The sequence below is a fragment of the Pinus tabuliformis genome, chromosome 9 (genome assembly GCF_031772625.1).
Source record: "Pinus tabuliformis cultivar Carrire ecotype Pingquan chromosome 9, CPIR1, whole genome shotgun sequence".
Lineage (NCBI taxonomy): Eukaryota > Viridiplantae > Streptophyta > Pinopsida > Pinales > Pinaceae > Pinus > Pinus tabuliformis.
The window spans coordinates 9,743,944-9,816,032 of record NC_142307.1 but is presented as its reverse complement, the minus strand read 5'-3'; the positions used below and the strand labels follow the sequence as shown (position 1 = coordinate 9,816,032).

Genomic DNA, 72,089 nt, shown 5'->3' with positions numbered 1-72,089 from the left:
GACTATGTTCAAGGAGATTTTGGACAAGTTCTTCTGGGTGATGATAAACCCTGTAAAATCGTTGGAATGGGTAAGGTTCTTGTAAAACAGCAGAATGGAAACCAATGGCTATTAAAGGAGGTAAGGCATGTTCCAGATCTAAAGAAAAATCTGATTTCAACAGGGCAGTTAGGCGGTGAAGGTTGTGTGACAACTTTCACAGATAAAGCTTGGAAGGTCACCAAAGGAGCCCTGGTAATAGCAAAAGGTGAAAAGGTTGGTACATTGTATTTATGCAATGGTATTTCTAACTCTGTTAATGCTTTAACTTCAAAAGGAGCAGATGCAACATTATGGCATCATAGGCTCGGACACATGAGTGAAAAGGGGATGAAGATTCTTCACTCAAGGAATTTGTTGCGGGTTTGAAGAATGTTGATTTGGATTTCTGTGAGAATTTCATTTATGGAAAACAGAAGAGAGTCAGATTTCTTAGAGTTGGGAAAGAAAAGAAGAATGAAAAATTAGAGCTTGTGCATACAGATGTATGGGGACCTGCTCAGGTATCATCTCTCGGTGGCTCTCATTATTATGTTACTTTTATTGATGATGCAACTAGAAAAACTTGGATTTATTGTATTAAGAATAAATCTGATGTATTTGATACTTTCAAGAAATGGAAAGCTTTGGTTGAGATTGAGACAGGAAAGAAATTGAAGTGTCTTAGATCAGACAATGGAGGTGAATATTGCAGCAAAGAGTTTGATAGGTACTGTTCAGAGCATGGAATTCGTAGAGAGATGACAGTTCCAAGAACACCACAAGAAAATGGTGTGTCAAAAAGGATGAATAGAAAAATCATGGAGCGTGCAAGGTGCATGAGATTGCATGCAGAATTGCCTTTACAGTTTTGGGCAGATGCTGTAGATACTGCTGTTTATCTAATAAACATAGGGCCTTCAAGTTCCTTGGATGGTGGTGTTCCGGAGGAAGCATGGACAGGTAGAAAGGTAAACTACTCTTTTTTAAAGCCTTTTGGTTGTGAGGCCTTTGTCCATATTGATAAAGAAAATAGAACAAAGCTTGAGGCAAAGTCAAAGAAATGTACCTTTATTGCATATGGTGTTAATGATTTTGGTTATCGCTTATATGATTATGAAAATCACAAAATCATTAGGAGCAGAGATGTAATATTCAATGAAAAGGTCTTGTATAAGAATCAGTTGCAGGAAAAGAAGCAAGAAAAAGAAAACAAGGAATACACAGTTCTTGAAGAAATGGCTGAAAAAGTAAAGGTGCCTGAAAATAATAATAATCAACAACCACAACAATAGCAACAGGCACCCCAAACACCTGAAAGTGGTGTTAGAAGATCTACCAGGATAAGTAGACCCCCTGAACGTTACTCTCCTTCATTATATTATTTATTGTTGACTGATTCTAGTGAACCCGAATGTTATGAAGAAGCAGTGCAGGTAGAAACCAGGAAGAAGTGGGAGCAAGCCATGAAAGAAGAGATGGACTCCTTAGCACATAACCAAACTTGGGACTTAGTCAGGTTCCTGCAGGTAAAACAACATTGCAGAATAAATGGGTTTATAAGCTGAAGGAAGATGGAGGAAAACAGAGGTATAAAGCTAGACTTGTGGTGAAGGGGTTTGCACAGAAGAAAGGTATTGATTTTGATGAAATATTTTCTCCTGTTGTTAAAATGACTTCAATCAGAACTATTTTAAGTCTTGTAGCAGCTGAAGATTTGCATCTTGAGCAGTTAGATGTAAAGACAGCCTTTCTCCATGGGGATTTGGAGGAAGAGATATATATGCAGCAGCCACAAGGATATGAGGTGAAAGGGAAGGAGAAACTAGTGTGCAGGTTGAAGAAGAGCTTGTATGGCTTAAAACAGGCTCCAAGGCAGTGGTATCTAAAATTTGACAAGTTTATGTCTGAACAAGGTTATACTAGATGTCACTTTGATCATTGTGTTTATTTGAAAAAGCAAAATGATGGCAGCTATATTATATTGTTATTGTATGTAGATGACATGCTTGTTGCAGGATCTAACATGCAGGAAATAAATGTTCTCAAAAGAAAATTGGCAAATTCATTTGCAATGAAGGATTTGGGAGCTGCAAAACAAATCCTTGGTATGAGAATAACTAGAGACAGGAAAAATCGTAAATTAACATTGTCTCAGAATGAGTACATACAAAAGGTGTTGAAAAGATTTAACATGCACAATGCAAAACCAGTTAGTACACCTTTTGCTAGCCATTTCAAACTTAGCAAGGAAATGCGCCCAAAGACCCAAGAAGACATGGATTATATGTCTAAAGTTCCATATGCATCAGCAGTTGGAAGCTTAATGTATGCAATGGCCTGCACAAGGCCCGATATTGCACATGCAATGGGAGTTGTAAGCAGGTACATGAACAATCCAGGAAAGGAACATTGGATGGCAGTGAAATGGATTCTCAGATATTTGAAAGGTACCACAAATCAAGCACTATGCTTTGGTGGTTCAAACATCTCCCTACAAGGATATGTTGATGGAGATATGGCAGGTGACAGAGATAACATGAGGAGCACTACAGGATATGTATTTACTGTTGGAGGAACAGCTGTCAGTTGGGTTTCAAAAATCCAAGGTGTTGTTGCACTTTCAACAATAGAAGCAGAGTATGTTGCTGCTACAGAGGCTAGTAAAGAAATGATTTGGTTACAAAGGTTTATGGGTGAGTTGGGTAAGAAGCATGATATGGGCATGTTATACAATGATAGCCAAAGTGCCATTCATCTTGCAAAGAACTCAGCATTTCATTCCAAGACTAAACACATACAGCTCAAGTATCATTTCATACGATCAGTGTTGGAGGATGGAGAGTTGAAGCTGGAAAAGATACACACTAGCCAGAATCCTACAGATATGCTAACAAAAGTTGTAACCAGGGAGAAACTGAGAACATGCTCAGTTTCAATTGGTCTTCAAGGATGACGATGAAGATGAGAAATAGCCAGGTCCAAAGAGGAGTCATTTTCCAACAAATGAAGCAGCGGTGGAGTTGCTACAATCATTCTCCAAGTGGGAGATTGTTGTGTGTGGAGCATGATTGTTCAGAGGTCTTTGTTTCAGCCGGATGTATACCCCAAGAAGTTTTATACACCCCTCCACGCGGGGGGGTGCGAGGGGGACTTGTCCCCCCCGCGGGGGTCCGGGGGGGGCCCATCCCCCCTGGCTGGGGGGTCGGCGGGGGCTCGGGGGCAGCGCCCCCGAAGCCAAAAATAAATGTAAAATTGCCTTGTAAAAGTATAGTAATTTCTAGTTAATCTGGGCTGTTCATTAGGCGGATGATCTGACGGTAGAACTTATGTTTAGTTTAGGGTTTTTTGCCCTAGAAGGCAACCCCTCTCTTTGTATGAGGGCATTGTATTTGAGGCTATGTGATAGATGTATATTCTGTGAGCGAGAAATAGAGAGGTGAGGCTGTGAGAGAAAACAGAGGATATTACAGCGGATTTGTTGTAGGTTGTGTCTCTTCATTTTGCTGGATAATAGAAAGGAAGGACTGGCTATTCGGGGTGGATGTAGCCCAAACTGCGTGAACCACGTATATCTGTGTCTCTCTTGTTTTGTGCGTTTTCTGTGTTTATATTTCTGCAATATTTTATGTGTTCCATTGCTCCATAATATATAATTTTCTAACAACTGGTATCAGAGCCGAAGGTCTATTTGGCTGATAAACTCGCAGGAAAGAAGGGTTCCTGGTTTGAGTGGGAGCAATGGTGGAAGATGGTAAGTTTAGGGTCGAGAAATTTAACGGCCAAAACTTCTCGCTGTGGAAGATGCAGATGGAAGATTATTTGTATCCGAAAGATCTATACCTACCATTGGGCAGAAAAACAAAGATGCCGACGGGTATGAAAGACGAAGAATGGAACCTTCTCGATAGAAAGGCACTCAGAACAATACGGTTGTGCCTTGCTGCGTCAGTTGCCTTCAACATTTCGAAGGAAACCACGACAGAGGGTTTGATGAAGACGTTGTCGAAACTATATGAAAAACCCTCGGCCTCAAACAAGGTATTTCTTATGAAACGATTATTTAATATGAATATGTCGGAAGGTGGATCTGTTGCAAACCATTTAAATGATTTTAATACAGTTACAAGTCAGTTAAGTTCTGTAGGGGTAAACTTTGATGATGAAGTTAGAGCTCTGTTATTCTTGTGCTCATTACCATAAAGTTGGAATGGTTTGGTAATGGCCATTAGTAACTCTGTTTCTGGATCTAGTACTTTAAAGTTTGATGATGTTGTCGGTGCTATCCTTAGCGAGGAAATGTGACGGAAAAGCTCCGGTGAGACATCGGGAAATGCTTTGAGTGCAGAGTCTAGAGGAAGAAAAATGGGAAGAGGAAAGAGCTCAGGATATCGCAGTAAATCAAGGAAAGGCAGATCCAAGTCCAGATCAGGGATAGTGTGCTGGAAATGTGGAAAGAAAGGACACCTAAAGAAAGACTGTAGATCTCGGAAGGGAAAAGAAGGAGATGCACAACAAGAAAACAATCATGAAGCAAATGTGACAGGTGAGGTGTTACAAGATGCTTTGATTCTTTCTTTCAAAAATATTACTAATTCCTGGGTGGTAGATTCAGGGGCTTCATTCCATGCCACACCTAATAAGAAATACTTTCATGACTATGTTCAAGGAGATTTTGGACAAGTTCGTCTGGGTGATGATAAACCCTGTAAAATCGTTGGAATGGGTAAGGTTCTTGTAAAACAGCAGAATGGAAACCAATGGCTATAAAAGGAGGTAAGGCATGTTCCAGATCTAAAGAAAAATCTGATTTCAACAGGGCAGTTAGGCGGTGAAGGTTGTGTGACAACTTTCGCAAATAAAGCTTGGAAGGTCACCAAAGGAGCCCTGGTAATAGCAAAAGGCGAAAAGGTTGGTACATTGTATTTATGCAATGGTATTTCTAACTCTGTTAATGCTTTAACTTCCAAAGGAGCAGATGCAGCATTATGGCATCATAGGCTCAGACACATGAGTGAAAAGGGGATGAAGATTCTTCACTCAAGGAATTTTTTGCCGAGTTTGAAGAATGTTGATTTGGATTTCTGTGAGAATTGCATTTATGGAAAACAGAAGAGAGTCAGATTTCTTAGAGTTGGGAAAGAAAAGAAGAATGAAAAATTAGAGCTTGTGCATACAGATGTATGGGGACCTGCTCAGGTATCATCTCTCGGTGGCTCTCGTTATTATGTTACTTTTATTGATGATGCAACTAGAAAAACTTGGATTTATTGTATTAAGAATAAATCTGATGTATTTGATACTTTCAAGAAATGGAAAGCTTTGGTTGAGATTGAGACAGGAAAGAAATTGAAGTGTCTTAGATCAGACAATGGAGGTGAATATTGCAGCAAAGAGTTTGATAGGTACTGTTCAGAGCATGCAATTCGTAGAGAGAAGACAGTTCCAAGAACACCACAAGAAAATGGTGTGTCAGAAAGGATGAATAGAACAATCATGGAGCGTGCAAGGTGCATGAGATTGCATGCAAGATTGTCTTTACAGTTTTGGGCAGATGCTGTAGATACTGCTGTTTATCTAATAAACAGAGGGCCTTCAAGTTCCTTGGATGGTGGTGTCCCGGAGGAGGCATGGACAGGTAAAAAGGTAAACTACTCTTTTTTAAAGCCTTTTGGTTGTGAGGCCTTTGTCCATATTGATAAAGAAAATAGAACAAAGCTTGAGGCAAAGTCAAAGAAGTGTACCTTTATTGGATATGGTGTTAATGATTTTGGTTATCGCTTATATGATTATGAAAATCACAAAATCATTAGGAGCAGAGATGTAATATTCAATGAAAAGGTCTTGTATAAGAATCAGTTGCAGGAAAAGAAGCAAGAAAAAGAAAACAAGGAATACACAGTTCTTGACGAAATCACTGAAAAAGTAAAGGTGCCTGAAAATAATAATAATCAACAACCACAACAACAACAACCACCACAACAACAACAGGCACCCCAAACACCTGAAAGTGGTGTTAGAAGATCTACCAGGATAAGTAGACCCCCTGAATGTTACTCTCCTTCATTATATTATTTATTGTTGATTGATTCTGGTGAACCCGAATGTTATGAAGAAGCAGTGCAGGTAGAAACCAGGAAGAAGTGGGAGCAAGCCATGAAAGAAGAGATGGAATCCTTAGCACATAACCAGACTTGGGACTTAGTCAAGTTGCCTGCAGGTAAAACAGCATTGCAGAACAAATGGGTTTAGAGGCTGAAGGAAGAAGATGGAGGAAGACAGAGGTATAAAGCTAGACTTGTGGTGAAGGGGTTTGCACAGAAGAAAGGTATTGATTTTGATGAAATATTTTCTCCTGTTGTTAAAATGACTTCAATCAGAACTATTTTAAGTCTTGTAGCAGCTGAAGATTTGCATCTTGAGCAGTTAGATGTAAAGACAGCGTTTCTCCATGGGGATTTGGAGGAAGAGATATATATGCAGCAGCCACAAGGATATGAGGTGAAAGGGAAGGAGAAACTAGTGTGCAGGTTGAAGAAGAGCTTGTATGGCTTAAAACAGGCTCCAAGGCAGTGGTATCTAAAATTTGACAAGTTTATGTCTGAACAAGGTTATACTAGATGTCACTTGATCATTGTGTTTATTTGAAAAAGCAAAATGATGGCAGCTATATTATATTGTTATTGTATGTAGATGACATGCTTGTTGCAGGATCTAACATGCAGGAAATAAATGTGCTCAAAAGAAAATTGGCAAATTCATTTGCAATGAAGGATTTGGGAGCTGCAAAACAAATCCTTGGTATGAGAATAACTAGAGACAGGAAAAATCGTAAATTAACATTGTCTCAAAATGAGTACATACAAAGGTGTTGAAAATATTTAACATGCACAATGCAAAACCAGTTAGTACACCTTTTGCTAGCCATTTCAAACTTAGCAAGGAAATGTGCCCAAAGACCCAAGAAGACATGGATTATATGTCTAAAGTTCCATATGCATCAGCAGTTGGAAGCTTAATGTATGCAATGGTCTGCACAAGGCCTGATATTGCACATGCAGTGGGAGTTGTAAGCAGGTACATGAACAATCCAGGAAAGGAACATTGGATGGCAGTGAAATGGATTCTCAGATATTTGAAAGGTACCACAAATCAAGCATTATGCTTTGGTGGTTCAAACATCTCCCTACAAGGATATGTTGATGGAAATATGGCAGGTGACAGAGATAACAGGAGGAGCACTACAGGATATGTATTTACTTTTGGAGCAACAGCTGTCAGTTGGGTTTCAAAAATCCAAAGTGTTGTTGCACTTTCAACAACAGAAGCAGAGTATGTTGCTGCTACAGAGGCTAGTAAAGAAATGATTTGGTTACAAAGGTTTATGGGTGAGTTGGGTAAGAAGCATGATATGGGCATGTTATACAGTGATAGCCAAAGTGCCATTCATCTTGCAAAGAACTCAGCATTTCATTCCAGGACTAAACACATACAGCTCAAGTATCATTTCATACGATCAGTGTTGGAGGATGGAGAGTTGAAGCTGGAAAAGATACACACTAGCCAGAATCCTGCAGATATGCTAACAAAAGTTGTAACCAGGGAGAAACTGAGAACATGCTTAGTTTCAATTGGTCTTCAAGGATGACGATGAAGATGAGAAGCAGCCAGGTCCAAAGAGGAGTCATTGTCCAGCAAATGAAGCAGCGGTGGAGTTGCTACAATCATTCTCCAAGTGGGAGATTGTTGTGTGTGGAGCATGATTGTTCAGAGGTCTTTGTTTCAGCTGGATGTATACCCTAGGAAGTTTTGTACACCCTCCATGCGGGAGGGTGCAGGGGGGACTTTTCCCCCCCGCGGGGGTCCGGGGGGGCCCATCCCCCCCGGCTGGGGGGTCGGCGGGGGCTCGGGGGCAGCGCCCCCGAAGCTAAAAATAAATGTAAAATTGCCTTGTAAAAGTATAGTAATTTCTAGTCAATCTGGGCCGTTCATTAGGCGGATGATCTGACGGTAGAACTTATGTTTAGTTTAGGTTTTTTTCCCTAGAAGGCAACCCCTCTCTTTGTATGAGGGCAATGTATTTGAGGCTATGTGATAGATGTGTATTCTGTGAGCGAGAAACGGAGAGGTGAGACTATGAGAGAAAACAGAGGATATTACAGCGGATTTGCTGTAGGTTGTGTCTCTTCATTTTGCTGGATAATAGAAAGGAAGGACTGGCTATTCGGGGTGGACGTAGCCCAAACTGGGTGAACCACGTATATCTGTGTCTCTCTTGTTTTGTGCGTTTTCTGTGTTTATATTTCTGCAATATTTTATGTGTTCCATTGCTCCATAATATATAATTTTCTAACACAAGAATCAAATGTGACAACCAGAGTTCCATGAAGCTGGAAAATGATCCAATTTATTATGCAAGAACTAAACATATTTAAGTCCAACATAATTTTCTAAGAGAAAAGATACAATCAAATGAGATTCATTTAGTTTATTGTAATACAAGTGAGAATGTCACTTACATCTTTACCAAGCCTCTTGGAAAGATGAACTTTGAAATATGTAGACAACAACTAAGCATTTTTGAAATTCCAATTTTCCATTAAGGGGAGATGTTGGAATAATGTAGAACTGATATGTCCGTATAGAGTAGATGACTTGTATTCTTGTAGTTATTGTTTGAGTCTATTTGTCATGAGTTGTGTATTCATAGTTTGTGTTGTGAGTTGGTGATCCGAATTATTTGGATCTAGAGTGTCCTAGAAGCTGTCTATGTGTGCCTATATAATGTACTGGTTGTACAAGCAATTTGATCAATGAGATTTGATTTCATTCTTGTGCATCTCTCTGATTTTCTAATAAATTCCTACAAACAGAGAGAACAAAATAGCAAAATATTAAAGTATGTTTACGATATCACACCTATCATTTTACAAATTATGTTTATAGATGAATAGTAATTTATTCAGATCAAAGTAATCATGATAATTGTTTTAAAAAATAAATTGTATCCAAATAACATATTACTAGTGTTTGACCATGAAAACCTCACTCGGAATCCAGTTCGAAGACCACTTCTTTATCTCCATCACACTTTAATTCTTACACAACTTTACAACTAGGAATGCCCCTTTCCCTCCACACTTCAGGTTGGAAGCCAAGATCACTTGATAACTTTCTACACAACTGTACATAACCCCAAAAAAATAACAAAATCCGTGAGCATCAATCCATATTTCTTGCTTTTAACTCAATATAAGACATTAATGCTAGATATATTCAATACCTATCTGTACTCCCGCGGATTTTCTGATCTCTACCATGTGCAGACATGCTGTGACCTTGAATACCTAAATCCAACAACATCAACAATGCATCATAATCATGCATTTTTCTGGTTATTTATTCAAACATTCTTCTCTCCAACGGCCTTGGGGTCAATCAACCAAAACTCACTCACCTCCGTTGTCACACAAAAATGTCCATTTGTCCCCTTCGATGTCGGATCTACATGTACTAATTTTAGCTGTGACAACAACCACACTTTTCTAATCTCAATATCAAATTAAGGGATATTTTAGAATTTTAGGATCCACATGTATTAACTTTAACTGTAACAACAACCATGTTTTTTAATCTGAATCTTGAATTCAGAAATATTTTAGAATTTCATGAACATAAATGAGATAAAAAAAAATTGATGTTATTTCTTCGTTGTGATATCAAAATATTTTTAAAATCTACCATCCATTATATTTAGGAAAAAATTATTATATAGATGTTTAGTTGTAAACCTTGCTATTCTTGCTTTTGACCCGAAACCATGGGATTTTGTGTATAATCTCCTTCGCCGGGAACATGGATGTGAATCTCATCTTCCTTCTGTGGCATCCTGTGTCATCCATTCACATTCACTTTTCCATCAACTAACTTTCCACTAAATGACAAGCATGCTCAGTTGCAGTTGCTTTGGTGAATGAAAAGTAACCACGTCGGCATAGAAAAGAGCGTACCTCTTCTTCAAATAAACCAGAGAGATCCAGGCTCCATGACATCACTATTAACTGAAAAGCGTTGCTGAGAACCGGCTTTGTTTCCTCCCTCACCATATGTTCTTGTCCATTATTCATGAATATTACATGATCAACACTCAAATTCATTGCAAGGAAGACTCCAGAAATATTGACACAAGCGAATTGTTGAACTAAAAGATAAAGACCCCACAAAGATTTAGATAACCAATTATTTAAAATAAAAAACCCCAAAGAGAATAATACAACCCATTGATCAAGGAATAGGAGAGGCCACCAACCCTCACAGGGAAGACGAAATTATAGTTTTTCTATTTTCCATCAAATCTGATCTAATGAGAAAGATCAGATATGGTCTCTTGAAAATTACTGTTGATTTCCATAAATAATTTAATGTGGGATCCGTCACATTCTACCTCTCATAAATTGTTATCAACGTGATGAAATGTGACAAGGTGGAAGCCAATGACAAGTTTATTGGAAATAATAATCCCAATCACCTTCTTAAACACATCAACAAACACCATGCTTCTCGGTAAACTATTGCACGGGTGCGATTTTATTTGTAGGCTAAAGGACTGAAGTCAAAGCATAAGTACAATGTTGACCATTCTGCAACACAACTAAGAGTTTAAGGCATTTAATGAAGTTTGGTAAATAAATGTGCCATAGTCTAACGAGGAAGAGGAGTTGTCCGCAAAGTTATGGAAATTTTGGTCATATTTAGAGAAAGTCCGGCAAAGGATTTTTGTAAATCCAAGTTATAGTTGTTAAACTTCAAAATTTTAGGTGTTCTAGACGATTTTGATGGTGCTGAATCCATTTCCACCAGCAAAAACACAATTCAAACACTGCCTCTACAATATTTTTTGTAATTTTTTTTCCCGGATTCCGGCCACTTTTGGCCTTCCGGGGAATTCCACCACTGTTGCCCACACTCCACCACACCTGCAAGTTCAGAAAACCATTTACCATGTAAAATCACCCAAGCTATGTATTAATTATTTGTGAAATTTGTATGTTGAGATAAATATGAATGCAAAAGTCATTTGCATGGTTGGGCAAGTTAGAGAGCGAGAGAGAGGGTGAAATTATGTGAGGTAATGAGGAGAAAAGGAAATCTTGAAGGAAATATTAGTGGGCCCATGAAAACCAGTTTTACAAAAAGTTACTCCACAACCCCACATAAATCGCAATAAGTCTTTTGTCTTTTACTTGGAGCAGCAACCTCCAATTTATCAAGTGAATGTACTGCAACCATTTTCTTTTACTTTGTTTTGCCGTGAGTGAAATCTGTGTTTGTTTTACGGAGTTTTACAGACAGTTACTCCGCAACCCCAGTTGTGATTTTCTAACATGGTATCAGAGCGGGTTAGATATTGTTAGTGTAAAAACAAGTGTTTTTACTTGCAATTAAAAATTATTTTGAGTGCAGAATTTTTGAAGTGTATTTACCAGCACGTAGAAAGTTTTTTCTTTCACTCAGAAATGGAAACATTACACACAAGATTGACTAATCCTTAAATACTTTAGTTTAATGGAAAGAATTATGACTATTGGATTATTACAATGAAGGCCATGTTTCGTCTCAAGACATTTGGGATTTAGTGGAGAATGATTTTCCAGAACCAACAGATGCAACAACATATGATGTCCTGTCTCAAGGAGAATGGGATTTGTTGAGGGACAACATGAAGAAGGATGCAAAATCCCTCTTCTACATTTTTCAAGCAGTTCATGAAATTATTTTCCCAATGGTTACAGCAACAACGAAGTCCAAGCAAGCATGTGACACCCTCCAGATAGCCTACCAAAGCATGGAAAAAGTCAAGACAACAAAACTACAAATGCTGAGAAGAGATTTTGAAACACTTGGTATGCAGGTGTCTGAGAATGTAGACTTGTTTTTTACACATGTGATTGGGCTAGTTACTCAAATTAAGTCTCATTGTGAGACACTTGAGGAAAGGAGAATAGTTGAGAAAGTTTTGAGAAGCCTGCTATTAAGGTTTGATGCCATTGTTATGGCCATAAAAGATACAAAGGATATCTCACAATTCTCAGTGGATGAGCTTCATGCATCACTCTTTCTCATGAACATAGATTGAATAGAGCAACAAGCTCCTCATTGGAGCATGTCTTCAAGACACAAGTTTCATTTGGTCAAGGTCAAGGCAGAGGAAGATCATATGTTAGAGGAAGAGGAAGAAGCCCACACAGAGGTAGAAGAAGTAGCCCTTCAAGCTCAAGTGGAAGAGGCAACAATCAAATTCCAAGTTAAGGTCTAAGCCAAAATCAAGCGCAAGGTCAGAGGTATGATAAATCTAAAGTTCAATGTCATTACTGTAAGAAGTATGGTAATTATGAAGATGAATGTAGAAAGAAGCAATATGACATTAGTAACAAACCAAGTGTAAATTTCATAAAAGGAAATGAGAACCATGATAGCATGTTCTTAGCTTGTAATATAGCACAAGAAAAACATAGTTATGTATGGTATCTAGATTCAAGGTGTAGCAACCACATGTCAGAGAACATAGAAACTTTTTCTAATCTAGATGAAAGTGTGAAATCTAAAGTGACATTAGGGACTGATAGCAAAGTATCTGCCATGGGAAAAAGAAAAGTTAATATCCTAACAAAGAAGGGGGAGAAGAAGTACATCTCGGATGTTTACTTTGTCCCCGGTTTAAAGCATAACCTCATAAGCTTTGGACAACTCATGCAAAAGGGCTACAACGTCTTTTTCAAAATTGATGACTGCACAAATTTGGATAGGCCTCCAAGCAGACAACTGATTGCAAAGGTTTAGATGAAAAACAATAGAATGTTTCTACTAAAGATAAGATCAGATTTGAAAGAAGAAGGTGCACCAACACACTCTCAATGAACTCACAAGAGAAGGGAAGAAAGGATGCATCTATCACACAATTGAACTATCAAGCAGAGGTCAAAGATGAAAATTGATTATGGCATTTGATATTTGGACATATGACCTTTGGAGGTTTGAATTTGATGCATAGGAAAGGCATGGTGAAGGGATTGCCGCTCATAGAAAAACCGGACAACCTATGTGAAGGATGTATCTTGGGAAAGCAACATAGAAAGACATTTCCAGCAGGAAATTCAGTAAGGGAAAATGCATCTTTGGAGATTGTCCACTCATATTTATGTGGACTAATACAGACACCATCAATTGGTGGTAGCCACTATCTATTGACCTTGATATATGAGTACACAAGGAGGGCATGGGTCTATCTCCTAAAACATAAAAGTGAAGTGTTTGAACACTCTCGCCAATACAAGGCTCTTGTTGAGAAGCAAAGCGAACACTACATCAAAGTCTTCAAAACAGTCAGAGGTGGTGAATGCATCTCAAATGACTTCCTTTGATTTTGCAGGGAGCATGGAATTCACAAGAAACTTACAACAAGATATACACCTCAGCAAAATGGTGTGGCAGAAAGGAAAAATAGGACCATTAAGGAAATGGAAAGGAGTGTGTTGAAGGAAAAGCATTTTCCAAATGACTATTGCATTGAAGTTGTCGCTTGTGCAACATATATCTTGAATAGATGTCCAACCAAAAGTGTCTAAAAGATGGTTCATGAAGAGGCATGGAATGGAAGAAAGCATAGTGTCACTCACATGAGATTCTTTGGATGTGTGACATATGCACATGTCCCGGATGAGTTGAGGAAGAAGTTGGACATCAAAGGGGAGAAATGTATATTTGTTGGATACAGTGATGAATCCAAGGGATACAACCTCTACAATCCATTAACCAAGAAGGTCATAATCAGAAGAGATGTGCAGTTCATAGAAGAAGAAGCATGGGATGGAAGTTTAGAGAAGACAATCAATGTCAAAGCATGTATACCACATGAGGACAAAGAGGAACTGATAGCATCAAGTAATTCCTCAACAGTGACTCCCTCTACTCCTATTCAAGCGCAATAGAGAAGGCAACAAGGAACACCATCAAAAAATAATAGGACATCGTCATGCACTCAAGCAAGTGCTTCTCCAATCACGCCGCAAAGGGAAACACCAAGTGACATGTCAAGCCCATCTTCAGCAAGCACAAGAAGACCAAAATTCATAAATTTAAATGAAATTTATGAGAAAGATGAATTTGATAGCAACGCTGGTCTGTATTCCTTATTTGAATTATTTTGTCATGTAAATGACCCAATCCATTTTTAAGATGCAGTCAAAGAATAAAAATGGTTTGCGGCAATGGAAGAAGAAATAGGAGCAACAAGAAAGAATGACACTTAGGAGTTAGTGCACTTACCGCAAGGAAAAAAAAGTCATTGGAGTGAAGTGGGTCTATAAGACCAAGAGCAATGTCGATGGTAAGATTGAAAGGCAAAAAAAAGGCTAGTTGTCAAAAGATACAAGTAGTGGCATAGAAGGGATTATTCAGAGACATTTGCAACAGTCGTGAGGATGGAGACAGTGTGTATAGTTGTGGCGGTTTCTGCGCAACATAAATGGAAAGTGTATCAAATGGACATAAAATCAACGTTCTTGAATGGAGTGCTAAAGGAGAAAGTGTATGTTGCACAACTGCCTGGTTATGAGGTAGAAGGCCAAGAAGACAAAGTGTATCGGTTGAGGAAAGCTCTTTATAGGTTGAAGCAAAGCACCACGTGCATGGTACAACATGATAGATGCCTACTTGTTGGAAAATGGTTTCGACAAATGTGATGGTGAGCCTACTCTCTATGTCAAAGAGAGCGATGGTAAGATTTTTATTGTCATCTTATATGTAGATGATTTGATTTTTATAGGTAGTGATGATTTCCTCATCATTGATTTCAAACAAGTCATGAAGAATTAATTTGAAATGATTGACTTGGGGTTGTTAAGGTATTTTTGGGGCATAGAAGTGAAGCAAACAGAAAATGGCATTTTTCTCTCTCAAACAAAGTATGTAGCAAACATTTTGGAGAGGTTTAAAATGCATAACAACAAGCCCGCACCAACTCCAACTGTCATGGGGTTGAAGTTCAACAAAGAAGATTGCAGTGGCAATGTCAATCCGACATTATACAAAAGCATGATAGGCAACTTGATGTATTTGACTGCCACTAGGCTGGATATAATGTATGTAGTAAGCTTGGTGTCAAGGTTCATGGAGACACCCAAGGAAACACATTGGAAAGCAACGAAAAGGATTCTAAGGTATGTCAATGGGACAAAACAATATGGCATTTTGTATGCCACAACATATGATTTCAGGGTATTTGGTTACACTTACAATGATTGGACAGGAAGTGTCGATGACAAAAAGAGCACGTTAGGATATGTTTTTCATTTGGGTTTTGGAGCCATCTCATGGGCCTCCAAGAAGCAACCGATAGTTTCATTTTGGATTTCAGGCATCTATGGTTCATTTCTTTTAAGTTGAATCTCGGAGCATCCACAATAATATTCATACTTGTCAATGTTTCAAATCCCAACGGGGATCCATCATCAGGATGTTTGCTGAATGAATCCATCTTGTTGCTGACTTGTTTGTCGGCGTCTTCAAAACCTTTTCCTTCTTTTGATCTGCGTTCTATCTCTTTGAGGTCGGTTAATCTGAGCGAAAGAGGGAATGAGGTTATTGTCTCGGCAATTTTTAAGAAATTGAAGATCTGTAGCTCTTCTTGCTATCTTTATTCTGAAATTTTCGAGTAAAATGATCTCATTCCATGTATCCCCTCCGATATTTTCATTGTCAACAACAGAATCTGAATATGTCGTTGCAACAACAGCAGTGTGTCAAGCAATTTGGATGAGAAGGATGTTGAAGGATCCTCGCCACGACCAAGAGGGAACGACAACTATTTTTTGCGACAACACATCCGCAATTGCATTGTCAAAGAATTATGTCTTTCACAAGAGGACCAAGCACATTGATGCTAAATCTCATTTTATCAAAGAGTTTATTAACAATGATTAAATTGTGTTGTAGCATTGCAGGTCATAGGGACAGTTTGCTGATATTTTCACAAAGCCATTGACACGTGATTTTTTTTTATTTTTTATTTTGTATCTCAGATATTGTTTGGGAATTTTCAATGGTGGTAGTTGTGATTAAGGGGGAGTGTTGGAAATAATAATCCCAACCACCATCTTAAACACACTGACAAACACTGTGCTTTCCCATTCAACTATTGCACGATTGCGATTTTGTTTGTAGGCGAAAGGACTGAAGTCAAAGTTGAAGCACAACGCTGACCATTCTGCAACACAACAAAGAGTTTAAGACATTTAATGAATTTTGGTAAATAAATATGGGAAAGCAATTACTCTGCGACTGTTTCCCACACTCCACAACATCTGCAAGTTCTCCACAACATGTGCAAGTTCAGAAAACCATTTACTATGTAAAATCACCCATGTTGCGTATTAATTATTTGCTTTGTCATGTATTAATGTCAAATTTGTACATTGAGATAAATATGAATGTAAAAATCATTTGCATAGTTGGGAATTTAGAGAGCGAGAGAGAGGGTGAAAGTCTGTGAGGTAGTGAGGAGAGGGTGAAAGTCTGTGAGGTAGTGAGGAGAAAAGGAAATACTGGAGGAAATATTGGTGGCCGCGTGAAAGCCAATTTGAAAGTCTGTGAAGTAGTGAGGAGAAAAGGAAATCATGGAGGAAATATTGGTGGGCGCGTGAAAGCCAATTTTACAGACAGTTACTCCGCAACCTGAGTGAAGCGTAAATCACAGTAAGTCTTTTGTGTTTTACTTGAAGTAGCAACCTCCAATTTATCATGAGAATGTATTTTTCTATGTTTTATATTATAATCAAAAGTATGCTATGTTGCAATGTGGTCTTAATCCTTCATAAATAGATTTAACACAACCATTTTCTTTTACTTTGTTTTGCTGTGAGTGAACTGTGTGTTTTTATTTAGTCTTTGTGTAGTTGCGATTTCCTTTCCCCAACATAAGATTTTAGTTGAAGTTTCCTTGCCACAACCGAATTAAGAGCAAGACTCCTCTCCTCCCCGGTAAAATTTTCTAACAAAGTTGAATAGTTTACATGGTTACAACTATCCACCCTGTCACTTCAACGTGATGAGAGTTGATCATTTTCATTAAGTCGGCCAAAATGAATGGGACGACGTGTTCCATTTGTACACAATAATCTACACAATCTACGTGGCAAATGAACAAATCAAGGTTGTGGAAAACCACGAGTTTCGATCAGAATCTTTTAAAGCATGCCAGCGTGTAAAGACTTTTCATAAATGCATGTGAGCATGATCAGACAACAAACCTTATTGAAAAAGTTGCTCCCCTACAAAAAAAAAAACCAAAATACCTGCGACCTTGTAAATGCAACAGCCACATCATCGAAGCAAGTGTCCTCCTCCACAACTTTCGTTGGGGAATAGCCTGGCTTAAACCACTCATCTTTCATTATTTCAGCTATAGCTATAAGATGTATATCAATCGGCACAAATATTAACCATAATGAATAATGAGCATTTGAGTAGATGATCATAGATTTTTGAAATATTTTACAGGATTAAGATTGATATGGTTTTTATTCATTTAATTTCTAAATATTTGTAAAATCTACGATAAAATTAAATTTATCTCAATCAAATCTCAAACTAATGGTTTTTCACTTACTGCCTTAGGATTGGGATCGAGTATTCTCTTGAGAAATTTGCAAGCGCCTGTAGATAGCCATTTTGGACACTGGAACTCACTTTTGCAGATCTAGTGTACACAATGAATCAAATTTGAATGATGTAATAAAATATTTTAACCTGATTGTGATTTTCTATTTCGTTTAATTAGTTACCTTCTGATACAGGACTGCAAGATTTTCGTCTTCGAAGGGCAGGCAACCAGTTAAGAGAAGAAATAGAATGACCCCACTGCCTTCCCTTCGAAGAAATAGAATGACCCCAGAAGACCAAACATCAGTAGTAGCACCATTGTATCCTTTGTTAGCATTCACTTGCATAAACTCAACCCAAATCTTTGAATTAGACTCATCATACAAGATAATTTTTCCATTGAATAAAATTGACCAAATAACGAAGATTTGGACTAATTCTGATCAATTGCAACTCGGAGTAACTCCGATAGGTCCTACAAAGTCGTGAATAAGTTGTTACCTCGGGTGCCACATAACTCGGGCTCCTACAAGTGGTATGAAGCAACCTGTCTGCCTGAAAGGCCATTATCACACACTATAAACAGTTACCCTTAGAAACACTTATTGCATCAAAAGCGTTGTCCAATGAGTTGACAATTTCTCTCATGGATTGTAAATTTTTCACATGAATTAGATGTTTTTTATTTTGTAAGATCTTGATTTAAAAGTGTTCTAATCTAAGTTTAGAAAGAAAATAGATTCAACACCCACCCCTAAACTGAGAAAAATCTATATTTTTAAAACAAAATTGTATCCTACTTAAACTACTGTCATCAAAATTACTGCCAACCATGACTGGAGAGACATACCCTAAATTGCTCTGGAAGCGCGCTAAGGCCGAAGTCAAATATCTTCAAGTTTCATTTTGCATCCAGCAGAAGGTTCTGCAGCTGATCATTCAATTTCAACAATTAATGTGTATTTCAAATAGAACGTGCTGAGAATCTTTGGACTTCAATTATATTGTAGCTTTTAGTGCATATATATACCTTCAAATATCTGTGATAAACACCCCTGCTATGACAATATCCTACTACATCAATAAGATGCTGGAAATACTTTCTCACTTTGCTTTCATCCAGCTCGTCATTATACAACTGCATATAGGAAAAAGATTGTTGTCAACCATATTAGAGCAAAAAATGAAAGCAATTACAGTAAGGAAGTTAGACACCATTGAAGATCATACTTACAATTTTGTCCATCAATTCACCTCCCTTGACAAATTCAAGAACAATATATATTTTCTTATTACTCGCGAAAACCTATCACAGAGCCAAACCAGTGGTATTTAAATAAACAGATATGCTTCCAAAATATGCCTCTGTCAATAAGAGTTTTGCAATCTAAAACAACGACGTACCTCATATAATCTCACGACATTTGGATGCTTGATGAGCTTCATACTGCATATCTCACGCTTGATCTGCATGAGTCACAATGAGTCTGGTTATAGACTTGAAAAGACACACAAAAATACCACGGTGGTTAACGATCTTAATATGCAAGATCCTAAATATTGATTTACTCAGCATGACAGGTTTATCACAAGGATTGTGCAAGGATAGGTAGAGAATTATAGAGGGTATTGGAGGAAGAATAATGATAGGTAGACAATCATAGAGGGTATTTGATGAAGAATAATTACCCACCAAAAATGGTACTCTTATCACCAAGATTATACACTAAGATTGTGTGATGCTCTATAGAGAATCATAAATATTGCCTGATCGACAATATTGTAGTGAGAATCGTAATTTTGACAACATAGGTCTTCCTTGTTTGCACATCAATGGTGTACTTAACTTTGGTGAAATTCCCCTCTCCGAGAATCCATCCTAACTCATACTTTCCAATCCGGTTATGAAGCTTCATTCTCACAATTCTGCCTTTCAAGCTAAATCCCCTCAGTCGCCGATCACTTGTAAAGCCGAAGGGTGAATTCCCGTTGGTTGTTAGAAAAAAATTTACGAGGGCAGAGGAGAAGAGTCTCACTCAGAATTCGGTTGCAAGGTAAGCCTTATGTTGCGACAAGGAAATCACAACTACATAGAGGTTTAATAAAACACAGAACTCATTCACAGAAAAATAGAGTAAAACAAAAGGTTGCAGTGAATCTACTTGTGAAAGATTAATACCATAACGCAACAAGCCACACTTTATATTATATGTCAAAACATAAGGAAATACATTGGCGTGATAAATGGAAGATGTAGCTCCAAGTGAAAACACAAAATCTTACTGCGATTTAAGCATCACTAGGTTTGCGGAGTAACTCTTTCTAAAACTCGGTAAAACTAGTTTTCACTCGCCCACCAATATTTCCTCCATGATTTTCTCCTCACTACCTCACAGACTCTTGCTCTCTAACTTGCCCAACATTACAAATGACTTTTACATCCATATTTATCTCAACATACAAATTTGACATTAATACATGACAGAGCAAATAATTAATACGCAACATGGGCAATTTTACAAAGTAATTGGTTTTCTGAACTTGTAGGTGTTGTGGAGTGTGGGCAACAGTTGCGGAGTGAATGTTTGCCCATATTTATTTACAAACTTCATTAAGTGCCTTAACTTCTCTGTTGTGTTGCAGAATGGTCAACATTGTAGTTCTACTCTGACTTCAGTCCTTTTGCCTACAAACAAAATCACAATCGTGCAGTAGTTGACTCGGAAAGCATGGTGATTTTCAATGTGTTTAAGGCAGTGGTTGGGATTATTATTTCCAACACTCCCCATTAATCAAAATTGTCGCCATTGACAATTTCCAAAGACTCTCTAAGATAAACAAAACTTTCACGTACCAATGGATTTGTGAAAATATCAGCAAATTGTTCTTGTGACCTGCTGTGCTGCAACACAATTTCATCATTTTTAATCAACTATATGATATTAAAATGATATTTAGCATCAATATGCTTGGTCCTCTTGTGAAAAACGAAATTCTTTGATAATGCAATTGTTGATGTGTTGTCACAGAAAATAGTTGTCATTCCCTCTTGGTCGTGGCAAAGATCCCTCAACATCCGTCTCATCCAAACTACCTGACACAGTGTTGCTATTTCGGTGACATATTCAGCTTATATTGTTGACAATGAAACTATTGGTTGCTTCATGGAGGCCCATGAAATGGCTCCAGAACCCAAATGAAAAACATATCCTGACATGCTCTTTCTGTCATCGACACTTCTTACCCAATCACTATCAGTGTAACCAACCAACGTGAAATCACTTGTTGCAGTGTAACACCATACTGTTTTGTCCCATTAACATACCTTAGAATTCTTTTCGTTGCTTGCCAATGTGTCTCCTTGGGTGTCTCCATGAACCTCAACAACAAACTTACTACATACATTATATCCGACCTAGTGGCAGTCAAATATATTAAGCTACCTATCATACTTTTGTATAATGTCGGATTGACATTGCTGCTGCAATCTTCTTCGCTCAACTTCAACCCGATGATAGTTGGAGTTGGTGCGGGCTTGTTTTTTGGTATATTAAAGCTTTGCAAAATGTCTGCTACATACTTTGCTTGAGAAATGAAAATGCCATTTTCTGTTTTCTTCACTTCTATGTACAAAAAATATCTTAAACCCCAAGTCAGTCATTTCAAATTCATTCTTCATGACTTGTTTGAAATTAGCAATGAGTAAATTGTCACTGCCTGTAAAAATCAAATCATCTACATATTAGATGACAATAAGAATCTTACCATCACTCTCTTTGATGTAAAGAGTAGGCTTACCATCACAATTGTCGAAACCATTGTCTAACAAGTAAGCATCTATCATGCTATACCATGCACGTGGTGCTTGCTTCAGTCCATAAAGAGATTTCCTCAACTGATACACTTTGTCTTCTTAGCCTTCTACCTCATAACCAGGTGGTTGCCCAACATACACTTCCTCTTTCAGCACTCCATTTATGAACGTTGATTTTACGTCCATTTGATACACTTTCCATTTATGTTGCGCGACAGTCGCCACAACTTTATGCACTGTCTCCATCCTCGCAACTGGCACAAATGTCTTAAAATAATCTCTTCCATGCTACTGCTTATATCCTTTGAAAACTAGCCTTGCTTTGTGCCTTTCAATCTTACCATCGACATTGCTCTTGGTCTTATAGACCCACTTCACTCCAATGACTTGTTTTCCTTGCGAGAAGTCCACTAACTCCCAAGTGTCATTCTTTTTTATTGCTTCTATTTCTTCCTCCATCGTTGAAACCCATTTTTCTTCTTTGACTGCATCTTCAAAGTGGATTGGGTCATCTACATGACAAAACAAAGAAAATAATGAATTCACACTAGCGTTGCTATCAACTTCATCTTGCTCATAAATTTCATTTAAATTTATGAATTTTGGTCTTCTTATGCGTGTTGAAGATAGGCTTGACATGTCACTTGGTATTGTGCTTTGCGGTGTGCTTAGAGAAGCACTTGCTTGACTGCGTGACACTATCTTATTATTTATTGATGGTGTTCCTTTCTGCCTTCTTTGTTGCGTTTGAATAGGAGTAGAGGGAGTCATTGTTGAAGAATTTCTTGCTATTGTTAATTCCTCTTTGTCCTCATGTGGTATACATGCTTTGACATTGACTTTCTTCTATAAAATTTCATCCCATGCTTCCTCTTCTATGAGCTGCACATCTGTGCTGATTATGACCTTTTGTTGGAAATAATACTGGGGGGGGGTGAATCAGTATTATCAGGACAATTCTTTTCAATTGTTTCACAGATTTGTATACACTACTTAGTTATACAAACCAGCGTATATACGCAACTTTATTAAAGGAAACCTCCGTATATCTTACAGACTTGTAAATTAATTAATCTTCAAATGTTGATTTTAAATCTGTGAGTCAGAACCATAGAAACAATAACCAAGAACAAGAAAAAAGCAGACAGTCACACACAAGAACATAAGATGTAAGGTGGAAACCCAATGTGGGTGAAAACCACCTGCTGCAATATGTCTCTATATTTTTCAATTAGAAACTTCTTTTTACAAAGGTTCTGTACTTGTGCAGTCTTTTACCAGTACATAGGCTGCAACCTGCAGAGAACTACAACTCTCTCTCGTTCTCCAGCTTCTCCTGGAAGGGAGCTACAACCCCCTTAGCTTTTGCACTAGCCAAGATTCTAGTACGTAGGTGCTGGCCTACAGAAGGTTACAACCTTCTCTTTCTTCTAGGGACCATGTTTCATAAATTTTCAGACTAGATCCATGAACATCAATCAATCATCAAGAATTTCTACATCAAACAATATCCTTTTCACCAATTAGAACTGAATCAAGTAGACACTTCTCTGACAGTTGTACCCAAGACACAGTAACAGAAACCACACACCAAATTCTGAACCCAGAACACTGCAGCAATAAACAGAAGCAGCTAGAACACAACTCAAGAGACATACGCTACTTCAATAACCAGAAACCTGCATGCATACGCTTCTGTGTTTGGACCAACCTGCATATACGTTGTTTTTACTCACAAAACCAGCGTGTATACGCACCTTCGCTTCACTGAACCTGCATGCAGATATATAAAGGATAATTCACTCCTTCAAACATTCAAACATAAGTTAACCCAGATTACCAGATTTATAGATCAAGCATGCGCCACATATAACATATCAAAATCATACAAAGATACTATTATTCAAGCCTTAAGATTTTGATCCATCAATAGAACTTATCCTCTCCTTGCGCTCAAGTTCCTCCTTCATTCAGATCCAGATCTGCACCATAACCCAATCACTAGTATTCCAGATCTAGTACATTTAGATATTCAATAATTCAGATGATCCTTTTCCAAATGATCTCCTTCATCTTTTATAGTCTTAGGCCTTTCACAATACCTCGGTCCAAAACCATAACAAAACAAAACAGGGTCATGGACCCAAAACTTGGGATCAACACTTATGACGAGATACTATGGCCCAAAACCATAGGTTCAATTACCAAGGACTAAATACCATGGACGAAAAGTAAGTTCTCCAACATGTACACGCTTTTCCTTGCGTGAAAGTGCATGTATACGCATACGTGCCTTTGGAACGTCTAACCCGCGTGTATACGCGTCTTCGTCTAGGTGAACCTGCGTATATATCGTTTCTTTCATTCTGAGAGCCTGAACTGAGATCTGTCACCAAAGTGAGTTGCCATCAAGGACAACACCTGTGCCACATTTGTGCCATAGCGCCAAACCTGTGTCATAATGCCAACAATCTCCCCCTTTGGACTTGATGGCAACCCCAAGGTCCTCCAAGTCATTCTCCCCCTTTGTCATCAAGGGAAAAGGGTTGTGCTCCCCCTCAGTACATGCTGAAATCTCTGCTCTGCTGTGTTGAACATGCTCCCCCTGACTGTAGGCGAGATCTGCAAAAATATGTTCTTCAAGAAGAACCATGACTTATACATCATAAATGACCTTCCTATCACCAAAAGACTCTATACATACATCCATCACCCAACCAAGTGGGGATCATCCACCCAACCAAGTGGGGATACATAAAAATTTACATATGACAACCAAGTACATTACATCAATCATCCCAGGCATAGTGGGGAAACCAAAATAGGCCGTTACATGACCTTGATAATAATAGAAGATATACATGACATAGAGACGAAATATCTAGAGCAATACTTATGAAAGTCACCAATAGCTGATATTAGCAGCATATGTCAATCACTGTTCAGATCAGCAACCATGTTCTTTTTCTGTTCTCCCTCTGCATTTGTTCCACCTGAAACCAACAACAGTTGTGTACTTGAACCAAAAGCTTCTAAGATAATGCCAACAATGCATTATTAGAAGATTATCTGCTCCCCCTGAACCTGTGCCAGATGGTCTCTGTCAGACCCATATCAGACTCTTTTCAACCAAAGTTTGTCCCCACTGATTTCTTTCAAACTACCATATACGTGATAGTCTCTGCATAAACCGGTGTATGTACGCGGATCCTCCTCAAGCAACTCGCGTACACCCACTTTTCTCTAAAACAGACAAGTTTCAACAGCAAGATGATGCATCAACTACTCCCAGCTTCTATCTGAGGTATTCAAAAGTTTCCCTGGGCAGTGGTTTGGTGAGAATATCAGCAACTTGTTCCTTAGAGGGAACATACTCCAATTTGACCTTTTGTTCCAACACTTGTTCCCGAAGAAAATGATACTTGATCGGTATGTGCTTAGTCTTTGAATGCATGACAGGATTCTTTGAGATACTGATAGCACTTGTATTATCACATAAGATGGGGATAGGTGGAGTACAAGTGATTTGAAAATCCTGCAAAGTTTGCATCATCCAAAGGAGTTGAGTGCAACAAGATGCAGCAGCCACATATTCTGCTTCAGCTATAGATAATGCAATTGAGCTTTGTTTCTTGCTGAACCAAGATACTAATCTGGAACCCATAAAGAATGCACCACCACTAGTGCTTTTCCTTTCATCCACGATTCCAGCCCAATCTGCATCTGCATAAGCATGAAGAGTGAGATCTGTATCTCTAGGATATCATATGCATAGTTTTGAGTTCCTTGAAGATACTTGAAAATTCTCTTTACTGCCTGAAGATGAGTTTCCTTAGGATTTGCCTGAAATCTTCCAACCATATCTACTACATGCATGATGTCTGGTCTGGTACCTGTTAAATAGAGCAGACTTCCAATCATGGATCTATAAGTTGGTTGATGCACTGCTGCTGATTTATCATTTGCACTGAGGTTGCATCCTGTAACCATAGGGGTACATACTAGTTTCGAATCTTCCATGCCATACTTCTTCAGAATTTGCTTGAGGTACTTGGTTTGAAATAAAAAGATATCGCCTTCATTTTGTTGGATTTGTAATCCAAGAAAATATGTCAGTTCTCCAAGCAAGGACATTTCGAATTCTTTCTACATCACCAAGGCAAATTTTTGACTCATAGTTTCTTCATTGCTGCCAAAGATGATATCATCAACATACACAACAAGTATTAGCAAATTTTTATTTTCAATTTTTATATAAATATTGTTATCTGTTGATCCTTTTGAGAAACCTTGTTGATGAAGATATTTGTCTAGACGATAATATCAAGCCCTTGGAGCTTGTTTAAGACCATAGAGAGCCTTCTTAAGTCTACATACAAGTTTTGGATCATTTCCAAGGATGAATCCATCTGGTTGCTCAATATACACTTCTTCTTCGAAGTCTCCATTCAGAAAAGTTGATTTCACATCCATTTGAAATACTTTGAACTTCTGAAAGCTTGAGAGAGCAAGGAACATTCGGATGGCATCAAGTCTAGCAACGGGAGAAAAGGTTTCTTCAAAGTCTATTCCTTCTTGTTAAGCATACCCTTTACAAACAAGTCTGGCCTTGTTTTTAATAACTTCCCCATTTTCATTCAACTTGTTTTTGAATATCCATTTTGTCCCTATGACATTCTTATCTTTTGGTCTAGGAACCAACTCCTAAGTGTTATTCTTTTCAATCTGCTCAAGTTCTTCATCCATTACTTTGACCCATCATTCATCTTTGCATGCTTCTCTTACATTTTGTGGTTTAGTGGAGGAAAGCAATGCCAAATAGCTTGAATATTTTGCAATTGTTCTTCTTGTTTGTATACCTGCCTCTTTCTGCCCCAAAATTTGAGATTCTAGTTGATTCTTTTGAACGTACCTGGATGGAGTCTTATCTTCTATCCTTATATGTTCTTCTGGTGCCTCATGGGTTTCTTCTTCATCATGAATCTGATTTGATGTTGATGGATAGTCCTCATCATCTTCGAAATCTTCAGATCTTACCTGCCTAGGAGTGTTTTCTTCTTCATCAACCATTACATCAATACTTTCAACAATTTTTCCAAGCCTTTTATTATAACACTTGTAAGCTTTGTTGTGGGGAGAGTAACCAAGGAGAATGCTTTCATCTACTCTAGGTTCAAACTTGCCAAGATTTTCATTATTATTTTTGATATAACATTTTCTACCAAAAATTTTGAAATATTTTACTGTAGGAGTCTTACCATACCAGAGCTCATGAGGAGTTTGAGTGTTGTTCACCCAGACGTTTGTCTTGTTGAGAATAACAACTGTGGCAAATGCAGCTTCACCCCAGAAAGTTGCGGGAGTTCCAGATTCATCCATCATAGCACGAGCCATTTGTTGAACTATTATGTTCATCCTTTCCACAACTCCATTTTGCTGAGGAGTCCTTGCAGTAGACAATTCCCTTCTTATTCCATGTTCTTCACAAAAATAGAAGAATTCGTTTGAGTTAAACTCCCCTCCTCTATCAGACTTGAAGCATTTGATTTTGTGATCTGATTCGTTTTCAACCAAGGCTTTAAAAGATTTGAATTTTTCGAAGGCTTCGTATTTGTGCTTCATAAGTCCTATCCAACACATCCTGGAAAAGTCGTCAATGAATAATATAAAGTATTCTTCTCCTCGAGGTGACCTTTTCCTAGATGGACCACATACATCAGTATGGACAAGTTGAAGTGGCCTGCTAGCTGATCCTTCCTTCAGGGAAGTTAGTTTTGGTTTTCTTACCAAACTGACATGATTTGCATATTGTATTGTCTGGAATTCTGATGTCTGGAAGACCACAAACTGCCTGGTATTTGCATGCTTTCCTTATCTGTGAGAAGCTTAGATGCCCCAATCTTTTGTGCCATAGCCAGTGTTCATCACTCTTGCTTAGATAGCATTGATTTTGTCCTTCTTTGAATATGTATAAAATATTTGGAGTTCTTATGCCTTTGATCACTGTTTTTCCTGTATCAAGATCATGAACACTATATCCATTTGATCAAAATATTACCTCAGTTCCTTGATCGCACATCTGACTGACACTCAATAGATTATGCTTTAAGCCATCAACATACATAACATTTCCATCTTTGACCTTTTCTTTCAACTGAACAGAACCTTTACCTTTTATGAGTGCAGGGGTGTCATTTCCAAATGAGACCCTCTTCTCCTTCTCTAAGGCACTATATGACTGAAGTTTTTCTTTATCACCCGTCATATGTTTTGAACATCCACTGTCGATGCATCATTGATTTTCCTTCCCTTCCACATATAAGGCTATACCACATCTTTTTGGTTGCGGTTCTTTCATTCTCCATGTTTTGGCACTTGAGGCTTGTTCCTTCTGAGTTGTTTGCCGAAACCTGATCCTGCATTCAAAATCTTCATGACCGAAATTCTTACAAATAGAACATTCAATTTCATTTTCAAGGGCAAAAAATTTATTGTAGGTCCTTTTCGTGATCCCAGTCATACTTCTTTGTTTTTGAGCTTCTCTAGTCATGATTGTCTTATAGGAAACACATTGAGCTGCTTTGTGACCAAATTTATGACACGAGAAACATTGGCCATTGAAGAAACTCCTGTGATTATCAAATCTACCAGCCAAATGATTATAGTTTCTATTGACATCCATTCCTGAGGAAAATTGAGAAGGCTTTACCTGTGGCTGGTTGTAGCTTTTGTTCATCCTTAAAGTAGATTGCCTTTGATTTACCTAGTAGTCGTTGTTCATTCTTGAGGTAAATTGTCCCTAATTTACCTGGTGAGCAGCATTGTGCCTTTGTTGTTGATTGTCAACCTTTTCACTTCTCCTTGCTGCATCAAGATAACTTTTGGAAGTGGATGGCTTCTGTGCTTGAGATGATTCTTCATTGTATCCCAGACCTGTCTTGATTAGTGGAGAACGCAGCACTTTGATAATCTCATCTAGAGTTTCAGATCCTTTAGTAAATCTAAGATTAAGAGCTTTTGTTTTCCCAATCTCTTTTCTGAGTCCCACAATTTCACATTCTAACTTTTCATGATGTTTTTCCTTTTCAGCAAGTTAAAATTGCAGAGTATCTATGATCATATTCTTTTCTTCTAAGCAAATTTTGAGTTTAGAAATCTCTTCATAAAGACCTTCTTCATCTATAGCATCCAAGAAATCATCATCTTCAAAAGCCATTAAAAGTCTATAATTGTTACCTTCTTCATCTTCATTACTATTTGAAAGTCCATCACTGTCTTCATGAGTGTAATAGCTTTTCTTATTTACATTCTATTTCTTGTTCCATCTAACAGGTTCCTTACCTTTTTCAAACTTATCTTTATGAGGACACTTGGCAACATAGTGACCGACTCTTCCACAAGCAAATCATTTGAAGGGTAACTTACCTCTGAATCTTCCAACACCTTGTTGAAGGTTCTTGACAAAATTTGATTCTTCCTCTTCTTCTGACATATGTCCTGACTCATAGTAGTCTCCTTTGCCTGAAGCCTTGAAAGCAACTTCTCTCTTGTCTGACGGTCCTCCTTTCCTCATTTCGTAAGCAGTTAGAATTCCATGCAGCTGTGACATGGTAAGGTTTTGTAGATTCTGTTTTTCTTCTATTGCAAAAACATTTGATTCAAACTTAGAGGACAAAGATCTTAGAACCTTTTCTACCACAACAGCCTCTTTTATTTCTTCACCCAAGTTTTTCGTACAATTAACAATCTCATCTATATGTAGGAAATAGTTAGCCACACTTTCATCATTGCGCATTCTAAGATTCTCATACTGAATTCTGAGGGTTTGAAGTTTTGCTCTTTTTACCTGTTCATCTCCTTCATAGCTCAGAACGATCTTGCCCCATATTTCTTTTGCGGTTTTATACTGCATAACCTTGATGAATTCTGTTTGAGATAGACTCCCTAATAGAGTATTGATAGCCTTGGAATTTGTTTCATACTGCTTCTTCTCAGCCAGATCTATAGGAGTAGTTGAAGGAAATGTATACCCTGTATCTATGATATCCCAAACTTCTGTACCAAGAGATTGAAGATAGGCTGTGATTCTTACCTTCCAATAGACGAAGTTGGTCCCATCAAAAATTGGTGGCCTGATTGATGCTTCTCTCTCGTAGTTGCTCATGATGATAGATCTTCCTTCAAGCGATCAAGCTTCTTCTGAAGGACCTGCTCTGAATTGTTGGGAATAATACTGAGGGGGGGGGGGGGGGGGGGGTGAATCAATATTATCAAAAAAAGTCTTTTCAATTCTTTCACAGATTTGTATACGCTACTTTAGTTAAACAAACCAACTTATATACACAACTTCAGTAAAGGAAACCTGCGTATAACTTACAGACTTGTAAATTAATTAATCTTTAGATGTTGATTTTAAATCTGTGTGTCAGAACCATAGAAACAATAACCAGGAACAAGAAAAATGCAGACAGTCACACACAAGAACACAAGATGTAAGGTGGAAACCCACTGTGGGTAAAAACCACCTGCTGCAATATGTCTCTATCTTTTTCAATTAGAAACTTCTTTTTACAAAGGTTCTGTACTGGTGCAGTCTTTTACCAGTACACAGCTACAACCTGCAGAAAGCTACAACCCTCACTTGTTCTCCAGTTCTCCTGGAAGGGAGCTACAACCCCCTTAGCTCTTCCATTAGCCAAGATTCTAGTACGTAGGTGCTGGCCTACAGAAGGTTACAACCTTCTCTTTCTTCCAGGGACCACGTTTCATAAATTTTCGGACTGGATCCATGAACATCAATCAATCATCAAGAATTTCTGCATCAAACAATCTCCTTTTCACCAATTAGAACTGAATCAAGAAGACACTTCTCTGACAGCTGTACCTAGAACACAGTAACAAAAACCACACACCAAATTCTGAAACCAGAACACTGCAGCAATAAACAGAAGCAGCTAGAACACAACTCAAGAGACGTACGCTACTTCAATAACCAGAAACCTGCGTGCATATGCTTCTGTGTTTGGACCAACCTGCGTATACGTTGTTTTTACTCACAGAACCAGCGTGTATATGCGCCTTCGCTTTACTGAACCTGCGTGCAGATCTATAAAGGATAATTCACTCTTTTAAACATTCAGACATCAGTTAACCCAGATTACCAGATTTATAGATCAGGCATCCGCCACATATAACAGATCAAAATCATACAAAGATACTATTATTCAAACCTTAAGATTTTGATCCATCAATAGAACTTATCCTTCTCCTTGCGCTCAGGTTCCTCTTTCATTCAGATCTAGATCTGCACCATAACCCAATCACCAGTGTTCCAGATCTAGTACGTTTAGATATTCAATAATTCAGATGATCCTTTGCCAAATGATCTCCTTCCTATTTTATAGTCTTAGGCCTTTCACAATACCTCGGTCCAAAACCATAAGAAAACAATACCATGGACCCAAAACTTGGGATCAACACTTCTAATGAGATACCATGGCCCAAAACCATAGGTTCAATTACCAAGGACTAAATACCACGAACCAAAAGTAAGTTCTCCAACATGTACACGTTTTTCCTTGCATGAAAGTGCATGTATATGCATACACGCCTTTGGAACATCTAACCCGCGTGTATACGCATTTCGTCTAGGTGAACCTGCGTATATATCTTTTCTTTCATTCTGAGAGCTTGAACTGAGATCTGTCACCAGAGTGAGTTGCCATCAAGGACAACACCTGTGCCACATCTGTGCCATAGCGCCAAACCTGTGTCATAATGCCAACACCTTCTTGGTTGATGGATTGTAGAGCTTGTATGCATTGGATTCATCACTATATCGAACAAATATACATTTCTCCCCCTTGCTGTCCAACTTCTTCCTCAACTCGTTTGGGAAATGTGCATATGCCACACATCCAAACACTCTCATGTGAGTGACACTATGCTTTCATCCACTCCATGCCTCTTCAGGAACTATGTTCTGGACGCTTTTGGTTGGACATCTATTCAAGATATATGCTGCACATGTGACAACTTCAGCCCAATAATCATTTTGCAAATGCTTTGCCTTCAACATACTCCTTGCCATTTCCATAATGGTCCTATTCTTCCTTTTCGCCACACTATTTTGCTAAGAATTATATCTTGTTGTTAATTGCTTGTGAATTCCATGCTTCCTGCAAAAACGAAGGAAATCATTTTAGATGTATTTTCCACCTCTATCAGTCCTGAGGACTTTGATGTAGTGTCCACTTTGCTTCTCAACAAGAGCCTTGTACTAGGGAAAGTGCTCAAACACTTCACTTTTTTGTTTTAGGAGATAAACCCATGTCTTCCTTGTGTAGTCATCTATGAAGGTCAATAAATAGTGGCTTCCACCAATTGATGGTGTCTGCATTGGTCCACATAAATCTGAGTGGCCAAAGGTGCCTTTGCCCTTACTGACTTTGCTGTTGGAAATGTCTCTCTATGTTGCTTGCTCAAGATACATCCTTCACATAGGTTCGCCGGTTTTTCCATGAGTGGTAATACCTTCACCATGCCTTTCTTATGCAGCAAATTCAAACCTCCAAAGTTGACATGTCCAATTCTCAAATGCCATAACCAGTTTTCATCTTTGACCTCTGCTTGATAGTTCACTTGTGTGACAGTTGCCTCTTTTCTTCCATCCTCTTGTGAGTTCATTGATTGTTAGTCATGGGATCCCCCAAGGGCAATTTTGGGGCTTAGAACCCATATTTTGGTCTAATTTTGTAAACTAAATGTAAATACTCTGGATTTTGTGGGCGCGGAGCACATAGATGTTAAAGAGTCATGGGTTGTCCATCCTTATTTTGATAATGTAATGTCGGTTGTAAGAAATGTACCCATGGTCCACAGACCATAGATTGTATAAATGGAGCTAAGCTCTAAGTAGTTAGAGGCATGGAATCACGGACTAATCAAGAGATGATGTATGAGAGATAGCTCTGAAGTAGAAGTATAAATTTTGGGTCGTAGCGTAGGTAGAGGCTCTGTAGTTAAATGGGCAGAGGCCTAGAAGTCCGGAGCTAAGTGCGCGGACCCCTGCAGCTGAGTGCGCAATGCGAGTTGAGTCTGTAATCATCTGGAATTATGAATAAAGAGAAGTATTATATATTTGTTGCGTCTTTATTTCCAGTTTATGCATTTGTTATATTGGGTATGAATTTCACTTTTAATGCTTATATGATGCGTGAATATATGTAAATATCTTGGTTAAGTGAACACAAGTAAGAACATTTGTTTGTGCGAACCTAACTAAGATCTGTTAATAAGATAAGTAAGATACTTATCCTAGTTTAGGAGATATCACAGTTCATTGCCCTAGCATTGCGAAAGGACTTCACCCCTGGTTAGGGCTATGCAGAAGCCGATTGTAATAGTGCACGAAGGCAGGTATAGTTGGAATAAACCGACATCACAACCATCTCAAGGGTGCAAAAACTTGGTTCCAACATCCCCTCATATTGCCTCAGGTTAGACTTCAGTCTGCACTCTGCAAGCTGATGTCGAAAGGGCCAGTAGTATAGGGATTTGTTTGGCTAACTAATGCTAAACTTGGTCAGGCCCCCTCAAGCCAGCAAATGGTTCCATTTCTGGGATCGGAATCTACCTAAGAGATGTGTGATGTCGTATCATCGGAATCCAACTAAGAAAGAAATCGAAGGCTGGATGGACAGAAGGATTCACGAGTTCGTAGCATAGGAAAACAGAAACCCAAGATTGTTAAAAGAGTAGTGGCTAGAAAGTTATCTGTACACGAATATCCACAAAATCTTTTTCACGTCCTTCCCTACTGAGTTATACTAGTGGATCGCGAAGCTAGCATATAGCCAAGGTAGGTGGAAACTTGACGGTCCTATTGTGTGGACCCCAGAGCTAGTGCGAAGGTTGGAAGCATCGGAGGATAAGATCATGCGTGCCGTCGATCATTGGCTCGATTGCATTATAAGAGGATTTTTTACTAAGTTCACGGTTGACACCTCATTTAGCTATAGCGAGGTAGAGCGATTTTTTTTCAAAGGACCGTGAAGTAAGTACATAAAATCTTCGAATACTTGAATTAAAATGTTGTTGTGTGAAAAGTGGGTTATGCAGTTACCTTGTTTGGGTCTACGCGAAGTGGAAGGATTTACAGAAATGAAGGAAATAAGGGTCCAGAGCATAGCCCCTTGATTTCACCTCTGCAAGGGGATGAGGAAGGGACCACGAAGGTCTCTCCACGAAGTGCTAATCATCTGATAAGACAAGGATTTCCGTGAATACCACCCCCGCCAAAACCACCACCAGCTTCACCTCCATCACCTCCAACTTCACCAATACCACCTCCACCACTACCACAATTCAGTATGGTGAACACAATGAAGTTTCCATTGTTCAAAGACTTGGGAAATGAGGACCCAGACCAATTCTAGTTCGTTGTGAGGGTTGTATGGGAAGATCGAGGTGTTATAGATGACCATATAAAGAGAGAAACATTGGTTAGCACCCTACAGGATCACGCCATGACCTGGTATATTAAATACTCCAGTGATAACCCGAATGCTAGAGTAGCAGACATCTAAGCAACATTGAATATGGAATTTAGCAGGCCTAAATCTGAAGCGTAGTCATTTTTTGGATTCAAAGAGATCAAGATGCTACTAGGCGAGATGCCTTGGGAACTAGATCAGAGGCTGAAATGTACGATCCGCAAAGCCAACATGAATTTGACAAATGGACAACATCGCGAGTGGTTTGTGGCTTCGCTACTACGACACTTAAGAAGTGCATTGTCGCAGTAGAAGATAACAACACATGCAGAGGCCTTGGAGATTTCCATGAGACTACATGAGACCCTGATGTAAGATGCCAATCTAGGAGTTCAACGGATCCACACGCAGCTGAAGAATCAGCGCCTTGAGATGTAAAGCTTGAAGCAAGATAGAACAGTTCGGCCAGAGGTACGCAAAGAAGTATGGTGCATGAAATGCAAGAGTCAAGGTCATGACAAAGACCATTGCCTAATGTTTACAAATTACCTTGTAGGAGGAGGACCGATGCCTTTAAGGACGAAAGCTCAAGTAGGACCTAGGTGCGCTATCTGTCAAATAGTCGGAAAACATGCCATGGATAGCTGCCACTTATTACAGAAGTATACGAAAACTCTGCAACAGTTGTTCTGCAACTTTTGTAGGTTGGTGAGACATGACGAGTGTACTTACAGAAGCTATGAATTGATGATGGATGGAACATCCACCTACAGAGTTGAGGCCGAAGCGTGGCCCCTTGACCAGAATTCAGGGATGGCGCAGACAGGATTTTAGGGGCGCGAACGAGGCCGAGGCAGAGGAGGACTTGGTAGAGGTCGTAGACAGTTAATTTGCTACAATTGCGGAGGGTCGGGACATTATGCCTGTGATTGCACTAATCCAACACGCTTGTCATGCAAGTATAGCACGATGTTTGATTATGAAACATAAGATTGTCCTACGCTGATAGCTAGGATATGTGACAAAGGAGCGCTACCGCCTCCCCCAACTTAGAACCTGTAGAAGATGAGGTCTAAGCCGCATGAGGAAGATCTGAACGTAAATATAGTACTCTGAAGTGGAATCACGATAGGAGATGACAAGGGGAAACAACCATAAGACAATACCTGGGTTCGCATGGACTTGGTGAAAGAGGATGAGTTTGATTTGGAGCGTGCTCAGGAAACCTTCATGGAAGCTAAGAAGAGCTTCGCTGAGGCCTCCACTTCAGGAAGCAATGATAAACTTGAGTCGGAGATGGACCCCTCTATGCTCACTACTTTCTTGGAAACCTATATGAAGTTACTGCACAACAGTAAGGTTGTGAAAGGGTTACAGGAGCTTATCAATAGATGTGCTGGGACCGCGCCAAGAGAACTACGCATAGTCCACAAGATCGGAAAGCATAAGACGAGGACAGGGCGTGAAATGAGACTCACCGCGCAGATCGGAGAATATAAGATGGATCAAGTCATTCTGGATTTGGGATCAGATGCGAATGTTTTATCGAAACAGACATGGGAGAGAATGGGGATACCTACACTGCAATGGTCTCAGATTCATCTAAGGATGGCGAATCAGTACAAAATCATACCCATGGGGCGACTGCAGGGAGTAACTGTGGATATTGAAGGAGCAAGCATGCTAGCAGATTTTGAAGTAATAGAGATTGTTGATGATAGCGATCCCTACGCTGTGCTTCTCAGAATTGACTGGGCTACTGATATGAATGGGGTAATCAATCTAAAGAAACGAAAGATGATCTTTGGGAAGAAATCACTGCACGTAATAATACCCCTGGAGCTTGCTGAAGGATCGCGTTATACAAAACTAGTCCGCGACTATGAGAGTGATGATGATTTGGACTGCATCTACAAGATAACAACGCAAGACCAAGACTGGGTGAATCCTAATGCAAATGGGTGGATTACATGGGAGCGCGAGAGTTCCTGCACTTCAGACTTTTTGTAGCATGATCCGGATTACCCACAGTTTCTAGTTCATTCTGCCGACGTTTCAGACCCCAAAGGGGGTCCATCATCAGGACAAATCAGATAGAAAATGAATGAAAGATTATTGAGAGAAGGGAGCCTTGCGACCTGGATATAAATAAACCAAGAACCCTAATTTTGAAAGGGCCGACACAAGATTTCTTATTTATTTATTAATTTCCTTAAATTTTATTTAAAAGTTTTATAAAAACATTTTAATTAATTATTTAATTATTCATTATTAGTTCAGGATTAATTATTTTCATCATGAATTCTTAATTGATTCAATCTTATAAAATTATATAATTTAATCAGTAATTTAATTTAATATAATTAATTATATAATTAAATCATTAATTTAATTTAATATAATTAATTAAATTAATTAATCAATTAATATAATTAATTATATAATTAAATCACTAATTTAATTTAATATAATTAATTAATTAATTTGTTTCTAATTTAATATAATTAGTTATATGATTAAATCATTAATTTAATTTAATTTAATATAATTAATTTAATTTAATTAATTAATTAGCTTAATATAATTAAATTAAATTAATTCCTCAATTAATTTGTTTAGGTCAATTAATCAAGATTTAATTAATTTAATATAATTAATTATATAAATAAATCATTAATTTAAATTAAATTAAATTAAATTAAATTAATTAATTAATTTGTTTCTAATTTAATATAATTAATTATATGATTAATCATTAATTTAATTTAATATAATTAATTAAATTAAATTAAATTAAATTAATTAACTTAATATAATTAATTAAATTATATTAAGTTAATTAATTAATTTAATTAACTTAATATAATTTAATTTATTAATTAAATTATGATGATGATGATGATGGTTAACGTCCGCTGAGACCAAATAATGGTCTATCGGACCTAAAGAAACAAATTATCTATTTTGATTTAAGATTTTATTCCTATGCTCAAAAAGCTTGGAGAGAAGCCTCCCGAGCTCACTATAATTTTGACATTGTAAAAGGCTAGGAAGGTCAGTATTGTAACAAATATTGTGAAACTGAGATCTAATGTGGTTATACGCGGGGCACTCTAAGAGGAAGTGGTTTTCATCCTCGATGTTCCTATTCTTACATATATGGCAGATCCTTTCCGTCCATGGCGTTTTAGGAACTGCCCAACGACCTGTTTCACTATGGAGCTCATGAGAATTCGTTCTAATCTTTGCTATATTAATTTTCTTCTTTGAGCTAGTTAAAATAGAGAGATACTTTTGATCTTCTAGGGTGGGGTTGATGACCTTCTTATAATAACTTAATTTTCTTTTAGCCACTAAGTCTTTCTCACACCACTTTTTTTCTTTGAACTTAGAAGTAACAATATCTTTAATGTTATTTATGTTTTGCAATGCATCATTTTCGTTGATCTCCCAATAGTTTAACCAGGCCCTTGTGTCTTTATGCCACCCTCGATTGAGCCTTAGGTGGTTTTGGCTAGAATTTAAAGCTAGCTTAGGAAGTCTATGATCGTTTATGTTACTAATTTTGTGCTTGTACAACAGAAACCTAAGCATAGCTAGGCTCTCAATAGGGGAAAGACCTGCTTCTATAAGGAGAATAGGATAGGGTGTATTACTTTTAATTTTCAGGTTATAAGTTATAAAACGCTTCTGGATTTGCTCAATCTTTCTCCATGATTCTCTAGAGATGCTACAACCCCAAACCTCACAGCCATATAAGATAACAGGAGTGACTAAATTTTCAAAGAGGAACTTCTTTTTATCCCACATTACAAGGTTTGCAATTTTACAATTATTTTCAAGACCATAGTAAGCTTTCCACCCCCCATTAATCCTTTTCTCAATGCTATGGTTCCAGTTGAGCTTGTGATGAATATCAATTCATAGGTACTTGTAAGAATACACTTCCTCCAAGTTATTATTGTCATACATAAAATTAGCGTAAGTGTCCTTCTTGGATTTGATAATCATAACTTTTGTTTTGTCAGTGTTAACAGTCATACCCATGGTAGAGCAGAAATCCTTAAGAAGCCTCAGTTGCTTATTAAGATCAGATGGGCACCTTGCCAAAAGAACAATATCGTCAGCATAAAGAAGAAGGATGACGACTATATCCCAGCTAAGATCGTGCCATCACATCCTGCTTCCTCTAAGTAGCCTTCGAGCTTATCGATGTAAATGCCAAATAGGGTAGGGGAGAGGGGGCAACCTTGTTTAACTCCGATGTTACACATAACATCTTTCGACCACCCTTCATTGCTCTTTAGCTTGGCAATTACATTCTCGTATAACCTTATAGCGGTAGCTCTCAACTCGAGAGGAACCTTTATCTCTTCTAATCTATTCCAAAGGTTGGATCTAGGAACCGTATCGAAAGCCTTTCTAAAGTCCACAAAGCAACAAAATAAATTGGATTTATCATTACGACATTGCTCCGCAATGATCCTAAGCGTAACAAGGTGGTCTTATTATATAATTAATTAAATTATATAATGTAATTAATTATATAATATAATTTATTAATTAAATTTTATAATTAATTATATTAATTAATTAATTAATTTAATTTAATTAATTATATTAAATTAAATTAAATTAATGATTTAATTAATTATATTAATTAAATTATATAATTTTATAAGATTGAATCAATTAAGAATTCATGATGAAAATAATTAATCCTAAACTAATAATGAATAATTAAATAATTAATTAAAATGTTTTTATAAAACTTTTAAACAAAATTTAAGGAAATTAATTAATAAATAAGAAATCTTGTGTCGACCCTTTCAAAATTAGGGTTCTTGGTTTATTTATATCCACGTCGCAAGGCTCTCTTCTCTCAATAATCTTTCATTCATTTTCTATCTGATTTGTCCTGATGATGGACCCCCTTTGGGGTTTGAAACGTCGGCAGAATGAACTAGAAACTGTGGGTAATCCGGATCATGCTACAAAAAACTTCCACAGTAGCTTGAAATCTAACATAACTTCAGACTTTGACGAAGAAATATAAGAACACTAGCAGAATCGGTTACACGAGGTAACTATGCTGAATTGCAACATGATGACCTGATCGCTGCACTGTTTGTCATCATAGGAAATGAATCTGCCTACTTATGATGGTCTAAATGAGGTAGATACCTTCTTGGGTGAATTTGAAAGAGAGGTGCCGAAAAAACAACGCTTCCAGTCCTTGCACTAGGTATTGTACGCTACACTGGCAAGATGGTGGGGTACACACAAAGGAAGCTTTGAGGATTGGCGCGAACGTAGGAGAATGATGCAAGCACGATTTAGGAAGCCTAAGACGTGACTGATAGAAAAGTATGATGGGCAGGATGATCCACGCATGCATCTAGCCAAGTGGACGCAAGCCTATGGAGAAAAGCCACACCCTAAGCAGATGCACATGTACTTCGCGCTAAAGTACCTGGTCAATAAGCCTGTGTTGGGGGGGAGAATTTACAGATGGCTTTTATTGCTCCAGGAATACGATTTTGAAGTTGTTGTAAAGTTTGGATGATTGAACGTGGGACCTGACCACCTGTTGTGCATCGAGACAAGGGAGGAACCTACTAGTTTGGAGGAAGGATTACCTGATGGGTAGCTCTTTGCTGTGCGCACGATAGACGAACATTTCGAGGATATAATACACTTTCTAACAACTGGGAATGTGTTAGAAGGATACTTTGTCCAGCAAAAGATGGAATTAGTGGTGTGCGTGGCAGATTTCTATGTCATTGTTGGGCATCTATACAAGATGGGTAACGATGAATTACTGTGAAGGTATGTACCTGAGTTTGAACGAAACAGGATCCTCGCGGACGCTCATGGGGGCACCGCAGGAGGACATTATGCAGGAAGAGCAACCACGCAGAAGGTTCTACGTGTAGAGTTGTGGTGGCCAACCCTTCATTAGGATTCAAAAGCATATTGCAAGGCGTGTGATGTATGTCAGTGGACAGGAAGGCCATCGTGGAGGGATGAAATGCCTTTGAATCCATAAATGATGTTGCAACCTTTCGAAAAGTGGGCAATAGATTTTGTAGAACCCATTAAACCTCAAGGAAAGATAGGCGTGAGGTATATTATCAATGCGACAAGGTATTTAACTCGTTGGGCAGAAGCACATCCAGTGAAGGATTGCATAGGTGCGACGACCGTGAAGTTGTTGGCATTATGGCTAAAGTGTTGTCCTTGATGGCAACCCATTCAGGTGATAGATCACAGTACTTCAAGTCAGCAGCAGAGATTGATGATCAGCTATCAAATATTGAAGAAAATAAGGGGTATGCAGGTACACCTTACATAAGGTGCGTACACGCAGGTCAGTGTTACATAAAGTGCGTACATACCCGCAGTTATCCCATTCAGGAGGTGCGTACCCCCAGTGCACACATTTCAAGGCAAAGAAATTCACATGTGGGGTTTTCTTATGTTTTACTCTTGGTATTTAGCCGATGGTATTGTGTTATTATGGTGTCGGCTCGTGGTATTGACCCATGATTTAAGGAAGAGCTTTCCTATATAAAGCAAAGGAGATCATTTGGCTTGAGTATGTTTTTGGGTTGAATATCTTATGAGGGCAAGATCTGAAATATTATGATCTCTTGGGAGTATGTCTAGATCTAAATAAGGCGAATCTACTGATGGATTGAGATCTCTTCGGCGCATGTTCAGATCTGTAGATCTGACTGTCTGGGTTATTTCCGAAGTCTTGAAATCATCTATGCCCGAAGGTACGTAGATACAGTGAAATAAAAGTGCGTACATACGCAGGAACGAAGCGTTTTGGGTGCATACATACGCAGGCACAGAAGGGTTGCAGGTGCGTACATACGCAGGCACAGAAGGGTTGCAGGTGCATACATACGCAGGCACAGAAGGGTTTCAGGTGCGTACATACGCAGGCCCAGAAGTGTTGCAGGTGCGTACATACGCAGGCACAAAAGGGTTGTAGGTGCGGAGGTCCACAGGCAGTTCAATGGACTCAGAGCGAGGTACGCAGGCGAGCAGTTGAGCAGGGTGCGTACGTAAGCAGGCGAGCAGTTGAGCAGGGTGCGTACTGTAAGCAGGCAAGCAGTTGAGCAGGGTGCGTACTGTAAGCAGGCAAGCAGTTGAGCAGGGTGCTTACGTAAGCAGGCGAGCAGTTGAGCAGGGTGCTTACTTCTCTTAAAATCTTTGTTTATCATTGCTGTGCTCTGGGTTTGGTCCTATTATTGTTGATCTGGTTACTACAGTTGACTGGGTGATTCTCTTATACTTGATGATCATTTGATGCTTATGGATCCAGTTTGAAAATTTATGAAAAGTGGTCCTTGTAAGAAAAGAAGTAGGGGGTTGTAGCTCCCTTCCAGGAGAGACTGGAAAACGAGAGAGAGTTGTAGCTCTCTGCAGGTTGCAGCCTGCGTACTGGTAAAGGACTGCACCAGTACAAAACCATCGTAAAAGAAGTTTCTAATTTGAAAGAAGATAGAGACATATTGCAGCAAGTGGTTTTCACCCACATTGGGTTTCCACCTTACATCTTGTGTTCTTTGGTGTGACTATCTGTTTTTCTTTGTTCATGCTCACTATTTTATGGTACTGACATGCAAAAATAATTCAAAGAACAAATAACGAAGATTTATTAAAAGAATTAGATAATACTGATTCACCCCCCCTCTCAGTATTATTTCCAACAATTGGTATCAGAGCAGGTCCTTCAGAGAAGCTTGATCGCTTGAAGGTAGATCGTTCATCATGAGCAACTACGAGAGAGAAGCATCAATCAGGCCACCAGTTTTTGATGGGACAAACTTCAATTATTGGAAGGTAAGAGTTACTGCCTATCTTCAATCTCTTGGTACAGAAGTTTGGGACATCGTAGAGACAGGCTACGCTTTTTCTTCAGCTACTCCTACAGATGCAGCCGAGAAAAAGAAGTATGAAACAAATGCGAAAGCAGTCAGTACTCTATTAGGATGTATATCTCAATCAGAATTCATGAAGGTAATGCACTATAAATCCACAAAAGAGATATGGGACAAAATTGTCACAAGCTATGAAGGAGATGAACAGGTAAAGCGTGCTAAACTTCAAACTCTCAGAATTCAGTATGAGACTCTCAAAGTGTATAATGATGAAAGTGTGGCTAACTATTTTCTTCGGGTAGATGAGGTTGTTAATTGTATGAAAAATTTGGGTGAAGAAATAAAAGAGGCTATTGTGGTTGAAAAGGTTCTAAGATCATTGTCCCCCAAGTTTGAATCTAAAGTATCTGCAATAGAAGAAAAGGAAAATCTACGAATTCTTACTATGTCTCAGCTACATGGAATTCTAACTGCTTATGAAATGAGAAAGGGAGGTCCATCAGACAGAAGAGAAGCTGCTTTCAAGGCATCAGGCAAAGGAGATTATTATGAAGCAAGCCACGTTCCAGAAGAAGAGGAAGAAGAATCAAATTTTGTCAGAAATCTTCAAAGGGGTTCTGGAAGGTTCAGAGGTAAGTTACCTTTTAAATGCTTTGCTTGTGGAAGAGTAGGTCATTATGCTGCAAAATGTCCTTATAAGGATAAAGGAAAGGAACCTGCTAGATGGAACAAGAAACAGAAGGCAAATAAGAAAAGCTACTACACTCATGAAGATAGTGATGGTCTATCAAACAGTGATGAAGATGAACAAGGTAATGAATATAAGTTGTTAATGGCATTTGAAGATGATGATTATATGGATGCTATAGATGTGGATAATCTTTATGATGAAATTACTAGACTCAAGAGATGTATAGAAGAAAATAACATGATCATTGATACTCTACAATTTCAAATTGATGAAAAGGAAAAACATCTTGAAAAATTAGAAGGTGAAATTGTTGGTCTTAGAAAAGAGATTGAGAAAACAAAAGCTATTAATCTCAAGTTTGTCAAAGGATCTAAAACTTTGGATGAGATTATCAATGTGCAGCGGTCTCCACTAAACAAGACAGGTCTGGGCTATAATGGAGAAACTTCTCAAGCATCCACCTCAAAAAGTTATCTTGATGCAGCAAGAAGAAATGAGCAAAAGCACAATGAAGATCATCAGGTAAATCAGGGACGAATTACAAACAGAAACTATCAGGGGCAATCCATCTTAAGGGTGAACAAAAGCTACAACCAGCCACAGGTAAAATCTTCTCAATTTGGTTCAAGAATAGATGAAAATAGAAATTACAATCAGTTGGCTGGTAGATTCGATAACCGCAGAAGTTTCTTCAATGGACAATGCTTTTCTTGCCATAACTTTGGTCACAAAGCAGCTCAATGTGTTGCATATAAAACGATCATGACTAGGGAAGCTCAAAAACAAAGAAGTATGACGGGGATTACAAAAAGGACCTATAACAACTTTTCGGTTCTTGAAAATGAAGTTGAATGTTCTATTTGCAATAACTTTGGTCATGAAGACTCTGAATGTAGGAGCAGGTTTCAGCAGAAAAAGGAACAAGCCTCAAGCACCAAAACATGGAGAATAAAGGAACCTCAAACAGAAAGATGTGGGATAGCATTTTATGCAGAGGGACAAGAAAATCTATGGTACATTGACAGCGGATGTTCGAAGCATATGACAGGTGATAAAGAAAAACTTGAGTCTTATTCTGCTCTAGAAAAGGGAAAGAAAGTCTCTTTTGGAAATGATACTCCTGCAACTATAAAAGGAAAAGGCATTGCTCAGTTAAAAGAAAAGGTCAAGGCTGGAAATGTTTTGTATGTTGATGGATTGAAGCATAATCTTCTAAGTGTCAGCCAGATGTGTGATCAAAGAACCGAGGTTATATTCAGATCAAATGGATGTCTTGTTCGTGATCTTGATACAGGTAAAACAGTGATCAAAGGCAAAAGAACTCCAAATAATCTGTACATATTTGAAGAAGGACAACAACAATGCTATCTGAGCAAGGATGATGAGCACTGGTTATGGCATCGGAGGTTGGGACATCTAAGATTTTCACAAATAAGAAAAGCATGCAAATATCAGGCAGTTCGCGATCTTCCAGATATCAAAATTCCTGACAACACCATATGCAAATCATGTCAGTTTGGAAAACAAACCAGAACTAACTTTCCAGAGAAAGAAGGATCAGCTAGCATGCCTCTTGAGCTAGTACATACAGATACATGCGGTCCTTTCAGGAAAAGAACACCTCGAGGAGAAGAATACTTGATATTATTCTTTGACGATTTCTCCAGGTTTGTCTGGTTAGGACTTATGAAGCACAAAGATGAAGCATTCGAAAAATTCAAATCCTTCAAAGCCTTGGTTGAAAATGAATCAGGTCACAAAATTAAGTGCCTCAGATCTGACAGAGGTGGGGAATTTACTTCAAATGAATTTTTCAATTTCTGTGAAGAACATGGGATAAGAAGAGAATTCTCTACAGCAAGAACTCCTCAGCAAAATGGAGTTGTGGAAAGAATGAACAGAACAGTCCAACAAATGGCTCGTGCTATGCTTGATGAGTCAGGAACTCCCACAACTTTCTGGGGTGAAGCTGCACATGCTGCGGTTGTTATTCTCAACAAAACAAATGTCCGGGTGAACAACACTCAAACTCCTCATGAGCTCTGGAGTGGTAGGACTCCTTTGGTAAAGCACTTCAAAATCTTTGGGAGCAAATGCTATATCAAGAATACTGATGAGCAGCTTGGCAAACTTGAACCTAGAGCAGATGAAGGCATTCTTCTTGGTTACTCTCCACATAGCAAAGCATACAAATGCTACAATAAAAGACTTGGCAGAATTGTTGACTGCATTGATGTAGTGGTTGATGAGAAGGGATACATTCCTAGGCAAGTACATCATGAAGACATCGAAGAAGATGAAGGCTACCCCCAACGACAGAATGATGAAGAAGAAGAACCTCAAGAAGAAACTCAAGAAGAACTAGAGGAGCAAACAAGAATAGAAGAAAAGACTCCATCCAGATATGTCCAGAAGAATCATCCAGAATCTCAGATTATGGGGCAGAAAGAAGCAGGTGTACAAACAAGAAGAACAGTTGCAGAAGCTTCAAGCTATTTGGCATTACTCTCATCTACTGAACCACAAAATGTGAAAGAGGCATGCAAAGATGAATGTTGGGTGAAGGCAATGGATGAAGAACTTGAGCAGATCGAAAAGAACAACACTTGGGAGCTGGTTCCTAGACCAAAGGATAAGAATGTTATCGGAACAAAATGGGTCTTCAAAAATAAATTGAATGAAAATGGGGAAGTAATTAGAAACAAAGCCAGACTTGTTTGTAAAGGGTATGCACAGCAAGAAGGAATAGACTTTGAAGAAACCTTTGCTCCTGTTGCAAGACTTGAGGCCATCCGAATGTTCCTTGCTCTCTCAAGTTTTCAAAACTTCAAAGTATTTCAAATGGACGTGAAATCAGCCTTTCTGAATGGAGACTTGGAAGAAGAAGTATACATTGAATAGCTAGATGGGTTCATTCTTGGAAATGATCCAAATCTTGTATGCAGATTGAAAAAGGCTCTCTATGGTCTCAAACAAGCTCCAAGAGCTTGGTACTACCGTTTGGACAAATATCTTCATCAACAAGGCTTTTCAAAAGGATCAGCAGATAGCAATCTTTATATAAAAGTTGAAAATGACAAATTGCTAATACTTGTTGTGTATGTAGATGCCATTATTTTTGGCAGCAATGAAGAAGCTATGAGTCAAAGCTTTGCCTTGGTCATGCAGAAAGAATTTGAAATGTCCTTGCGAGGAGCACTGACATATTTCCTTGGTTTGCAAATCCAACAAAAAGAAGGAGGAATCTTTTTATCTCAAACCAAGTATCTCAAACAGATTTTGAAGAAATATGGCATGGAAGATGCAAAACCAGTATGTACACCCATGGTCACAGGATGTAGCCTCAGTGCAAATGATGAATCTGCAGCAGTACATCAACCAACCTACAGATCTATGATTGGAAGTTTACTTTATTTGACAGGTACCCGACCGGACATCATGCATGCAGTTGGAATAGTTGGAAGATTTCAGGCAAATCCGAAGGAGACTCATCTTCAGGCAGTGAAGAGAATTTTCAAATATCTTCAAGGGACTCAAAATTATGGCTTATGGTATCCTAGAGATACAGATCTTACACTTCATGCTTATACAGATGCAGATTGGGCCGGAAGCGTGGATGACAGGAAAAGCACAAGTGGTGGTGCGTTCTTTATGGGTTCCAGACTGGTATCTTGGTTCAGCAAAAAACAGAGTTCGATTGCCTTGTCTACAGCTGAAGCGGAATATGTTGCTGCTGCATCTTGTTGCACCCAACTCCTCTGGATGATGCAGACTTTGCAGGATTTTCAAATCACTTGTACACCACCAATCCCCATCTTATGTGATAACACAAGTGCAATCAACATCTCAAAGAATCCTGTTATGCATTCAAAAACCAAGCACATAACAATCAAGTATCATTTTCTCTGGGAACAAGTGCTTGAACAGAAGCTCAAGTTGGAGTATGTTCCTTCTAAGGAACAAGTTGCTGATATTCTCACCAAACCATTGCCCATGGACACTTTTGAATATCTCAGGCAAAAGCTGGGGGTTGTTGATGCATCATCTTATTGCTGAACCTCTTCTGATTGATGGTACAGGTTCAGGGGGAGCATATAATGCATTGTTGGCATTATGGAGGATGTGCAGAAGGAGATCTTGGAAGTAGCTGCAATATGTCTCTATCTCTTTCATGGTGGATTATGGTTCTTCATTGCAGATCTGGTTCATATTCAGGGGGAGCATGTTCTTAGGGGGAGCATAACCCTTTGCCCTTGATGTCAAAGGGGGAGAATGAAGCTGAAGTTTTGAGGTTGCCATCAAGTCCAAAGGGGGAGATTGTTGGCATTATGGCTAAAGTGTTGTTCTTGATGGCAACCCATTCAGGTGATAGATCACAGTACTTCAAGTCAGCAGCAGAGATTGATGATCAGCTATCAAATATTGAAGAAAATAAGGGGTACGCAGGTACACCTTACATAAGGTGCGTACACGCAGGTCAGTGTTACATAAAGTGCGTACATACCCGCAGTTATCCCATTCAGGAGGTGCGTACCCCCAGTGCACACATTTCAAGGCAAAGAAATTCACATGTGGGGTTTTCTTATGTTTTACTCTTGGTATTTAGCCGACGGTATTGTGTTATTATGGTGTCGGCTCGTGGTATTGACCCATGATTTAAGGAAGAGCTTTCCTATATAAAGCAAAGGAGATCATTTGGCTTGAGTATGTTTTTGGGTTGAATATCTTATGAGGGCAAGATCTGAAATATTATGATCTCTTGGGAGTATGTCTAGATCTAAATAAGGTGAATCTACTGATGGATTGAGATCTCTTCGGCGCATGTTCAGATCTGTAGATCTGACTGTCTGGGTTATTTCTGAAGTCTTGAAATCATCTATGCCCGAAGGTACGCAGATACAGTGAAAGAAAAGTGCGTACATACGCAGGAACGAAGCGTTTCGGGTGCGTACATACGCAGGCACAGAAGGGTTGCAGGTGCGTACATACGCAGGCACAGAAGGGTTGCAGGTGGGTACATACGCAAGCACAAAAGGGTTTCAGGTGCGTACATACGCAGGCCCAGAAGGGTTGCAGGTGTGTACATACGCAGGCACATAAGGGTTGTAGGTGCGGAGGTCCACAGGCAGTTCAATCGACTCAGAGCGAGGTACGCAGGCGAGCAGTTGAGCAAGGTGCGTACGTAAGCAGGCGAGCAGTTGAGCAGGGTGCGTACTGTAAGCAGGCAAGCAGTTGAGCAGGGTGCGTACTGTAAGCAGGCAAGCAGTTGAGCAGGGTGCTTACGTAAGCAGGCGAGCAGTTGAGCAGGGTGCTTACTTCTCTTAAAATCTTTGTTTATCATTACTGTGCTCTGGGTTTGGTCCTATTATTGTTGATCTGGTTACTACAGTTGACTGGGTGATTCTCTTATACTTGATGATCATTTGATGCTTATGGATCCAGTTTGAAAATTTATGAAAAGTGGTCCTTGTAAGAAAAGAAGTAGGGGGTTGTAGCTCCCTTCCAGGAGAGACTGGAAAACAAGAGAGAGTTGTAGCTCTCTGCAGGTTGCAGCCTGCGTACTGGTAAAGGACTGCACCAGTACAAAACCATTGTAAAAGAAGTTTCTAATTTGAAAGAAGATAGAGACATATTGCAGCAGGTGGTTTTCACCCACATTGGGTTTCCACCTTACATCTTGTGTTCTTTGGTGTGACTATCTGTTTTTCTTTGTTCATGCTCATTATTTTATGGTACTGACATGCAAAAATAATTCAAAGAACAATTAAGGAAGATTTATTAAAAGAATTAGATAATACTGATTCACCCCCCCTCTCAGTATTATTTCCAACAGAAGTTTCTATTTGATCATGTATTGACGGGATTCGATTGTCTGAAGATCTTGATGAGTGATCATGGTATGCACTTCCTGAATGAGACGATCAGCGCAGTAATCGAGGAATTTCAGGTGTATCACTAGAAGAGCACACCTTATCACCCACAGGGTAACGAGATAGTGGAGGCATTCAACAAAGTTCTTGAAAACGCATTGACCAAGGTATGTAATGCGCAGTGAAGTAATTGGGACCTATGCATACCTATAGTGTTATGGGCTTATCGGACAACATGCAAGAAGCTGACAGGAAAAACACCTTTTAGGCTTGTCTATGGACTGGAAGCTCTAATGCCTATGGAGTACATCATGCCTAGTCTATGCATAGCAGTGTTCACAGGTATGACGGATCACGGATCCCTGGAAGAAAGGCTCGCGCAGTTGGATGAGCTTGAAGAAGAATGATTTTTCGTTGGATTTCACCATCAGGTCCAAAAGCAGCATGAAAAGGCATGGCACAACAGACACATCAAGCTGTGCACATTCAAGGTAAACGATTTGGTTTTGTTGTATGATAGTAATTTTGATAAATTCTCCAGGAAGTTCAGAATGCACTGGTTAGGGTTGTATATTATTAAGGAGATTACTTACGGAGGCGCAATATAGCTGGTCAAGTTAAATGGAGAACCTTTCCCAGGAAAGGTGAATGGCAGTCACTTGAAGCCATACACCGATGAACTGGCGATGTGACTATATGAAAGTGGCACAGTATTAGTGCTCCAGGTAGCTAAAAGCAGGCGTGGGACTATAAACTATACTGCCGGGGAGCTGCATGATGTCAGGACTGCATGCAGTAGCAAAGTGTCACAGGGTTTGCGACAATGCGAAGACCGCTACGCTAGCTCGCAGGTCTGGCGGAAAGTGACCGTTAAAGTCATTTTTCATGATTTGATGGTTTTTTTGAGGCCAAATGGAGTGGGCGGCAAGCATTTAAGGCAAACTTTATGGGTTAGATTCTTGAAAATCTGCAGACAATCTGGCATTAATGGGACAAATGTGGGGGGAACGATCGAATTCAAATTCAAAAGGCTCTATAAATTACAAGTGGATGTCCAGTGAAAAACACTTAGCATTTTGAGAACTGAGTTGTTGTGCTATCAAGTGTATATGGACCTTTCGAACTTTGAGGCTTTGAGAGAAAGTTCAGTGTTTGAAACATTTCCAGAGGAGACGCATGACCTTCTAACTAGACTGATGTCAACACCCACAAAAGCTGTGTAGAAATTGCAGAAGTAGAAGCCCCAGAGAGCGCCGGAGCGACAGTTGAGATCCCTAAATCACGTAGAACACCGAGACCCAAGAAGGATAAGCAGGCCATGATCCCGGTGCGTGTCTCGCCCAGAAATTCATAAAGGACCAAGCTCACCTTGCAGGAAAAGGGGAAGGCCATTAATCTGGAGGCTAACGAGGAGGAATCTGAAGAAATCCTAGTGGATGAGGAGAATGTAGAGATGGAAGTTGAAACCTAGGGTGCAAACCTTATTACCCAGTTATCTGAATATGTTCCTCCGTGCAAGGGTAAAACCAAGGTGCCAAAGGACATAGATGAGAGAAAGAGCTCTCTGTAAATTCCACTGCTCCCAAACGATATTGTTTTTGAGGGACCGCACTTGGGGCGGGTTCCTGTGTTGAAATTTTGAGGATTGGGACCTCGCAGATCACGAGAAGTTCCCGCATTTAGCGACTGAGAAGCTAATGCGCCAGAGGATGGACACGAACGCTGGAACAATTCAATTGGAGTCGTGGACATGGCTCAGAGGTGTAGAGAAGGCCAGGTTGCTAAACTTGCTCTGGGTGTCGCATTACCACCGCGCCCCAGTAACTGTCTTCGTCATTAGGCAGCTACTCTGCTTGGAGCACGATGGGTGTTTGTGGCTGGAGGATCCCATCCCCATCATAGACCATCTGATTCACTGGATTACATGGCTATCTTACTCAGGAGAGGATCCAACAAGCATTTCAAAGGGAAAAGGTGGTGAGTTGGCCCTCTGGAAGCGATGAAGAAGAAGTTCAAGCTGGAGAAGAAGAAGCGAGGGTATGTCTTCTCCAGCATTAACAACCATGCAGTCAAGGTTGCAACACAAATATTAGTAGGGAAGGTGATGCGGAAGTGACGTGTGAATGAGGTGCCCATGCCAGTGGTTGCACTAGCAGTTCAATGCGAAGAAGGAGTCCAGTTCAACTGGGCGAACTATCTATGTGGCGAGTTCCTTGCAAACTGTCGCAAGGCACAGGATCAGGGAAAAATGTTTCATTACATATGGCTCATGTTTTCAATAGTACTGGTGGCATGGGATCTGCTCGAAGATAGCTAATTCCCTTCAGTTGCGCCGGACCTTCTAGAGGCATCGAATTATTCTTCGCTATGGGCGACCAAGGACGTGCAGCGAATAAAAGAAAGCAAGATTTTTTGGGTATTAATGGAGATGAATATCCATATGGGGATCAATCGCAAGCCGCGGTTGTCGCCCACATTATACAATAGTTTGTAGAGCTTTGAGAATTCAAAGCAGATTTCCACCATGTCTTCATTAGGGCGCGGAAGGACCCTACGAAGACGTGGCATGATTTACCATACCTGGCGACCGACAATGTGATATTGGCAGTCCTTGAGTCTTGGCCACTGGAGTGGCACGCTCCAGCTAGCTCCGCGGTGGACACGGACAAATCTGTCATGTAGTGCAAGAAGGAAGAGATAAAGCTTTGAATGGCGTAGTTGGCGGAAAAACGCAGAAAAGAGGAAGCAGCAGCTAAGGCCCAGGCAGCGCACAACGCTGCGAAGTTGGCGGAACAACAGAAAACAAGAGAGGAAGAGTGTGAAGGACAGAAGTCACCTTCGCCCGAACCAGAGACAGACACAAAACAAGGTGGTGTGGACTCACAGATGATGTCCACCTAGCTCAAGCGTCCATGACCACGAGAGCAGATAGTGCCACGAAAGAAAACAAAGGCATCAAAGACTTCTTTCGAACCAATCACCCTCACTGAGGGGGATCTGCATGATATCGATGAAATGGTGAGGAGTGTCACCACGGAGGCCGTCCAACAATTTGAAGAACAACAACAACCGGTATTGGGGGCTCTCCGGATAGAAATACATGAGTTACAGGTTCACACTCCACAGGCTGATGCAATGTCCACCAGCCTCACAATCGACACTTCAGCTGCCGAAGAGATGTTGCGCACAAGGGTGACCAACATGATAGTGCTACGAGATGGGGCACTTACTATAGAGCAGGAGGCCAACAGACCCATGGTGAGCAGTTTGAAAGGGATAGGGTTGAACATAGTTGCACTCCCTCACGAGACGCTCTACTTCTTACAATATGGAGTCACCTCAGAAATCTGGTCCAGGGAGAGTTGCGCTCTACAGGTAATGCGCGAGCAGTGCATTAACATTGAATAGTTGGGCCTACAGTGTAATGAGGCAATGGAGCATAACAAATAGATAATGCAGGTTGTGGAGGAAGCCTGCCGGATGGTCCCAGAGTTGGACATTCAGGCAGAAGAACCAGTGGAGGCGCACATCTGTAAATTAGCTATAGGGGTTGTAGTTGAGCGCTCAGCCTTCAACTCTGCCAGAGGTCAGAGAACAATATAGCACCATGGTCACAACAACAATAATGTTGATTGACAGTGTAGTGGCAGATTGCATGTAGCTTTTCAAGCAACCATTCGAGGTCCTAACCACCCTCCAAGAGGACCCGAATGTAGAGCACCTAGAAACAGAGGCGTGTGAGCTACAACAGAGGTATGACGAGGTAAAAGGGACCGCGCAGACAGTTGCCCTTACACAAAGGCTTGCATGGATGCTGCAGGGGAAGACGCTCAAGGAACAGGTGGATGCCACTTGGCACAAAGAAGCAGTCTTAAAAGTGTGCCTACAACCATGGATTGACGAGGGTTATACAATTATAGCCTCCATTGAAGCAAAGCTCACACAACTGCAAGCAACTCAATAGAGGCTTCAGGGCAGAAATTCAGCAACAACGGTCACCGTACACCGTGTGGGAAAAGTCCAGTAGGCGGCTGCTCAGTGCGCTACTGAAGTTGCAGTGATTCAAACAGAGCTGGGAGGTCTTTGTGCTAAGATATCACACCTGCAGAGTGATTCAAGGGCGAGTCACGATGTTTGTGTTGGGGGCCTGTTGGGCACGGGATCCCCCAAGGGCCATTGTGGGGCTAAGAACCCATATTTTGATCTAATTTTGTAATCTAAATGTAAAGACTCCACATTTTGTGGGTGCAGAGCGTGTAGATGTTAAAGAGTCATAGGGTTGTCTGCCCTTATTTTGATAATGTAATGTCGGTTGTAAGAAATGTACCCATGGTCTGCGACCATGGATTGTATAAATAGAGCTAAGCTCTAAGTAGTTAGAGGCATGGAATCATGGACTAATCAAGAAATGATGTATGAGAGATAGCTCTGAAGCAGAAGTTTAAGTTTTGGGTCATAGCGTAGTTAGAGGCTTTGTCGCTGAGTGTGCAGAGGCCTAGAAGTCGACAGCTGAGTGTGCGGACCCCTGCAGCTAAGTGCGCAGGGTGAGTCAAGTCTATAATCATCTAGAATTATTAATAAAGAGAAGTATTTTATAATTTCTGTGTCTTTATTTCTCGTTTATGCATCTGTTACATTGGGTATGAATTTCACTTCTAATGCTTATATGATGCGCAAATATATGTAAATGTGTTGGTTAAGTGAATGCAAGTAAGAACATTTGTTTACGCAAAGCTAACTAAGATTTGTTAATAAGTTAAGTAAGATACTTAGCCCAGTTTAAGAGATATCACAGTTTATTGCCCTAGCAGCACGAAAGAACTTCAACCCCTAGTTAGGGCTGCACGTAAGCTGATTATAATAGTTCGCAAAGGTACTGAAGCATAGAGCAGAGGAATAAGTAACATGCGCGAAAGCGGGTATAGTTGGAATAAACCAACATCACAACCATCTCAAGGGTGTGGAAACTTGGCTCTAGTGTCCCCCCATACTACTTCGGGTGAGACTTTAGTCCGTGCTCCTCAGACTGATGCTGAAAGGGCCAATAGTGTAGGGATTTGTTTGGTTAACTAACGTTGAACGTGGGTAAGGTCCCCTCAAGACAACATTGATAGTTGTGCTTGTGCACATTCTTCCTTTAAACCTAATCTTATATTTAGGAGAAACATTCTATTGTTTTTCATTTGAACCTTTGCAATTAGCTATCTGGTTGGAGGCCTATCCAAAATTTTGCACACATCATTTTTTAAGAAGACATTGTAGCCCTTTTGCATGAGCTATCTAATGCTTATGAGGTTATGCTTCAAATCGGGGATAAAGAAAACATCTGAGATGTACTTCTTCTCCCCCTTCTTTGTTAAGATATTAACTCTCCCTTTTCCCATGATAGAGACTTTGCTATCAGTCCCTAATGTCACTTCAGATTTCACACTTTCATCTATATTGGAAAACATTTCTATGTTTCCTGACATGTGGTTGCTACACCCTGAATCTAGATACCATATATCACTTTGTTTTTCTTGTACTACATCAATCTAAAAACATGTTATCATGCTTCTGATTTTGTTTTGTGAAATTTATGCTTGGTTTGTTACTAATATCATATTGCTTCTTTCTACATTCATTTTCATAATGACCATACTTCTTATAGTAATGACATTGAACTTGAGATTTATCATACCTCTGACCTTGTGCTTGATTCTTGCCCCTTCCACTTGAGCTTGAAGGGCTGCTTTTTCCAGCTTTGTGTGGGCTTCTTCCTCTTCCTCTATATATGATCTTGCTCTGCCTTGACCTTGACCAAAGGAAACTTGTGTCTTGAAGCCATGTTCCAATGAGGAGCTTGTTGCTCTATTCAGTCTATGTTCATGAGAAATCAGTGATGTATGAATTTCATCCATTGAAAACTGTGAGAGATCCTTTGTTTCTTCTATGGCCACAATGATGACATCAAACCTTGCTAGCAGGTTTCTCAAAACTTTCTCAACTATTCTCCTTTCTTCAATTGTCTCACCATGAGACCTGATTTTAGTAACCAACCCAACTACATGTGTAAAAAACAAGTCTACATTCTCAGACTCTTTCATACAAAGTGTTTCAAAATCTCTTCTCAGTATTTCTAATTTTGTTTTCTTGACTTTTGACATGCCTTGGTAGGCTGTCTGGAGGGTGTCCCATTCTTGCTTGGACTTTGTTGTTGCTGCAACCCTTGGGAAAACACTTTCATGAACTTCTTGAAAAATGTAGAAGAGGGCTTTTGCATCCTTCTTCTTGTTGTCCTTCAACAAATCTCTTTCTACTTGAGACAAGGCATTGTATGTCGCTGCATCTAGTGGTTCTTGAAAACCACCACCAAATCCCAAATGTCTTGAGACAAAAATAGGGCCTTCATTGTAATAACCCAATAATCGTACTTTTTGTCATTAAATAGAGGTATTTGAGGAATAGTCAAGCTTGAGGATTAGTTAAGGAGGATGGGTGATTTTACATAGTAATTAGTTTTTTGAACTTGCAAGTGTTGTGGAGTGTGGGCAACAATTGCAGAGTGAATGCTTGCCCATATTTATTTACCAACTTCATTAAGTACCTTAACTTCTTTGTTGTGTTGCGGAATAGTCAGCGTTGTACTTCTTCTCTCACTTCAATCCTTTCCCCTGCAAACAAAATCACAACCTTGCAAGAGTTGCATGGGAAAGCATGGTGTTTGTCAATTTATTTAAAACGGTGGTTGGGATTATTATTTCTGACACTAATTAAGGCGGCGGTGGATTATAACTCTTTGTGGTAATCTTTGAGATTAAAACACCCAATCTCAATGCCGCTCTAATTGAATTTGTGTTTATAAGCAGAAGCAACAACCCGAATTTGAGAGGCTTCAACTTGTAACGTATGTTAATCTTTACATACATCATTGAATAGGCGTAATACCTTGATAAATTAAAAATAAGGGCTAGTCCCTAGAGATATTGACCACGACCTTAAAGTCCTTGGTGATAGGTAAAGCCTAACAGCCAAAAGAGTTGTGAAGGTGTGGTACCCATGTGTTTCTTTTTATTAGTGTGGACAAGTTGGATTTGAACTTTTGCCTTCTCAATACTTTGGGATACAACTTTGGGATATTTTATTTTATATTGTTTGAGGTAAGACCTGTTGGGAATCTTATCTTTGTCTTTATAACGTGGTAACGTTATACAATTGCGAATATAGGTGGAAAAGGAATCAGTGAGCACGCACAGGTTGAGTTAATTAGAAATAAAAAATTAACACGGAATCATGTGATTTATTCTCTCTTGAACAAGAAATGGACTTGAACGTTTCAGGTGTCAAATTAATTGCGGCACATGCCTTCAATACACGACGTACGTTTGTTTAATTAGAGCCTGCTTATCATATGTTTTTATACTTCGTTTTTTTGCATTATTTTACGAGCTGCAAACATTGAGCATTCTCACAGCTTGGCGGAGAAGGCACACTGTATTTCATTCATACGGCACCCTTACAACATTAAGCAGATTCCACATGAAATCGGCTTGAGGATTGCAATATATATTATACTGTTAATCCAATAAAATAAACGAATTGAAAACTGGCTCCCCTTTTGAGAACATGGCATTCAAATTGCGGGAAAGCGTCGAGGGATGGCGGCGTAATTTGATCGTTTCTGTATATGGTGCCTTTTGGAATCGTCTGTTTCAGAAAGATTTTGGAATCGTGTTTACAGGAATAGAGAATTTTACCAACATTACATACACCGTGTTTCTCTTTACTGTTGTCCCATTCTCGGAACGCGGCAATCGGGCAGATCTGACACTGCGTTTTGAGAGATTGAGTACATTATTATTACATCGCTGAACACATATATAAAAGTTCATTATAATCTCAATGAGATTTGTAGGGCTAAATTTGATGCGTAACCTTCCAACGTGTTTTTGTTAATTTATGTAAATATAAAAATAATGTATATATTATTTGTAGGGCTAAATTTGATGCGTAACCTTCCAACGTTAACTTATGTAAATATAAAAATATTGTTGTAGAGTCTAATTTCAACTGATTGTGATGTGCAATAACAAGTCATTTAAGAGTTAGTTGAGTTAAGTTCAGTCTGATTGCAGTTATTTATTATTGATGTTTTATTTAAGGATTTTGGAATATTGAAAAAATCAAATTCTTTTACCGCGGATTCCTATTTAGAAGGAGAGGATCTCCTCAAGGCAAGGCAGGTCCAAAGATCTGTTCATGAGAGCAAGATTTTAAACAGATCGGATACGGATCTGGACAGCTCCGATCGGATAAGAATCTAGCCACCCCAAATTACCAGATTCGATTTTCAAATTTTTATTAAGATGCCAAAAGGAAACACAACCTTGATTTGGACTTATGATAGCGACAGGTTTCAGATTTGAAGAACAACATCGCCGTTTAGACTGGCTACTTGGCTCAGAAACAACACCTATTAAATGAGGGCAGATCGCTGCAGGACTGCAGAACCATGCAAGATTACAACATCAAGTCAGGCTCTACAATCATTCTCAATATGAGATTACGAGGAGGTGCCGAAAGCACTAGAACTAGCTTGCAAAGCAAAGGGTCTTTCAAAGAAGCAGTGAAGGGCAAAGGGAAGAACCCCATAGCGGGCACTGAACCCCCGAGGTAGTACATTGTAGATCAAATTCCGGAGAGCCCATCTATCTCTATCGATATACCAGAGGTAAATAATATATATTCAGATCTACAAAAAAAAGCAGTTATTTGTACATTTAATGGCTTTTGGCCTAAAACTCATGTATTGTATCAATGAATCCATTTGTGCCAAATCTACCTATATCCTAAGGGGCTTTTTATAGTATGCTTTCACAGAGAAAAAGAAAAGGAAACAGTTCTCAACTAAGGGCCATGGTTCTGGGGCAGTGCTCGACTTTTTATTACCCCTTGGTTTCCTGACTTTGATGCCAATACCATGGTGGTATCAACGATGCCAGTATGGGTTAGGCTCAACGATGCCAGTATGGCTTAGGCTTCATAACCTCCCTTTACATTTTCGGCATCCAAAGGCTCTAACAGCTATTGGAAATACCTTGGGGAGAATTTTAAAGATAGATGCAGAGAAACATCTAAAAGGGATATTTACTTTTGCCAGAATATGTGTCGAGGTAGATCTCAGTCGAGGACTACCTGAAAACATAATTCTAAATTTCAATAATACACAGTGGAAACAACCCTTGGACTATGAGAACACAACTTTCAGATGCCGAGGATGTCAACAAACAGGTCATCTATTCAATGCGTGCCCAAGCCCCAACAAGAGCAAGCAACAACAAAGGAAGCCGAAAGGATGGCAGAATATAGATGATGCATTAAAGAAGGCAGCTACAGCAAAGAAAGAAGAACATAATACAACAAAGGATAAAACTCAGGAAAATAAGGAAAAAGAGAATAATGAGGAAAATGAACAAAAACTCCAGCTGGAAATAAGTGGTAATAAACGAATTCACAGCCCTGAAGGATTGAACAGAGTGGAAAACCAGCTTGCCATTATTGACTCCACTCACAACATGGATGGTTGGCGAAAAGTGGATAAGAAGAAGGGCAGGAAGGGTTAGGCCAGCTGGATTTTTTGTTTTCTGCACTCATAACAGGAGCGGCACTTTCTTTTTTGCTTTTAGGCAGGACTGTATCCTGTAGGCTATATGATCTACTTTCATATAGCCAAACTGAATGCTTAATGCATATGCTATGTAACTTTTTATTTTAATAAAAAGTTAATGTTTTTTCTTTGGAAAAAAAAAAATTGGAATATTAAAAAAAACAATATAATTTCTTTTAAATTTGTCATGGTATGAGAGCACCATGTCTTATAAGACTCAGAAAACAACCTATCCTCAAAAATCCTAAACATAGAGATGATAAAAAGCTTGACATCTAGAATAAATAGCAATATTTTTCTTTTAAATTTAGTGACCAACGCACTTACTATCTTTTTAGGTTCACTGATCAGCAAAGATCAACGTGAGAAATTCAGCGACCCAGCGCACCATGACTGTGTCGAAGAATGCACGAATTAATGAAACACAATTTTTGAAAAGCCGCAACAATATGCCCATCACTGTGTCGAAAAATGCACGAATTAACGCAACACAATTTTTGAAAAGCCCCAACAATATGCCTACGTTAGGCCACGAAGTCTGAAAATTCCAGACCAAAGGTACTCACACATAACTATCAAAGTTTAAAAGACAAATATGAAGAGCATCCAGGGGAGAGTGAGCACAAATTTACTTGGCAGAAGGAATTCAATTGGACACAAATTCCTTTGAATGTCAATTGGCACGAAGAATCGTAAGGCAGTGCTAACAAGTTTTTTTAGAAGGACCTAAGATATTTTTATAAAAAAAATTGAGCTAAAAACAAATTTCACCCTCATATACTTTCAAGAACACCCCCAACAAATATGATAAAGTTTCAAGAACACTATGATGAATATGGTAAACGACCACACTCTTTTTAATAGAATTATCATATTCGTTGGGGTGTTTTTAAAATGATATGAGGGTTGTTTTTGGCGGTTCAATTTTTGTTAAAGGAGAAATAATTTTGAATGGTGATATTTATTATTAATTTTTTTTGAATTCATTTGAGGGGCGTATTTGAGTGGTAAAATTGAATATATTTGGATTTTTAAGTTACTATTATGGCAAGTTGTTTGTGTGAATCATTGTTGTGACAGCCAAAGTTGATAGCAGAGAAGTCGTTATGTTCGTAGTTTGATTGGCTTGTTGAGCCATAGTGAGCCACCATTCAATAAATGGGAAAAGCCAAGAGGTTAAGATAGTCAAAGCCTTTCAAAAAGATATGAAACAATTCGTGTTGTTGCTTTGATTGTCTTAGCCTCTTGGCATTTCCCATTTGTTGAGTTGTGGATCACTATGGCTCAACAAGCAAATCAAACTGCAAACATAGCAACTTCTCTATTGTCAACTATGTCTCTCACAACTCAACTCCGGCTCTCACAACAATGGTTCACAGTGGTGGCATGTAATAATGGTGGCTTAAAAATACAAATATATTCAACTTTACTACTCAAATACTCCCCTCAAATGAATTAATAATAAACATCACCATTCAAAATTACTTCTCCTTTTAAAAAAAAAATGAGGAACCAAAAACAAATTTCGCTCTCATATAATTTCAAGACCACCCCAGCGAATATGATAAACGACCCCACTCATTTTAATAGAACCCTCATTGAAGATGCAAAGACACCCTTGAGAGGAATTTTGGTGTCACAAGGGGTTATTCAGTTGAAGATGAAGAGTTTGATGAATCCCACAGGTGGATAATGAGTGTGAAGAATTTGCAAAAGAAGCAGAGAAAGAGCACATAGATGGTCATGAATCCCATTATGCGCAGCTGCAAGTGGATGAATATTTGATGAATCCAACAATTCAATTTGTTGATGTTAAGTTTGATGAAGACCTTTTGCTTAATGATGAATGGTTATGGATGATACAACAAAAACATCACACTAATATGATGTTATTTGGTGAGAAAATCCCACTTGAGTCTGAAAACCGAGTGGAAGACACCCTGTTTGCAATAGCACAGGTTAGTAAAGAAGATGAAGAGGCTGAGATGGAAATACAATAAGATAAAACTTTCATTGCAGAGCAAAGGGAACATAACCAATGTGGTTTTGCAGATGCTTTTACACTTACCATTAATTTCCAATGTGCAGTTAAACATGACAATTATGAAGAAGAGTTAAATTTCTTTGAAGCATGGCTTGCAATATCATGTTTTGATAAAGTCCACATATAAGTTGTAGAAATGAATATGGAAGAAAGTATAGATGATGAGAACATTAATGATATTTTCATGAAGTGGAATCCTGATTTTTTTTATTATAAACTTATGTTGCATCAGAATATTAATGATGAAAATCACACAACAGAAGATGACATGTCGCAACAGTCCACATACAAACCGATTTTTGGAGAAGTCCATGACATGCTTAGATAACCTGGAACAATGCAAGACTTACACCGACAACTGAAAAAACTAAGGTTTAAAGGATACAACAAAAAGAAAAAGTTAAAACAATTTAGAGTCTACAAGATGTGGAAAAAAGAAAAAAAAAAAATTGTAAATTTTTTAAATTGTAAGCCTAGCTCAGAATTAGGCTGACAAACATCTTAATTAATTTTTTATGTGCTTGTAATTAAAGGGGAGTGTTGGAGAATCTAATTCCAACCACATGCTAGGTGTCATAGCCGCCCATCCAAGTGTCATAGTCAGTTGAGTTGAGTTCAGTCTCACTACAATCATTTATTACTCATGTCTCCAATGTAATCTTATTAAACTATTTTGAAATACTTAGAAGAGATGTTTTATTTTCATTTTTGTCACATTTGGAGCTAATCTTATGGTTTGGTCTGTACACCAATATACAAAATCCTCTAGTGAAAATTCATTTATTCTTGATATTTTTGGTTTTTGGTAGAAGTACTCTTTGTAATAAAAAAAATTGTTTATATAATTTAATGTTATAGTTTATAGATTATATTAACAATTTTTTTTTGCAATCAAACAAACTGCTAACAATATTTGGTTTATAGGTTCTCTATAAATTCTATATTGATGTATAATCATAATTTTTATATATGATGTTTTAATAAATATTTTATTTTTTATATTAGTATGTGTTATTATAATGTAAAAAGAACAAAATTATTATCCAATAGTATAATTATTTTTCTTTCCAGTCCTTTTTCTTTACTTCTGTGACCAACTTCTCTCCATTCCTAACTCTAGTCTTTTTGTTTCCCAACCCTCCACCTTTCTCTTTTAAGTTCTTCATTTTTCGTCTGATTCTTCTAACCCTCCCCTTTCCTCACCCGATGCTCTTACATCCACCTCTCCTTCAGTGTTGGGTAACCCTAGTGTCCTTTTTTTTGCCTTTTCCCTTCCCTTCTTATTTCAACCTAATGAAATGGTTGCCTTTAATTCTTAATCCTTACTCTTAAAAAAAAAAGTGGTTAATTTAGGGTGCATAAAGTTGTTAAGATGCGCTTTAACTCTCTCTCCACCCGAATTTGATTCCTTGAAATGACATGTTAACCCTGTTATGATGAGGTTAGAGGAACAGGTGACCCGAAGGAGTTAATCCATTCGTAGCCAATATGGGACGTCTTAGTTCTTGCTAAGTCATATATTCATGGTATTTTCGTCTTATAGGCAGATTGGATATACTCTTGGTGGTATAGTGGCAACCGAAAGGTTTGATCCTGGACCCAACCCACATCACTCCAATGAGTTACCGATCCAACATGGTTAAAAAAAATGTGGTCAACCTTTCTAGCTTTGAAAGTGGTCAACAACTTTCTACAATTATTTCCCCTATCTTTATCAAATTATTTACCGAGCTATCATATAAAAAGAATAATAGAACTTCCAACCTTTGGTATGATAATGACTGTAAAATTTCAAGGAATCTGATTAGAGATGCTCCTAACGAAATTGTAAAGCTGGAAAAAAATAAGTATATATATAAAGCTCTTATCAAAAGGAAAAAATAACCTATATAAATAAGAGGCAAGAGTGTCTTCTTGACCTTTCTAAACTTGAGCCTAGACAATTTTGGAGGGATATACTTGTTCATAAAACAAAATAAAATAATTTGATCCCCTTAAAGAATTGAGATATATATCTTAAGAATCTTTGTGGCTCCCTAGACACAATGGGAAACATCTTAAACACTTCTATGGAGGAGGATATCTTTTCTTTGGATGACGTGGAGTTTTGGATTAAGAAACCCACTTATGGGAAAGCTAGGGATATTGAAGGATACCAAGTTGGAATTTTCAAAATGGGAAGGTCTATCTTCATTCTTCATATATGTAAACTCCTTAATTTGGCAATGAAAAACAACCTCCCTAAGCCTTTGACACAAAGTCTTATTGTGCCTATCTTTAAAAGTAGAGACAAAATGTTCCATCTAACTACATAACCATTATGATTAGCCACATTTTAGTCAAACTGTATAGGTTCATTTTAGAAAAGAAGATTAGTCTCTTGCTTGAAATCCATGGTGAAAGAGCTAAAGGGAAAAATGGTTTTAGGAGACATCACTCAACTATTGACCATCTTGTTACACTTAGGATCATTTTAATGTTGCAATAGTAAAAATGATCTATTCTGTTGTTTTGTTGACTTTAGAAAAGCTTATTACATAGTTCACTCGGATAAGCTATGGAAGAGACTTGAAGAGATAATGGTTCCTCTCGGGTTGAGGGTTTCTATGACTAGGTTAGACAAGAATGTCATTGCCAAGCTTAAGACCATGTAGGGTTGGTTTGAATAAATTAAATTCAATATGAGAGTTAAGCAAGGGTGTCCCCTATTCCCTACCCTTTTTGACATTTACATTAATAAGCTAGAAGAGTGTTTGAAAGTTGCAGGATGTGATGGCCCCAAGCTAGCTAGTATGGTCATTACTCTTCTCCTTTGGGCTAAAAATATCATTTTTCTAGCTAGAAGAAATGATGATCTCGACAAGAAACTTAGAATCCTCCATGATTACTGCTCTAAGATGGGTATGATAATTAATGCCAACAAGACTAAAGTCATGATTATTAAATTCAAAAATATCAACTCTGATAAATTCATTTATGATAAAAATTACTTGGAGAAGGTTTTTTCATACAAATATTCAAGTATTGACATTCATAATCAGCTCAACTAGAATTATATCATTAATAAAACGATTATAGGAGGTTGGAAATCTTATTATGAGCTTGAAAAAAATTGTAAGTTGACAAATCTTCGGGTAAGGAGTAAAATAAATTTCCTCTTTGAGACTCTCGTCCCCCCTATTATTTTATACGGGTATGAGATTTGGGGTTGTAGTATATCTAGAGAACCATGGGGGAAGATCGAGTTGATCCAAAAGAAATTTATAACCTACAACCTCAAGATTAAAGGAAATACTCCATACTCTATCCTCTTGATTGAAGCTACCCTTTCCCCCATTGAAAGCATGGCTATGTTTAGGTATCTAATTTATAAGAAGAAACTTTTCAACACAGAAGCCAAGAGGTTCCCCAAAACTACTTGTAACTCTAGCAAAAACACCCACCTTCGGCTCAATCAAGGCTGGCATAATGATGCCGAGTCTTATATCAACCATTGGGGGATAAAGAAGGAGATCATTTTAGGAAATAAGAATAATATTAAGAATATTATTGCTTCCAAATTTAAGGATAAGTTGTGGGATGATAAGGAGTTAGAGGGAAGAAGGAAGGTAAGGTATTATAAGGAGATGATCAACCCCAATCTTGCTAACCAAAATTATATTTTTGTCTTAACTGGCGTTAAGAAGAAAATGAACATTGCGAAGATAAGGACTAATTTTCATGAGCTTCAAAGTGAAACTAGGCATTAGTCAATTCTCAAAACACCTTGGGACAAAACAGTTCATTGCCTTTGTAATACTAAGAGGGTTGAAGATGAATTTTGGATTGCTCGCCTTTCACTCACATCTGTTCTTATTTCCAAAACCTTTACCAAACTACCAAACTTCTTGACTTGTTAAGTCAACAAAACTGCAGTGATCTCAAAACACTTATCTTCTTTTTTATCAGAGAAGTAAAATATTAAATAATTTCAAATAATATTTTACTTTTTTAAAGTCATATAAGACCATATTGGTCTTAGTGGATGTTAATCATAATCATCATATTAGTTGTCCTATACAGCTTGATTGGGCTTAACAGTTAAGATTATGTGTTTCATCCAAAGAGGTTAGAGGTTCAAAACCAGAGGGGGCTAGAGTATGTATGCCTTCATAGACTTAGCACTCAAATCTCTCCGCGAAGGTGCATGGGTCCCTTGTCCCACAAACAAAGGTGTCTCATACATCGGTGTTTCCTCCAAAGAGGTCACATGTTCAAAACCAGAGGGGGCTAGAGTATGTATGCCTTTGTAGACTTAGCACTCGAATCTCTGTGTGAAGGTGTGTGGGTCCCTTATCCCACAAACAAGGGTGTCTCATACACCAATTTGGTGTCTGGCTTGGCTGTGGCCTTAAAATTGGATAATTATTATTATTATTACTATACAATTAATAATTATATTTATAATTACAACTAATAATTAAACCAACTGTGCAGAGGTGGGTGGGTCCCTTGTCCCACAAAAAAGGGGGTCTCATATACCAATTTGGTGTCTGGCTGTGACCTTAAAATATTGGATAATAGTAATAATTATAATGCAATTAATAATTATATTTATAATTGCAATTAATAGTTAAACTAACCTAAATATATGACGGAGAGGGATCAAATCTCTTTTTAGTTTAAAATAGGTTTGCACCTCAAAATATTTTATCCCTCTCAATTCTTGATAGATTAACATGGATCTACATTGGTTAAATTATTTTATTTTTTAAACTTTATTTTATTTTTTGAATGCTTGATAAATCTAGAATTAAGATAAATTCAAGTTGATTTAATTATTAATTATAATTATAAATACAACTATTAATTTTATTTTGTTATCTATATATATAATTAATTTTATTTCTATGTAATTTGAGAGAATAAAATATTTTGTTAATAATTATAATTACTATTTATTTTATTTATGTCATTATTATTACTTATTTCATTTTTAAAATTTATAATTTTTTATTATTAATTGAAATAACATTTAAATGTATCATATGTACACCCATTTAAAATAACCTAATGAATAACCTAACAAATGATTTGTAAGAGTCATAAAGCAATATGTTAACGAACAAAAAGGTAAAACCATCTGATGATTGAATTCAACGATGTAACTTTCAACGAGGAAATATACACGGCTGATTGTAGTGAACTGCTAAATATTTTATCAAGAAAAAAATTTGTTTGAATGCTACTCGTCTCCCTCCATTAAAACTTTAATCAAAGATAGCTCCACAGTCATGAATCCCTCCTTCCCTCCGCAAATTGTCATCTTCTCATGAGAAACAGAGATCACTTGATAATTTTATACGTTAAGTGTATTCACTAAATTGTAGCAGTTAGAAACAATCTATATATCATTTGATTTTACAAATGAACAACGTTACCGTTAAATATATTCGATACCTCTTAGTACTGTCGGATGTCACCTATGTATTTCATGAGCTCTACCACATGCAAACACGGTGTTACTCCAAACGCCTAACCCCAACAATGAACAAAATTGTCACATCATTATTGTTGGAAGTAATAGAGAAAGCTAAACTTAGATTATTGTTATGATGATGATAGGTTTGAGACTCTAATCTTAGACCTCATATCTTAATATCTAGGGAGTAGTTGAAACCATTCCGTTAGTGTGAAAGCCTATATATTTGAGGCTCATTTGACTCAATGTAAGTGTGCTTGTATGAGTGTTTGTACACTCTCTAGGTATCTCACTTGGAGATTCATTTAGCCATTTAGTTAATATATTAAGTTTTTATCATGGTATCAGAGCTGCAGGGTTGAGGAACCTGTACACTGAGTGAAGGATTTGTCTAGCGCACCTGAGGCGAAATCCTCGTGTGGTTTGGAGGAAACATCACACTGATCCCACTATGAGACTTGTGTGCATTTTATTTTGACATTTCGGCGCGACTAAAGGGTGGAACGACACGACTGAAGGGTTGAACGACGTGAATCCGCCATGGTAAATTGTGTCAATTGTGCAGAACAAAAAAAAAATGTGATGTGTGGCTGCTTCTGCTGTGAAGGGATCGCAGGAGGTCAAACTTGCCTAGAGGCTACGAGGAGGAGGATCGTTGGATTGCCAGAACGTTGGAGTGTTGGATTGCTAGATTAGGTTGTTGCATGGAATTATGTGGAGGCGTGCAGGAGGCCGCGAAATCATCGGAGGCTGCAGAATGTTGTTGTGTTGAATCAAAGAAAAACCTTAAACATCTGTCGTAAGTGGTGTGGAGGATTGCATTGAAGTGGTGAACGCCATTCAAGGTGATTTTCTCCCAGTTTTGAGTGTTAATTCTTAAGGGGTGGAATTATATAATCAACTTGAGAGAATGAATTCTCTTCCTGGTTTCGAACCGAATCATCATCCAGGCCATAGATCCGGTATTGCTGCCAGCGTCATCTAGCAAATTTGTCTTGGAAATCTTATTGTTTGAGAAACTCAAGTTGCAAGTTGAGGAGATTCCAAAACCAATTGGGTAAATTTTCTTCTAAGTTATTATATGCCACAATGAAAATGCGAAAGTTCTTGCTGATTTGAACCCATCTTCAGAAATATGTGTTATTAGAAATTGCTAATTACATACATCAGAATTAGATATTGATAGTGTTTCCAGCTTGTGAGAGGTTGTTTTGTTGCTCGTCGCCAAAGCCGAGGGCACTGAGACTTGCGTGGCACAGAAGCCACAGTCTACAAGGTTCTACAATTGAAGCGCTGCCAAAGGGAGAAGTTTCTTGCCTGCGTGGTAACGGGGTTGTTGGAGCTCGTTAGAGGACCGTGTGGAGTCGAAAAGAAATCTCGAAGCAAGATAAAGAGAGATAAGTTGTACTTTAACATGTCTATATTTTTAGATATTTTTTATTCTGATGATGATGATTTTCTCATGTGGGAATTTGGAGGCATTAGCATGAGTAGTATGTTTGAGTCAAAAGAAATTTCAAAAAAACAATATGGTTCTGTTGATGACCACGAGAATCAAGAGGCACAGTCTGTTGTGCAAGATCCTGAGATTGAAGACACACAAGTTGATCTTCAAGAAGGGTGTAAAGAGGAACAAAGTGTTGAAGATCAATTGGACGAGCCACATGAAGCTGATTGCAAAGACGTGGCAGAAGAAGACAAAGCTGGAGAAAATTTAAATTGTGATGATCTCATTAATATTTATGTGTGTGCAGACGTTACATCAATGAATGATGATTACATCGTAGCTGACGTTCATATTGTTGACACCGGAAATAGTGAGAAGGAAAATTCTCCTATCCAGCCTGTCATAATTTTGAGAAGGGCGAGAATAAGAATTCAAGATTTCCATCAATGGGGAAGAAATGAGGAGAAGATACATCACTACCTCATGGCGAGGAAAGTGAAGATGAAGCCTCGACTCAAGATGAACAAGTATGGACTCACAAGCAAAAAGACCAAAATGAAAACCTCTGTTACCAAGTTTTTTCATGTTTTAATTGTAAGCCTAGCTGAGACTAAACCAACAAGCATATGTTATTGTTCAATACCCTTTCTCCATTAAGGGGGAGTGTTGGAAGTAATGGAGAAAGCTAAACTTATATTATTGTTATGATGATGATAGGTTTGAGACTCTAATCTTAAACCTCATATCCTAATATCTAAGGAGTGGTTGAAACCATCCTGTTAGTGTGAAAGCCTATATATTTGAGGCTCATCTGAGTCAATGTAAGTGGGCTTGTATAAGTGTTTGTACACTCTCCACTCTAATCTTAAACCTCATATCCTAATATCGAGGGAGTGGTTGAAACCATCCTGTTAGTGTGAAAGCCTATATATTTGAGGCTCATCTGAGTCAATGTAAGTGGGCTTGTATGAGTGTTTGTACACTCTCCAGGTATCTCACCTAGAGAGTCATTTATCCATTTAGTTAATATATTCAGTTTTTATCAATTATCAATTTAACTATTGTTCTATACAGCTGATTGATTTTTTTATGGTAGGTTTTGGGAATAGAATGGAATTCTAAAAACATAAAGCATAATAAAAGCAATTAGCATTATTTTAGAATTCTAAAAACATAAAACATAATGAAATCAATTAACATTATCCTAGAATTATAAAAACATAAAACATAATGAAATCAATTATCATTTTCTGGCCATTAAATTCAAGAAAAATCCCAAAATCTTCCATCAATTAAGCTCAACTAACTAACCCTTCAATACCACCAAAACTCACTCACTTTTGTTGTCACCTAAAAATGTCCATCTTCCGCTTTGATTTTGTATCCATACACAACAACTTTAGCTGAAACAAATGTGTTTAGATTTGTACATTCCAAATTCAGATATTAACATTTTTTGGTTTATATTTTTTACCCTTCTTAACATTGTGTGTTCCATGACTAAAAGAACATCAGATGTTTACATATATGGGAAAATATTAATTATAAACCTTTCTATTCTTTCTCTCCACCTGAAACCCCAAGGTTGCTGGAAATAATAATCCCAACCATTGCAATAAACACTTTGATAGTAGTCATACTTGTCAGAAGTATTTTTGGAAGGTTGTGTCTCTATTTGAAGATGGAAAGACTGAAGCCAGAACAGAAGTATCGCATCTCTATTTGAATATGGAAGGACTGAAGCCAGAAGTACCTGACGAACCATTCCGCAACACAACAAAGAATTTAAGGCATTTATACGTATTTTGGTAAATAGATATGGGCAGGCATTCATTTTACGACTATTTCCCACACTCTAAACACTTGGGCGATTACTGTCCACACTCAACAACAACAACATATTAATTATTTTCTCTGTCATGTATTAATGTAAAATTGTATGTTGAGATAAACATGTATGTAAAAGTCATTATGCAAGCAAGAGAGAAAGAGCGAGAGTCTATGAGGAGAAAATGGTGGAGAAAATTCTGGTTGGCGCATGAAAAACAACAGTTACTGTGTTTTATTATGTGTTATTCCACATGAAGTGTAAATCATTGTAAAACCTTTGTTTTACTTGGTGAATGAGTCGCAGTCTCATGTGAATGTATTTTCATGATTTAGAATTCAATCCTAAGTTATTATTGTGTTGCTCCAAACTTACTTTGTTCTACTTTGTTTTTTTGCTGTTAGTGGATATTGTGTTTTTAAGTCTCATCTAGCTGCACGAAATAATTTTACTTTGCTTCTTCCCTAAGCGTAAACTAAATTATATTTTTTATAACATGGTATCAAAGTAGGTTAAACTCTGTTAGTGTAAAAACAAGTGTTTTTACTAGCAGTTAAAATTGTTTTGAGGGTAGATCTTTTGGAGCATATTTACCAACAGTTAGAAAGTTTCTTTTTTTCACTCAGAAATGGAAACATCATGCACAAGGTTGACTAATCCTCAGATACCTTAGTTTAATGGCAAAAAATTATGATTATTGGGCTATTACAATGAAGGTCATGGTTTCGTCTCAAGACATTTCGGATTTGGTGGAGAATGGTTTCCTAGAACCAACAGATGCAACATCATACAATGTCTTATCTTAACTAGAAAGAGATTTGTTAAGGGACAACAGGAAGAAGGATTCAAAATCCCTATTCTATATTTTCCAAGAAGTTCATGAAAGTATTTTCCCAAGGGTTGCAATAGCAACGAAGTCCAAGAAAGCATGGGACACCGTCCAGAAAACCTACCAAAGCATAGCATACGTCAAGACATCAAAGCTGCAAATGTTGAGAAGAGATTTTGAAACACTTTGTATGAAAGAGTCTGAGAATGTAGACTCGGTTTTTACACATGTAAGTGTTGAAAATAGCAACAAGAAATGTTAAAAATAGAAATGCTAAAAATAGCATTTCTATAAATAGCATTTTAGGATATACTCCAACTCTGTTGGAAATAACAAAAAATAGAAATGCTAAAAATAACATTGATATAAATAGCATTTCAGGATATATTCCAAATTTAATTTGTCCTTGAATTAAAATTGAGAATTAAAATTCGAATTTAGTCTCACTAGCTGTTTGAAAAATAATTAATTAATTCATCTTGAGTTAATTAGTTGGAGAAAATCAAACATGAAGTCTATGTGAAGACATGCAATAGTTATCCCTTTGATTGAGGAAGTTATCCCTTAATTAAGGAAATAAGGATGAGTTGTAATTAGTTATCTCAGTTAACTGAGTTAAGTCCAGTTAAATTAGTTACAAACAATTGGAGGAACTAATTGTGAGTTCAGTCAATTAATGCATGCATGCATGCAACTAGTGTTCTCATGATAACTGAATATTCTCTCATAAATAACTCATGCATGTCAGTGCAAAGAAAGACCCAGGTGAAATTAAAAAAAGGGACAATGTACTATCTATTGGAGGAATTTTCCTATAAAGGAAACTCGTCTATGCAGAAGGAATTAACTCCTTCAATATTGCACAGTTATTTCAAAGGTCAGTGTTGTGTGTGATGAGAATCACATAGGTGGTAGCTGGAGGACTAGGAGAAACTGTGCAAAGAAATAGCAGGCTTGGACGACTGAAGAAAGACATATGTGTTGTCTATTTTTTCTATGAGCAGCAGTGAGGAATTGTACTGAGAGCTGAATAGCTTGTGAGCTAAAGCTTTGTGTAATTCTGAGATATTTCCACTTGTATGATAATACAGAGATCGGGGTTTTTAGCTGAGGCTTTCCCCAGAGTATTCTTCTGTGTTCATGTGTGATTGTTTCTTCTTCACTTGTTATATGTGTTCTATTTGATCTTGCTCAGAATCAATTAAGCTTCCGCAAGTTTGTTTGTAGAAGTAGATCAAGTATTTCGCTTTAGTATATTGCATTATCAGGTGATCTACAGTGAGAATTTCTACATGGTATCAGAGCAAAGGTGATCAAAGCAGAGAATAGTATACAAAGAAGGGAGAATTTCAAACGTTGAAGTTCTTGATTATAGAAATTGAATTCTTATCACATCTCAAATTTGACCAATGGTGTTCAACGGTTTGAGACTCAAGTATGCCTTGGATGGCAACTCGAATTATATAGCCTAGAAGGATCACATGGAAGCGGTATTAGAGAACAATAGTTTGAAGGACTTCATTGATCAAGAAGTCCCCAAGCTAGCAGTAGCTAATGCCTAAGAATTGGCAGAATGGAAGAAATGTGTGGCTAGAGCAAGGAGGATTCTTCTGGAGGGAGTTTGAGACCACATTGTCTTGGGTCTCTATGGGAAGGAGACACCATTTTCAACGTGAAAAACATTAAAGGATCTATATCAGAACAAAAAAGATCAGATTAAGCTGGCACTGAAAGACAAGTTTCGGAAAATAAAGTGTGAAAAGGGCGACATGATCTCTACATATCTGAACAAGCTCACCACCTGCAGGGATGAGCTTGGAAGTATAGGAATCACAACAATTGATGATGACATGGTGAGTCTTGCTCTCCTCGGTCTTCCTAAGAGCCGGCATAGCTACCAAGACTTAGTGAATGGAAGAGAGAAACTGCTAGATTGGGAACGACTGTGGTCGGATCTGATGCAGGAGGATATCACGAGAAGCACTAGAGATGGTTCTTCATCCAAGGAGGATGAAGAAAATTGTGCCTTAGAAAGTAAGGCAAAGAAAGGGAAGGAGAAGGATTCTCATCCCAAATCGAGTTCTTCTCATGGAGGGAAGAAGATTGACAAATCTAAAGTGAGATTCTTTAATTGTCATGAGGTGGGCCATTATGCAACTAATTGTCCATTGAAGAAATCCAAGAAGGGATCCTTGGAAGGATCTGAAGGTGAGGCATTGGCCTCTCAGTTCGAATTGGATTTTACCCTCATCGCATGCATGGTTTCATCGATGATGGGTTGTGGTTGGTTTCTTGATAGTGGAGCCTCATTCCACATGATTGGCGATAAGAGTTTGTTCAGTACCTTGGAGGAAAAATACCTCAAGATACTCATAGAAATGGATAATTATGAAA

The 72,089-nt window shown here is 38.3% G+C and overlaps 1 pseudogene; it reads right to left on the bottom strand.

The window, feature by feature from the left end:
- Positions 1 to 16,210: 16,210 nt before the first annotated feature.
- LOC149146861 (CBL-interacting protein kinase 31-like) lies at positions 16,211 to 55,922 on the bottom strand (annotated as a pseudogene).
- Positions 55,923 to 72,089: the final 16,167 nt, after the last annotated feature.